Source organism: Spermophilus citellus (genome assembly GCF_964194105.1).
Source record: "Spermophilus citellus genome assembly, chromosome: 7".
NCBI classification, from domain to species: Eukaryota; Metazoa; Chordata; class Mammalia; order Rodentia; family Sciuridae; genus Spermophilus; species Spermophilus citellus.
The window spans coordinates 3,782,139-3,854,227 of record NC_138188.1 but is presented as its reverse complement, the minus strand read 5'-3'; positions in this window follow the sequence as shown (position 1 = coordinate 3,854,227).

The following is a 72,089-nucleotide window of genomic DNA, read 5'->3' as shown; positions in this document are numbered from 1 at the left end:
ACACTTTCATGGAAAGGGGTTGCCAGGCTTCCAAAATATACGAATCTCCAGAAATCTCAGGAAATATTTTTTCACCCACACTGGATGATACTTTCAGGTAATGATCAGTACAGTAAGGCGACTTGGTTCCCCAAATTTCGTTTTTCAATGTTGAAGCGTTCGTTTCCAGTAACAGTTTGAATTTTTAGGTTTCACTCTGTTTTCTCCTATATTGATAGATGTATTTGGAACTCTAAATCCAACACGGTTTGTGCTAGCTTCTTGAAACTTGACACAATAAAGTAGTTTCACGTTCTATCTCTATGTTTTGTTTCCTCTTGATGTAGCCCTAAGCAGTGACTGGCGAGAAACACTTTCATGGAAAGGGGTTGCCAGGCTTCCCAAAATTACGAATCTCCAGAAATCTCAGCAAATATTTTTTCAACCAAACTGGATGATACTTTCAGGTAATGATCAGTACACTAAGGCGACTTGGTTCCCCAAATTTCGTTCTTCTATGTTGAAGCGTTCGTTTCCAGTAACAGTTTGAATTTTAGGTTTCACTCTGTTTTCTCCTATATTGATAGATGTATTTGGAACTCTGAATCCAACAAGGTTTCTGCTAGGTTCTTGAAACTTGACACAATAAAGTAGTTTCACGTTCTATCTCTATGTTTTGTATCCTCTTGATGTAGCCCTAACAGTGACTGGCGAGAAACACTTTCATGGAAAGGGGTTGCCAGGCTTCCCAAATATATGAATCTCCAGAAATCTCAGGAAATATTTTTTCACCCAAACAGGATGATACTTTCAGGTAATGATCAGTACACTAAGGCGACTTGGTTCCCCAAATTTCGTTTTTCTATGTTAAAGCGTTCGTTTCCAGTAACAGTTTGAATTTTTAGGTTTCACTCTGTTTTCTCCTATATTGATAGATGTATTTGGAAGTCTAAATCCAACACGGTTTGTGCTAGCTTCTTGAAACTTGACACAATAAAGTAGTTTCACGTTCTATCTCTATGTTTTGTTTCCTCTTGATGTAGCCCTAAGCAGTGACTGGCGAGAAACACTTTCATGGAAAGGGGTTGCCAGGCTTCCCAAAATTACGAATCTCCAGAAATCTCAGCAAATATTTTTTCACCCAAACTGGATGATACTTTCAGGTAATGATCAGTACACTAAGGCGACTTGGTTCCCCAAATTTCGTTCTTCTATGTTGAAGCGTTCATTTCCAGTAACAGTTTGAATTTTAGGTTTCACTCTGTTTTCTCCTATATTGATAGATGTATTTGGAACTCTGAATAAAACAAGGTTTGTGCTAGGTTCTTGAAACTTGACACAATAAAGTAGTTTCACATTCTATCTCTATGTTTTATATCCTCTTGATGTAGCCCTAACAGTGACTGGCGAGAAACACTTTCATGGAAAGGGGTTGCCAGGCTTCCCAAAATTACGAATCTCCAGAAATCTCAGCAAATATTTTTTCACCCAAACTGGATGATACTTTCAGGTAATGATCAGTACACTAAGGCGACTTTTTTCCCCAAATTTCGTTCTTCTATGTCGAAGCGTTCGTTTCCAGTAACAGTTTGAATTTTTAGGTTTCACTCTGTTTTCTCCTATATTGATAGATGTATTTGGAAGTCTAAATCCAACACGGTTTGTGCTAGCTTCTTGAAACTTGACACAATAAAGTAGTTTCACGTTCTATCTCTATGTTTTGTTTCCTCTTGATGTAGCCCTAAGCAGTGACTGGCGAGAAACACTTTCATGGAAAGGGGTTGCCAGGCTTCCCAAAATTACGAATCTCCAGAAATCTCAGCAAATATTTTTTCACCCAAACAGGATGATACTTTCAGGTAATGATCAGTACACTAAGGCGACTTGGTTCCCCAAATTACGTCCTTCTATGTTGAAGCGTTCGTTTCCAGTAACAGTTTGAATTTTTAGGTTTCACTCTGTTTTCTCCTATATTGATAGATGTATTTGGAAGTCTAAATCCAACATGGTTTGTGCTAGCTTCTTGAAACTTGACACAATAAAGTAGTTTCACGTTCTATCTCTATGTTTTGTTTCCTCTTGATGTAGCCCTAAGCAGTGACTGGCGAGAAACACTTTCATGGAAAGGGGTTGCCAGGCTTCCCAAAATTACGAATCTCCAGAAATCTCAGCAAATATTTTTTCAACCAAACTGGATGATACTTTCAGGTAATGATCAGTACACTAAGGCGACTTGGTTCCCCAAATTTCGTTCTTCTATGTTGAAGCGTTCGTTTCCAGTAACAGTTTGAATTTTTAGGTTTCACTCTGTTTTCTCCTATATTGATAGATGTATTTGGAACTCTTAATCCAAAACGGTTTGTGCTAGCTTCTTGAAACTTGACACAATAAAGTAGTTTCACGTTCTATCTCTATGTTTTGTTTCCTCTTGATGTAGACCTAAGCAGTGACTGACGAGAAACACTTTCATGGAAAGGGGTTGCCAGGCTTCCCAAAATTACGAATCTCCAGAAATCTCAGCCAAAATTTTTTCACCCAAACTGGATGATACTTTCAGGTAATGATGATTACACTAAGGCGACTTGGTTCCCCAAATTTCGTTCTTCTATGTTGAAGAGTTCGCTTCCTGTAACAGTTTGAATTTTTAGGTTTCACTCTGTTTTCTCCTATATTGATAGATGTATTTGGAACTCTGAATCCAACACGGTTTGTGCTAGCTTCTTGAAACTTGACACAATAAAGTAGTTTCACGTTCTATCTCTATGTTTTGTTTCCTCTTGATGTAGCCCTAAGCAGTGACTGACGAGAAACACTTTCATGGAAAGGGGTTGCGAGGCTTCCCAAAATTACGAATCTCCAGAAATCTCAGCAAATATTTTTTCACCCAAACTGGATGATACTTTCAGGTAATGATCAGTACACTAAGGCGACTTGGTTCCCCAAATTTCGTTCTTCTATGTTGAAACGTTCGTTTCCAGTAACAGTTTGAATTTTTAGGTTTCACTCTGTTTTCTCCTATATTGATAGATGTATTTGAAACTCTGAATCCAACACAGTTTGTGCTAGCTTCTTGAAACTTGACACAATAAAGTAGTTTCACGTTCTATCTCTATGTTTTGTTTCCTCTTGATGTAGCACTAACAGTGACTGGCGAGAAACACTTTCATGGAAAGGGGTTGCCAGGCTTCCAAAATATACGAATCTCCAGAAATCTCAGGAAATATTTTTTCACCCACACTGGATGATACTTTCAGGTAATGATCAGTACAGTAAGGCGACTTGGTTCCCCAAATTTCGTTTTTCAATGTTGAAGCGTTCGTTTCCAGTAACAGTTTGAATTTTTAGGTTTCACTCTGTTTTCTCCTATATTGATAGATGTATTTGGAACTCTAAATCCAACACGGTTTGTGCAAGCTTTTTGAAACTTGACACAATAAAGTAGTTTCACGTTCTATCTCTATGTTTTGTTTCCTCTTGATGTAGCCCTAAGCAGTGACTGGCGAGAAACACTTTCATGGAAAGGGGTTGCCAGGCTTCCCAAAATTACGAATCTCCAGAAATCTCAGCAAATATTTTTTCAACCAAACTGGATGATACTTTCAGGTAATGATCAGTACACTAAGGCGACTTGGTTCCCCAAATTTCGTTCTTCTATGTTGAAGCGTTCGTTTCCAGTAACAGTTTGAATTTTAGGTTTCACTCTGTTTTCTCCTATATTGATAGATGTATTTGGAACTCTGAATCCAACAAGGTTTGTGCTAGGTTCTTGAAACTTGACACAATAAAGTAGTTTCACGTTCTATCTCTATGTTTTGTATCCTCTTGATGTAGCCCTAACAGTGACTGGCGAGAAACACTTTCATGGAAAGGGGTTGCCAGGCTTCCCAAATATATGAATCTCCAGAAATCTCAGGAAATATTTTTTCACCCAAACAGGATGATACTTTCAGGTAATGATCAGTACACTAAGGCGACTTGGTTCCCCAAATTTCGTTTTTCTATGTTAAAGCGTTCGTTTCCAGTAACAGTTTGAATTTTTAGGTTTCACTCTGTTTTCTCCTATATTGATAGATGTATTTGGAAGTCTAAATCCAACACGGTTTGTGCTAGCTTCTTGAAACTTGACACAATAAAGTAGTTTCACGTTCTATCTCTATGTTTTGTTTCCTCTTGATGTAGCCCTAAGCAGTGACTGGCGAGAAACACTTTCATGGAAAGGGGTTGCCAGGCTTCCCAAAATTACGAATCTCCAGAAATCTCAGCAAATATTTTTTCACCCAAACTGGATGATACTTTCAGGTAATGATCAGTACACTAAGGCGACTTGGTTCCCCAAATTTCGTTCTTCTATGTTGAAGCGTTCGTTTCCAGTAACAGTTTGAATTTTTAGGTTTCACTCTGTTTTCTCCTATATTAATAGATGTATTTGGAACTCTGAATCCAACAAGGTTTGTGCTAGGTTCTTGAAACTTGACACAATAAAGTAGTTTCACGTTCTATCTCTATGTTTTGTTTCCTCTTGATGTAGCCCTAAGCAGTGACTGGCGAGAAACACTTTCATGGAAAGGGGTTGCCAGGCTTCCCAAAATTACGAATCTCCAGAAATCTCAGCAAATATTTTTTCAACCAAACTGGATGATACTTTCAGGTAATGATCAGTACACTAAGGCGACTTGGTTCCCCAAATTTCGTTCTTCTATGTTGAAGCGTTCGTTTCCAGTAACAGTTTGAATTTTAGGTTTCACTCTGTTTTCTCCTATATTGATAGATGTATTTTGAACTCTGAATCCAACAAGGTTTGTGCTAGGTTCTTGAAACTTGACACAATAAAGTAGTTTCACGTTCTATCTCTATGTTTTGTTTCCTCTTGATGTAGCCCTAAGCAGTGCCTGGCGAGAAACACTTACATGGAAAGGGGTTGCCAGGCTTCCCAAAATTACGAATCTCCAGAAATCTCAGCAAATATTTTTCACCCAAACTGGATGATACTTTCAGGTAATGATCAGTACACTAAGGCGACTTGGTTCCCCAAATTTCGTTCTTCTATGTTGAAGCGTTCGTTTCCAGTAACAGTTTGAATTTTTAGGTTTCACTCTTTTTTCTCCTATATTGATAGATGTATTTGGAACTCTGAATCCAACACGGTTTGTGCTAGCTTCTTGAAACTTGACACAATAAAGTAGTTTTACGTTCTATCTCTATGTTTTGTTTCCTCTTGATGTAGCCCTAAGCAGTGACTGACGAGAAACACTTTCATGGAAAGGGGTTGCGAGGCTTCCCAAAATTACGAATCTCCAGAAATCTCAGCAAATATTTTTTCACCCAAACTGGATGATACTTTCAGGTAATGATCAGTACACTAAGGCGACTTGGTTCCCCAAATTTCGTTCTTCTATGTTGAAACGTTCGTTTCCAGTAACAGTTTGAATTCTTAGGTTTCACTCTGTTTTCTCCTATATTGATAGATGTATTTGAAACTCTGAATCCAACACAGTTTGTGCTAGCTTCTTGAAACTTGACACAATAAAGTAGTTTCACGTTCTATCTCTATGTTTTGTTTCCTCTTGATGTAGCACTAACAGTGACTGGCGAGAAACACTTTCATGGAAAGGGGTTGCCAGGCTTCCAAAATATACGAATCTCCAGAAATCTCAGGAAATATTTTTTCACCCACACTGGATGATACTTTCAGGTAATGATCAGTACAGTAAGGCGACTTGGTTCCCCAAATTTCGTTTTTCAATGTTGAAGCGTTCGTTTCCAGTAACAGTTTGAATTTTTAGGTTTCACTCTGTTTTCTCCTTTATTGATAGATGTATTTGGAACTCTGAATCCAACACGGTTTGTGCTAGCTTCTTGAAACTTGACACAATAAAGTAGTTTCACGTTCTATCTCTATGTTTTGTTTCCTTTTGATGTAGCCCTAAGCAGTGACTGACGAGAAACACTTTCATGGAAAGGGGTTGCCAGGCTTCCCAAAATTAGGAATCTGCAGAAATCTCAGCAAATATTTTTTCACCGAAACAGGATGATACTTTCAGGTAATGATCAGTACACTAAGGCGACTTGGTTCCCCAAATTTCGTTCTTCTATGTTGAAGCGTTCGTTTCCAGTAACACTTTGAATTTTTAGGTTTCACTCTGTTTTCTCCTATATTGATAGATGTATTTGGAAGTCTAAATCCAACACGGTTTGTGCTAGCTTCTTGAAACTTGACACAATAAAGTAGTTTCACGTTCTATCTCTATGTTTTGTTTCCTCTTGATGTAGCCCTAAGCATTGACTGGCGAGAAACACTTTCATGGAAAGGGGTTGCCAGGCTTCCCAAAATTACGAATCTCCAGAAATCTCAGCAAATATTTTTTCACCCAAACTGGATGATACTTTCAGGTAATGATCAGTACACTAAGGCGACTTGGTTCCCCAAATTTCGTTCTTCTATGTTGAAGCGTTCGTTTCCAGTAACAGTTTGAATTTTTAGGTTTCACTCTGTTTTCTCCTATATTGATAGATGTATTTGGAAGTCTAAATCCAACACGGTTTGTGCTAGCTTCTTGAAACTTGACACAATAAAGTAGTTTCACGTTCTATCTCTATGTTTTGTTTCCTCTTGATGTAGTCCTAAGCAGTGACTGACGAGAAACACTTTCATGGAAAGGGGTTGCCAGGCTTCCCAAAATTACGAATCTCCAGAAATCTCAGCAAATATTTTTTCACCCAAACAGGATGATACTTTCAGGTAATGATCAGTACACTAAGGCGACTTGGTTCCCCAAATTTCGTTCTTCTATGTTGAAGCGTTCGTTTCCAGTAACAGTTTGAATTTTTAGGTTTCACTCTGTTTTCTCCTATATTGATAGATGTATTTGGAAGTCTAAATCCAACACGGTTTGTGCTAGCTTCTTGAAACTTGACACAATAAAGTAGTTTCACGTTCTATCTCTATGTTTTGTTTCCTCTTGATGTAGACCTAAGCAGTGACTGACGAGAAACACTTTCATGGAAAGGGGTTGCCAGGCTTCCCAAAATTACGAATCTCCAGAAATCTCAGCCAAAATTTTTTCACCCAAACTGGATGATACTTTCAGGTAATGATGATTACACTAAGGCGACTTGGTTCCCCAAATTTCGTTCTTCTATGTTGAAGAGTTCGCTTCCTGTAACAGTTTGAATTTTTAGGTTTCACTCTGTTTTCTCCTATATTGATAGATGTATTTGGAACTCTGAATCCAACACGGTTTGTGCTAGCTTCTTGAAACTTGACACAATAAAGTAGTTTCACGTTCTATCTCTATGTTTTGTTTCCTCTTGATGTAGCCCTAAGCAGTGACTGACGAGAAACACTTTCATGGAAAGGGGTTGCGAGGCTTCCCAAAATTACGAATCTCCAGAAATCTCAGCAAATATTTTTTCACCCAAACTGGATGATACTTTCAGGTAATGATCAGTACACTAAGGCGACTTGGTTCCCCGAATTTCGTTCTTCTATGTTGAAGCGTTCGTTTCCAGTAACAGTTTGAATTTTTAGGTTTCACTCTGTTTTCTCCTATATTGATAGATGTACTTGGAAGTCTAAATCCAACACGGTTTGTGCTAGGTTCTTGAAACTTGACACAATAAAGTAGTTTCACGTTCTATCTCTATGTTTTGTATCCTCTTGATGTAGCCCTAACAGTGACTGGCGAGAAACACTTTCATGGAAAGGGGTTGCCAGGCTTCCCAAATATATGAATCTCCAGAAATCTCAGGAAATATTTTTTCACCCAAACTGGATGATACTTTCAGGTAATGATCAGTACACTAAGGCGACTTGGTTCCCCAAATTTCGTTCTTCTATGTTGAAACGTTCGTTTCCAGTAACAGTTTGAATTTTTAGGTTTCACTCTGTTTTCTCCTATATTGATAGATGTATTTGAAACTCTGAATCCAACACAGTTTGTGCTAGCTTCTTGAAACTTGACACAATAAAGTAGTTTCACGTTCTATCTCTATGTTTTGTTTCCTCTTGATGTAGCACTAACAGTGACTGGCGAGAAACACTTTCATGGAAAGGGGTTGCCAGGCTTCCAAAATATACGAATCTCCAGAAATCTCAGGAAATATTTTTTCACCCACACTGGATGATACTTTCAGGTAATGATCAGTACAGTAAGGCGACTTGGTTCCCCAAATTTCGTTTTTCAATGTTGAAGCGTTCGTTTCCAGTAACAGTTTGAATTTTTAGGTTTCACTCTGTTTTCTCCTATATTGATAGATGTATTTGGAACTCTAAATCCAACACGGTTTGTGCTAGCTTTTTGAAACTTGACACAATAAAGTAGTTTCACGTTCTATCTCTATGTTTTGTTTCCTCTTGATGTAGCCCTAAGCAGTGACTGGCGAGAAACACTTTCATGGAAAGGGGTTGCCAGGCTTCCCAAAATTACGAATCTCCAGAAATCTCAGCAAATATTTTTTCAACCAAACTGGATGATACTTTCAGGTAATGATCAGTACACTAAGGCGACTTGGTTCCCCAAATTTCGTTCTTCTATGTTGAAGCGTTCGTTTCCAGTAACAGTTTGAATTTTAGGTTTCACTCTGTTTTCTCCTATATTGATAGATGTATTTGGAACTCTGAATCCAACAAGGTTTGTGCTAGGTTCTTGAAACTTGACACAATAAAGTAGTTTCACGTTCTATCTCTATGTTTTGTATCCTCTTGATGTAGCCCTAACAGTGACTGGCGAGAAACACTTTCATGGAAAGGGGTTGCCAGGCTTCCCAAATATATGAATCTCCAGAAATCTCAGGAAATATTTTTTCACCCAAACAGGATGATACTTTCAGGTAATGATCAGTACACTAAGGCGACTTGGTTCCCCAAATTTCGTTTTTCTATGTTAAAGCGTTCGTTTCCAGTAACAGTTTGAATTTTTAGGTTTCACTCTGTTTTCTCCTATATTGATAGATGTATTTGGAAGTCTAAATCCAACAGGGTTTGTGCTAGCTTCTTGAAACTTGACACAATAAAGTAGTTTCACGTTCTATCTCTATGTTTTGTTTCCTCTTGATGTAGCCCTAAGCAGTGACTGGCGAGAAACACTTTCATGGAAAGGGGTTGCCAGGCTTCCCAAAATTACGAATCTCCAGAAATCTCAGCAAATATTTTTTCACCCAAACTGGATGATACTTTCAGGTAATGATCAGTACACTAAGGCGACTTGGTTCCCCAAATTTCGTTGTTTTATGTTAAAGCGTTAGTTTCCAGTAACAGTTTGAATTTTTAGGTTTCACTCTGTTTTCTCCTATATTGATAGATGTATTTGGAAGTCTAAATCCAACACGGTTTGTGCTAGCTTCTTGAAACTTGACACAATAAAGTAGTTTCACGTTCTATCTCTATGTTTTGTTTCCTCTTGATGTAGCCCTAAGCACTGACTGGCGAGAAACACTTTCATGGAAAGGGGTTGCCAGGCTAACCAAAATTACGAATCTCCAGAAATCTCAGCAAATATTTTTTCACCCAAACTGGATGATACTTTCATGGAATGATCACTACACTAACGCGACTTGGTTCCCCAAATTTCGTTCTTCTATGTTGAAGCGTTCGTTTCCAGTAACAGTTTGAATTTTTAGGTTTCACTCTGTTTTCTCCTATATTGATAGATGTATTTGGAACTCTAAATCCAACACGGTTTGTGCTAGCTTCTTGAAACTTGACACAATAAAGTAGTTTCACGTTCTATCTCTATGTTTTGTTTCCTCTTGATGTAGCCCTAAGCACTGACTGGCGAGAAACACTTTCATGGAAAGGGGTTGCCAGGCTTCCCAAAATTACGAATCTCCAGAAATCTCAGCAAATATTTTTTCACCCAAACTGGATGATACTTTCATGGAATGATCACTACACTAACGCGACTTGGTTCCCCAAATTTCGTTCTTCTATGTTGAAGCGTTCGTTTCCAGTAACAGTTTGAATTTTTAGGTTTCACTCTGTTTTCTCCTATATTGATAGATGTATTTTGAACTCTGAATCCAACAAGGTTTGTGCTAGGTTCTTGAAACTTGACACAATAAAGTAGTTTCACGTTCTATTTCTATGTTTTGTATCCTCTTTATGTAGCCCTAACAGTGACTGGCGAGAAACACTTTCATGGAAAGGGGTTGCCAGGCTTCCCAAATATATGAATCTCCAGAAATCTCAGGAAATATTTTTTCACCCAAACTGGATGATACTTTCAGGTAATGATCAGTACACTAAGGCGACTTGGTTCCCCAAATTTCGTTGTTTTATGTTAAAGCGTTAGTTTCCAGTAACAGTTTGAATTTTTAGGTTTCACTCTGTTTTCTCCTATATTGATAGATGTATTTGGAAGTCTAAATCCAACACGGTTTGTGCTAGCTTCTTGAAACTTGACACAATAAAGTAGTTTCACGTTCTATCTCTATGTTTTGTTTCCTTTTGATGTAGCCCTAAGCAGTGACTGGCGAGAAACACTTTCATGGAAAGGGGTTGCCAGGCTTCCCAAAATTAGGAATCTGCAGAAATCTCAGCAAATATTTTTTCACCCAAACTGGATGATACTTTCAGGTAATGATCAGTACACTAAGGCGACTTGGTTCCCCAAATTTCGTTCTTCTATGTTGAAGCGTTCGTTTCCAGTAACAGTTTGAATTTTAGGTTTCACTCTGTTTTCTCCTATATTGATAGATGTATTTGGAACTCTGAATCCAACAAGGTTTGTGCTAGCTTCTTGAAACTTGACACAATAAAGTAGTTTCACGTTCTATCTCTATGTTTTGTATCCTCTTGATGTAGCCCTAAGCAGTGACTGGCGAGAAACACTTTCATGGAAAGGGGTTGCCAGGCTTCCCAAAATTACGAATCTCCAGAAATCTCAGCAAATATTTTTTCACCCAAACTGGATGATACTTTCAGGTAATGATCAGTACACTAAGGCGACTTGGTTCCCCAAATTTCGTTCTTCTATGTTGAAGCGTTCGTTTCCAGTAACAGTTTGAATTTTTAGGTTTCACTCTGTTTTCTCCTATATTGATAGATGTATTTGGAAGTCTAAATCCAACACGGTTTGTGCTAGCTTCTTGAAACTTGACACAATAAAGTAGTTTCACGTTCTATCTCTATGTTTTGTTTCCTCTTGATGTAGCCCTAAGCAGTGACTGACGAGAAACACTTTCATGGAAAGGGGTTGCCAGGCTTCCCAAAATTACGAATCTCCAGAAATCTCAGCAAATATTTTTTCACCCAAACTGGATGATACTTTCAGGTCATGATCAGTACACTAAGGCGACTTGGTTCCCCAAATTTCGTTCTTCTATGTTGAAGCGTTCGTTTCCAGTAACAGTTTGAATTTTTAGGTTTCACTCTGTTTTCTCCTATATTGATAGATGTATTTGGAACTCTTAATCCAAAACGGTTTGTGCTAGCTTCTTGAAACTTGACACAATAAAGTAGTTTCACGTTCTATCTCTATGTTTTGTTTCCTCTTGATGTAGACCTAAGCAGTGACTGACGAGAAACACTTTCATGGAAAGGGGTTGCCAGGCTTCCCAAAATTACGAATCTCCAGAAATCTCAGCCAAAATTTTTTCACCCAAACTGGATGATACTTTCAGGTAATGATGATTACACTAAGGCGACTTGGTTCCCCAAATTTCGTTCTTCTATGTTGAAGAGTTCGCTTCCTGTAACAGTTTGAATTTTTAGGTTTCACTCTGTTTTCTCCTATATTGATAGATGTATTTGGAACTCTGAATCCAACACGGTTTGTGCTAGCTTCTTGAAACTTGACACAATAAAGTAGTTTCACGTTCTATCTCTATGTTTTGTTTCCTCTTGATGTAGCCCTAAGCAGTGACTGACGAGAAACACTTTCATGGAAAGGGGTTGCGAGGCTTCCCAAAATTACGAATCTCCAGAAATCTCAGCAAATATTTTTTCACCCAAACTGGATGATACTTTCAGGTAATGATCAGTACACTAAGGCGACTTGGTTCCCCAAATTTCGTTCTTCTATGTTGAAGCGTTCGTTTCCAGTAACAGTTTGAATTTTAGGTTTCACTCTGTTTTCTCCTATATTGATAGATGTATTTGGAACTCTGAATCCAACAAGGTTTGTGCTAGGTTCTTGAAACTTGACACAATAAAGTAGTTTCACGTTCTATCTCTATGTTTTGTTTCCTCTTGATGTAGCACTAACAGTGACTGGCGAGAAACACTTTCATGGAAAGGGGTTGCCAGGCTTCCAAAATATACGAATCTCCAGAAATCTCAGGAAATATTTTTTCACCCACACTGGATGATACTTTCAGGTAATGATCAGTACAGTAAGGCGACTTGGTTCCCCAAATTTCGTTTTTCAATGTTGAAGCGTTCGTTTCCAGTAACAGTTTGAATTTTTAGGTTTCACTCTGTTTTCTCCTATATTGATAGATGTATTTGGAACTCTAAATCCAACACGGTTTGTGCTAGCTTTTTGAAACTTGACACAATAAAGTAGTTTCACGTTCTATCTCTATGTTTTGTTTCCTCTTGATGTAGCCCTAAGCAGTGACTGGCGAGAAACACTTTCATGGAAAGGGGTTGCCAGGCTTCCCAAAATTACGAATCTCCAGAAATCTCAGCAAATATTTTTTCAACCAAACTGGATGATACTTTCAGGTAATGATCAGTACACTAAGGCGACTTGGTTCCCCAAATTTCGTTCTTCTATGTTGAAGCGTTCGTTTCCAGTAACAGTTTGAATTTTAGGTTTCACTCTGTTTTCTCCTATATTGATAGATGTATTTGGAACTCTGAATCCAACAAGGTTTGTGCTAGGTTCTTGAAACTTGACACAATAAAGTAGTTTCACGTTCTATCTCTATGTTTTGTATCCTCTTGATGTAGCCCTAACAGTGACTGGCGAGAAACACTTTCATGGAAAGGGGTTGCCAGGCTTCCCAAATATATGAATCTCCAGAAATCTCAGGAAATATTTTTTCACCCAAACAGGATGATACTTTCAGGTAATGATCAGTACACTAAGGCGACTTGGTTCCCCAAATTTCGTTTTTCTATGTTAAAGCGTTCGTTTCCAGTAACAGTTTGAATTTTTAGGTTTCACTCTGTTTTCTCCTATATTGATAGATGTATTTGGAAGTCTAAATCCAACACGGTTTGTGCTAGCTTCTTGAAACTTGACACAATAAAGTAGTTTCACGTTCTATCTCTATGTTTTTTTTCCTCTTGATGTAGCCCTAAGCAGTGACTGGCGAGAAACACTTTCATGGAAAGGGGTTGCCAGGCTTCCCAAAATTACGAATCTCCAGAAATCTCAGCAAATATTTTTTCAACCAAACTGGATGATACTTTCAGGTAATGATCAGTACACTAAGGCGACTTGGTTCCCCAAATTTCGTTCTTCTATGTTGAAGCGTTCGTTTCCAGTAACAGTTTGAATTTTTAGGTTTCACTCTGTTTTCTCCTATATTGATAGATGTATTTGGAACTCTGAATCCAACAAGGTTTGTGCTAGGTTCTTGAAACTTGACACAATAAAGTAGTTTCACGTTCTATCTCTATGTTTTGTTTCCTCTTGATGTAGCCCTAAGCAGTGACTGGCGAGAAACACTTTCATGGAAAGGGGTTGCCAGGCTTCCCAAAATTACGAATCTCCAGAAATCTCAGCAAATATTTTTTCAACCAAACTGGATGATACTTTCAGGTAATGATCAGTACACTAAGGCGACTTGGTTCCCCAAATTTCGTTCTTCTATGTTGAAGCGTTCGTTTCCAGTAACAGTTTGAATTTTAGGTTTCACTCTGTTTTCTCCTATATTGATAGATGTATTTTGAACTCTGAATCCAACAAGGTTTGTGCTAGGTTCTTGAAACTTGACACAATAAAGTAGTTTCACGTTCTATCTCTATGTTTTGTATCCTCTTTATGTAGCCCTAACAGTGACTGGCGAGAAACACTTTCATGGAAAGGGGTTGCCAGGCTTCCCAAATATATGAATCTCCAGAAATCTCAGGAAATATTTTTTCACCCAAACTGGATGATACTTTCAGGTAATGATCAGTACACTAAGGCGACTTGGTTCCCCAAATTTCGTTGTTTTATGTTAAAGCGTTAGTTTCCAGTAACAGTTTGAATTTTTAGGTTTCACTCTGTTTTCTCCTATATTGATAGATGTATTTGGAAGTCTAAATCCAACACGGTTTGTGCTAGCTTCTTGAAACTTGACACAATAAAGTAGTTTCACGTTCTATCTCTATGTTTTGTTTCCTCTTGATGTAGCCCTAAGCAGTGACTGACGAGAAACCCTTTCATGGAAAGGGGTTGCCAGGCTTCCCAAAATTACGAATCTCCAGAAATCTCAGCAAATATTTTTTCACCCAAACAGGATGATACTTTCAGGTAATGATCAGTACACTAAGGCGACTTGGTTCCCCAAATTTCGTTCTTCTATGTTGAAGCGTTCGTTTCCAGTAACAGTTTGAATTTTTAGGTTTCACTCTGTTTTCTCCTATATTGATAGATGTATTTGGAACTCTAAATCCAACACGGTTTGTGCTAGCTTCTTGAAACTTGACACAATAAAGTAGTTTCACGTTCTATCTCTATGTTTTGTTTCCTCTTGATGTAGCCCTAAGCACTGACTGGCGAGAAACACTTTCATGGAAAGGGGTTGCCAGGCTTACCAAAATTACGAATCTCCAGAAATCTCAGCAAATATTTTTTCACCCAAACTGGATGATACTTTCATGGAATGATCACTACACTAACGCGACTTGGTTCCCCAAATTTCGTTCTTCTATGTTGAAGCGTTCGTTTCCAGTAACAGTTTGAATTTTTAGGTTTCACTCTGTTTTCTCCTATATTGATAGATGTATTTGGAACTCTAAATCCAACACGGTTTGTGCTAGCTTCTTGAAACTTGACACAATAAAGTAGTTTCACGTTCTATCTCTATGTTTTGTTTCCTCTTGATGTAGCCCTAAGCAGTGACTGGCGAGAAACACTTTCATGGAAAGGGGTTTCCAGGCTTCCCAAAATTACGAATCTCCAGAAATCTTAGCAAATATTTTTTCACCCAAACTGGATGATACTTTCAGGTAATGATCAGTACACTAAGGCGACATGGTTCCCCAAATGTCGTTCTTCTATGTTGAAGCGTTCGTTTCCAGTAACAGTTTGAATTTTTAGGTTTCACTCTGTTTTCTCCTTTATTGATAGATGTATTTGGAACTCTGAATCCAACACGGTTTGTGCTAGCTTCTTGAAACTTGACACAATAAAGTAGTTTCACGTTCTATCTCTATGTTTTGTTTCCTTTTGATGTAGCCCTAAGCAGTGACTGACGAGAAACACTTTCATGGAAAGGGGTTGCCAGGCTTCCCAAAATTAGGAATCTGCAGAAATCTCAGCAAATATTTTTTCACCGAAACAGGATGATACTTTCAGGTAATGATCAGTACACTAAGGCGACTTGGTTCCCCAAATTTCGTTCTTCTATGTTGAAGCGTTCGTTTCCAGTAACACTTTGAATTTTTAGGTTTCACTCTGTTTTCTCCTATATTGATAGATGTATTTGGAAGTCTAAATCCAACACGGTTTGTGCTAGCTTCTTGAAACTTGACACAATAAAGTAGTTTCACGTTCTATCTCTATGTTTTGTTTCCTCTTGATGTAGCCCTAAGCAGTGACTGGCGAGAAACACTTTCATGGAAAGGGGTTGCCAGGCTTCCCAAAATTACGAATCTCCAGAAATCTCAGCAAATATTTTTTCACCCAAACTGGATGATACTTTCAGGTAATGATCAGTACACTAAGGCGACTTGGTTCCCCAAATTTCGTTCTTCTATGTTGAAGCGTTCGTTTCCAGTAACAGTTTGAATTTTTAGGTTTCACTCTGTTTTCTCCTATATTGATAGATGTATTTGGAAGTCTAAATCCAACACGGTTTGTGCTAGCTTCTTGAAACTTGACACAATAAAGTAGTTTCACGTTCTATCTCTATGTTTTGTTTCCTCTTGATGTAGCCCTAAGCAGTGACTGACGAGAAACACTTTCATGGAAAGGGGTTGCCAGGCTTCCCAAAATTACGAATCTCCAGAAATCTCAGCAAATATTTTTTCACCCAAACAGGATGATACTTTCAGGTAATGATCAGTACACTAAGGCGACTTGGTTCCCCAAATTTCGTTCTTCTATGTTGAAGCGTTCGTTTCCAGTAACAGTTTGAATTTTTAGGTTTCACTCTGTTTTCTCCTATATTGATAGATGTATTTGGAACTCTAAATCCAACACGGTTTGTGCTAGCTTCTTGAAACTTGACACAATAAAGTAGTTTCACGTTCTATCTCTATGTTTTGTTTCCTCTTGATGTAGACCTAAGCAGTGACTGACGAGAAACACTTTCATGGAAAGGGGTTGCCAGGCTTCCCAAAATTACGAATCTCCAGAAATCTCAGCCAAAATTTTTTCACCCAAACTGGATGATACTTTCAGGTAATGATGATTACACTAAAGCGACTTGGTTCCCCAAATTTCGTTCTTCTATGTTGAAGAGTTCGCTTCCTGTAACAGTTTGAATTTTTAGGTTTCACTCTGTTTTCTCCTATATTGATAGATGTATTTGGAACTCTGAATCCAACACGGTTTGTGCTAGCTTCTTGAAACTTGACACAATAAAGTAGTTTCACGTTCTATCTCTATGTTTTGTTTCCTCTTGATGTAGACCTAAGCAGTGACTGACGAGAAACACTTTCATGGAAAGGGGTTGCGAGGCTTCCCAAAATTACGAATCTCCAGAAATCTCAGCAAATATTTTTTCACCCAAACTGGATGATACTTTCAGGTAATGATCAGTACACTAAGGCGACTTGGTTCCCCGAATTTCGTTCTTCTATGTTGAAGCGTTCGTTTCCAGTAACAGTTTGAATTTTTAGGTTTCACTCTGTTTTCTCCTATATTGATAGATGTATTTGAAAGTCTAAATCCAACACAGTTTGTGCTAGCTTCTTGAAACTTGACACAATAAAGTAGTTTCACGTTCTATCTCTATGTTTTGTTTCCTCTTGATGTAGCACTAACAGTGACTGGCGAGAAACACTTTCATGGAAAGGGGTTGCCAGGCTTCCAAAATATACGAATCTCCAGAAATCTCAGGAAATATTTTTTCACCCACACTGGATGATACTTTCAGGTAATGATCAGTACAGTAAGGCGACTTGGTTCCCCAAATTTCGTTTTTCAATGTTGAAGCGTTCGTTTCCAGTAACAGTTTGAATTTTTAGGTTTCACTCTGTTTTCTCCTATATTGATAGATGTATTTGGAACTCTAAATCCAACACGGTTTGTGCTAGCTTTTTGAAACTTGACACAATAAAGTAGTTTCACGTTCTATCTCTATGTTTTGTTTCCTCTTGATGTAGCCCTAAGCAGTGACTGGCGAGAAACACTTTCATGGAAAGGGGTTGCCAGGCTTCCCAAAATTACGAATCTCCAGAAATCTCAGCAAATATTTTTTCAACCAAAATGGATGATACTTTCAGGTAATGATCAGTACACTAAGGCGACTTGGTTCCCCAAATTTCGTTCTTCTATGTTGAAGCGTTCATTTCCAGTAACAGTTTGAATTTTAGGTTTCACTCTGTTTTCTCCTATATTGATAGATGTATTTGGAACTCTGAATCCAACAAGGTTTGTGCTAGGTTCTTGAAACTTGACACAATAAAGTAGTTTCACGTTCTATCTCTATGTTTTGTATCCTCTTGATGTAGCCCTAACAGTGACTGGCGAGAAACACTTTCATGGAAAGGGGTTGCCAGGCTTCCCAAATATATGAATCTCCAGAAATCTCAGGAAATATTTTTTCACCCAAACAGGATGATACTTTCAGGTAATGATCAGTACACTAAGGCGACTTGGTTCCCCAAATTTCGTTTTTCTATGTTAAAGCGTTCGTTTCCAGTAACAGTTTGAATTTTTAGGTTTCACTCTGTTTTCTCCTATATTGATAGATGTATTTGGAAGTCTAAATCCAACACGGTTTGTGCTAGCTTCTTGAAACTTGACACAATAAAGTAGTTTCACGTTCTATCTCTATGTTTTGTTTCCTCTTGATGTAGCCCTAAGCAGTGACTGGCGAGAAACACTTTCATGGAAAGGGGTTGCCAGGCTTCCCAAAATTACGAATCTCCAGAAATCTCAGCAAATATTTTTTCAACCAAACTGGATGATACTTTCAGGTAATGATCAGTACACTAAGGCGACTTGGTTCCCCAAATTTCGTTCTTCTATGTTGAAGCGTTCGTTTCCAGTAACAGTTTGAATTTTTAGGTTTCACTCTGTTTTCTCCTATATTGATAGATGTATTTGGAACTCTGAATCCAACAAGGTTTGTGCTAGGTTCTTGAAACTTGACACAATAAAGTAGTTTCACGTTCTATCTCTATGTTTTGTTTCCTCTTGATGTAGCCCTAAGCAGTGACTGGCGAGAAACACTTTCATGGAAAGGGGTTGCCAGGCTTCCCAAAATTACGAATCTCCAGAAATCTCAGCAAATATTTTTTCAACCAAACTGGATGATACTTTCAGGTAATGATCAGTACACTAAGGCGACTTGGTTCCCCAAATTTCGTTCTTCTATGTTGAAGCGTTCGTTTCCAGTAACAGTTTGAATTTTAGGTTTCACTCTGTTTTCTCCTATATTGATAGATGTATTTGGAACTCTGAATCCAACAAGGTTTGTGCTAGGTTCTTGAAACTTGACACAATAAAGTAGTTTCACGTTCTATTTCTATGTTTTGTATCCTCTTGATGTAGCCCTAACAGTGACTGGCGAGAAACACTTTCATAGAAAGGGGTTGCCAGGGTTCCCAAATATATGAATCTCCAGAAATCTCAGGAAATATTTTTTCACCCAAACTGGATGATACTTTCAGGTAATGATCAGTACACTAAGGCGACTTGGTTCCCCAAATTTCGTTTTTTTATGTTAAAGCGTTAGTTTCCAGTAACAGTTTGAATTTTTAGGTTTCACTCTGTTTTCTCCTATATTGATAGATGTATTTGGAAGTCTAAATCCAACACGGTTTGTGCTAGCTTCTTGAAACTTGACACAATAAAGTAGTTTCACGTTCTATCTCTATGTTTTGTTTCCTCTTGATGTAGCCCTAAGCAGTGACTGGCGAGAAACACTTTCATGGAAAGGGGTTGCCAGGCTTCCCAAAATTACGAATCTCCAGAAATCTCAGCAAATATTTTTTCACCCAAACTGGATGATACTTTCAGGTAATGATCAGTACACTAAGGCGACTTGGTTCCCCAAATTTCGTTGTTTTATGTTAAAGCGTTAGTTTCCAGTAACAGTTTGAATTTTTAGGTTTCACTCTGTTTTCTCCTATATTGATAGATGTATTTGGAAGTCTAAATCCAACACGGTTTGTGCTAGCTTCTTGAAACTTGACACAATAAAGTAGTTTCACGTTCTATCTCTATGTTTTGTTTCCTCTTGATGTAGCCCTAAGCACTGACTGGCGAGAAACACTTTCATGGAAAGGGGTTGCCAGGCTAACCAAAATTACGAATCTCCAGAAATCTCAGCAAATATTTTTTCACCCAAACTGGATGATACTTTCATGGAATGATCACTACACTAACGCGACTTGGTTCCCCAAATTTCGTTCTTCTATGTTGAAGCGTTCGTTTCCAGTAACAGTTTGAATTTTTAGGTTTCACTCTGTTTTCTCCTATATTGATAGATGTATTTGGAACTCTAAATCCAACACGGTTTGTGCTAGCTTCTTGAAACTTGACACAATAAAGTAGTTTCACGTTCTATCTCTATGTTTTGTTTCCTCTTGATGTAGCCCTAAGCAGTGACTGGCGAGAAACACTTTCATGGAAAGGGGTTGCCAGGCTTCCCAAAATTACGAATCTCCAGAAATCTCAGCAAATATTTTTTCAACCAAACTGGATGATACTTTCAGGTAATGATCAGTACACTAAGGCGACTTGGTTCCCCAAATTTCGTTCTTCTATGTTGAAGCGTTCGTTTCCAGTAACAGTTTGAATTTTTAGGTTTCACTCTGTTTTCTCCTATATTGATAGATGTATTTGGAACTCTGAATCCAACAAGGTTTGTGCTAGGTTCTTGAAACTTGACACAATAAAGTAGTTTCACGTTCTATCTCTATGTTTTGTTTCCTCTTGATGTAGCCCTAAGCAGTGACTGGCGAGAAACACTTTCATGGAAAGGGGTTGCCAGGCTTCCCAAAATTACGAATCTCCAGAAATCTCAGCAAATATTTTTTCAACCAAACTGGATGATACTTTCAGGTAATGATCAGTACACTAAGGCGACTTGGTTCCCCAAATTTCGTTCTTCTATGTTGAAGCGTTCGTTTCCAGTAACAGTTTGAATTTTAGGTTTCACTCTGTTTTCTCCTATATTGATAGATGTATTTGGAACTCTGAATCCAACAAGGTTTGTGCTAGGTTCTTGAAACTTGACACAATAAAGTAGTTTCACGTTCTATTTCTATGTTTTGTATCCTCTTGATGTAGCCCTAACAGTGACTGGCGAGAAACACTTTCATAGAAAGGGGTTGCCAGGGTTCCCAAATATATGAATCTCCAGAAATCTCAGGAAATATTTTTTCACCCAAACTGGATGATACTTTCAGGTAATGATCAGTACACTAAGGCGACTTGGTTCCCCAAATTTCGTTTTTTTATGTTAAAGCGTTAGTTTCCAGTAACAGTTTGAATTTTTAGGTTTCACTCTGTTTTCTCCTATATTGATAGATGTATTTGGAAGTCTAAATCCAACACGGTTTGTGCTAGCTTCTTGAAACTTGACACAATAAAGTAGTTTCACGTTCTATCTCTATGTTTTGTTTCCTCTTGATGTAGCCCTAAGCAGTGACTGGCGAGAAACACTTTCATGGAAAGGGGTTGCCAGGCTTCCCAAAATTACGAATCTCCAGAAATCTCAGCAAATATTTTTTCACCCAAACTGGATGATACTTTCAGGTAATGATCAGTACACTAAGGCGACTTGGTTCCCCAAATTTCGTTGTTTTATGTTAAAGCGTTAGTTTCCAGTAACAGTTTGAATTTTTAGGTTTCACTCTGTTTTCTCCTATATTGATAGATGTATTTGGAAGTCTAAATCCAACACGGTTTGTGCTAGCTTCTTGAAACTTGACACAATAAAGTAGTTTCACGTTCTATCTCTATGTTTTGTTTCCTCTTGATGTAGCCCTAAGCACTGACTGGCGAGAAACACTTTCATGGAAAGGGGTTGCCAGGCTAACCAAAATTACGAATCTCCAGAAATCTCAGCAAATATTTTTTCACCCAAACTGGATGATACTTTCATGGAATGATCACTACACTAACGCGACTTGGTTCCCCAAATTTCGTTCTTCTATGTTGAAGCGTTCGTTTCCAGTAACAGTTTGAATTTTTAGGTTTCACTCTGTTTTCTCCTATATTGATAGATGTATTTGGAACTCTAAATCCAACACGGTTTGTGCTAGCTTCTTGAAACTTGACACAATAAAGTAGTTTCACGTTCTATCTCTATGTTTTGTTTCCTCTTGATGTAGCCCTAAGCACTGACTGGCGAGAAACACTTTCATGGAAAGGGGTTGCCAGGCTTCCCAAAATTACGAATCTCCAGAAATCTCAGCAAATATTTTTTCACCCAAACTGGATGATACTTTCATGGAATGATCACTACACTAACGCGACTTGGTTCCCCAAATTTCGTTCTTCTATGTTGAAGCGTTCGTTTCCAGTAACAGTTTGAATTTTTAGGTTTCACTCTGTTTTCTCCTATATTGATAGATGTATTTTGAACTCTGAATCCAACAAGGTTTGTGCTAGGTTCTTGAAACTTGACACAATAAAGTAGTTTCACGTTCTATTTCTATGTTTTGTATCCTCTTTATGTAGCCCTAACAGTGACTGGCGAGAAACACTTTCATGGAAAGGGGTTGCCAGGCTTCCCAAATATATGAATCTCCAGAAATCTCAGGAAATATTTTTTCACCCAAACTGGATGATACTTTCAGGTAATGATCAGTACACTAAGGCGACTTGGTTCCCCAAATTTCGTTGTTTTATGTTAAAGCGTTAGTTTCCAGTAACAGTTTGAATTTTTAGGTTTCACTCTGTTTTCTCCTATATTGATAGATGTATTTGGAAGTCTGAATCCAACACGGTTTGTGCTAGCTTCTTGAAACTTGACACAATAAAGTAGTTTCACGTTCTATCTCTATGTTTTGTTTCCTTTTGATGTAGCCCTAAGCAGTGACTGGCGAGAAACACTTTCATGGAAAGGGGTTGCCAGGCTTCCCAAAATTAGGAATCTGCAGAAATCTCAGCAAATATTTTTTCACCCAAACTGGATGATACTTTCAGGTAATGATCAGTACACTAAGGCGACTTGGTTCCCCAAATTTCGTTCTTCTATGTTGAAGCGTTCGTTTCCAGTAACAGTTTGAATTTTAGGTTTCACTCTGTTTTCTCCTATATTGATAGATGTATTTGGAACTCTGAATCCAACACGGTTTGTGCTAGCTTCTTGAAACTTGACACAATAAAGTAGTTTCACGTTCTATCTCTATGTTTTGTATCCTCTTGATGTAGCCCTAAGCAGTGACTGGCGAGAAACACTTTCATGGAAAGGGGTTGCCAGGCTTCCCAAAATTACGAATCTCCAGAAATCTCAGCAAATATTTTTTCACCCAAACTGGATGATACTTTCAGGTAATGATCAGTACACTAAGGCGACTTGGTTCCCCAAATTTCGTTCTTCTATGTTGAAGCGTTCGTTTCCAGTAACAGTTTGAATTTTTAGGTTTCACTCTGTTTTCTCCTATATTGATAGATGTATTTGGAAGTCTAAATCCAACACGGTTTGTGCTAGCTTCTTGAAACTTGACACAATAAAGTAGTTTCACGTTCTATCTCTATGTTTTGTTTCCTCTTGATGTAGCCCTAAGCAGTGACTGACGAGAAACACTTTCATGGAAAGGGGTTGCCAGGCTTCCCAAAATTACGAATCTCCAGAAATCTCAGCAAATATTTTTTCACCCAAACTGGATGATACTTTCAGGTAATGATCAGTACACTAAGGCGACTTGGTTCCCCAAATTTCGTTCTTCTATGTTGAAGCGTTCGTTTCCAGTAACAGTTTGAATTTTTAGGTTTCACTCTGTTTTCTCCTATATTGATAGATGTATTTGGAACTCTTAATCCAAAACGGTTTGTGCTAGCTTCTTGAAACTTGACACAATAAAGTAGTTTCACGTTCTATCTCTATGTTTTGTTTCCTCTTGATGTAGACCTAAGCAGTGACTGACGAGAAACACTTTCATGGAAAGGGGTTGCCAGGCTTCCCAAAATTACGAATCTCCAGAAATCTCAGCCAAAATTTTTTCACCCAAACTGGATGATACTTTCAGGTAATGATGATTACACTAAGGCGACTTGGTTCCCCAAATTTCGTTCTTCTATGTTGAAGAGTTCGCTTCCTGTAACAGTTTGAATTTTTAGGTTTCACTCTGTTTTCTCCTATATTGATAGATGTATTTGGAACTCTGAATCCAACACGGTTTGTGCTAGCTTCTTGAAACTTGACACAATAAAGTAGTTTCACGTTCTATCTCTATGTTTTGTTTCCTCTTGATGTAGCCCTAAGCAGTGACTGACGAGAAACACTTTCATGGAAAGGGGTTGCGAGGCTTCCCAAAATTACGAATCTCCAGAAATCTCAGCAAATATTTTTTCACCCAAACTGGATGATACTTTCAGGTAATGATCAGTACACTAAGGCGACTTGGTTCCCCAAATTTCGTTCTTCTATGTTGAAGCGTTCGTTTCCAGTAACAGTTTGAATTTTAGGTTTCACTCTGTTTTCTCCTATATTGATAGATGTATTTGGAACTCTGAATCCAACAAGGTTTGTGCTAGGTTCTTGAAACTTGACACAATAAAGTAGTTTCACGTTCTATCTCTATGTTTTGTTTCCTCTTGATGTAGCACTAACAGTGACTGGCGAGAAACACTTTCATGGAAAGGGGTTGCCAGGCTTCCAAAATATACGAATCTCCAGAAATCTCAGGAAATATTTTTTCACCCACACTGGATGATACTTTCAGGTAATGATCAGTACAGTAAGGCGACTTGGTTCCCCAAATTTCGTTTTTCAATGTTGAAGCGTTCGTTTCCAGTAACAGTTTGAATTTTTAGGTTTCACTCTGTTTTCTCCTATATTGATAGATGTATTTGGAACTCTAAATCCAACACGGTTTGTGCTAGCTTTTTGAAACTTGACACAATAAAGTAGTTTCACGTTCTATCTCTATGTTTTGTTTCCTCTTGATGTAGCCCTAAGCAGTGACTGGCGAGAAACACTTTCATGGAAAGGGGTTGCCAGGCTTCCCAAAATTACGAATCTCCAGAAATCTCAGCAAATATTTTTTCAACCAAACTGGATGATACTTTCAGGTAATGATCAGTACACTAAGGCGACTTGGTTCCCCAAATTTCGTTCTTCTATGTTGAAGCGTTCGTTTCCAGTAACAGTTTGAATTTTAGGTTTCACTCTGTTTTCTCCTATATTGATAGATGTATTTGGAACTCTGAATCCAACAAGGTTTGTGCTAGGTTCTTGAAACTTGACACAATAAAGTAGTTTCACGTTCTATCTCTATGTTTTGTATCCTCTTGATGTAGCCCTAACAGTGACTGGCGAGAAACACTTTCATGGAAAGGGGTTGCCAGGCTTCCCAAAATTACGAATCTCCAGAAATCTCAGCAAATATTTTTTCACCCAAACAGGATGATACTTTCAGGTAATGATCAGTACACTAAGGCGACTTGGTTCCCCAAATTTCGTTCTTCTATGTTGAAGCGTTCGTTTCCAGTAACAGTTTGAATTTTTAGGTTTCACTCTGTTTTCTCCTATATTGATAGATGTATTTGGAACTCTAAATCCAACACGGTTTGTGCTAGCTTCTTGAAACTTGACACAATAAAGTAGTTTCACGTTCTATCTCTATGTTTTGTTTCCTCTTGATGTAGCCCTAAGCACTGACTGGCGAGAAACACTTTCATGGAAAGGGGTTGCCAGGCTTACCAAAATTACGAATCTCCAGAAATCTCAGCAAATATTTTTTCACCCAAACTGGATGATACTTTCATGGAATGATCACTACACTAACGCGACTTGGTTCCCCAAATTTCGTTCTTCTATGTTGAAGCGTTCGTTTCCAGTAACAGTTTGAATTTTTAGGTTTCACTCTGTTTTCTCCTATATTGATAGATGTATTTGGAACTCTAAATCCAACACGGTTTGTGCTAGCTTCTTGAAACTTGACACAATAAAGTAGTTTCACGTTCTATCTCTATGTTTTGTTTCCTCTTGATGTAGCCCTAAGCAGTGACTGGCGAGAAACACTTTCATGGAAAGGGGTTTCCAGGCTTCCCAAAATTACGAATCTCCAGAAATCTTAGCAAATATTTTTTCACCCAAACTGGATGATACTTTCAGGTAATGATCAGTACACTAAGGCGACATGGTTCCCCAAATGTCGTTCTTCTATGTTGAAGCGTTCGTTTCCAGTAATAGTTTGAATTTTTAGGTTTCACTCTGTTTTCTCCTTTATTGATAGATGTATTTGGAACTCTGAATCCAACACGGTTTGTGCTAGCTTCTTGAAACTTGACACAATAAAGTAGTTTCACGTTCTATCTCTATGTTTTGTTTCCTTTTGATGTAGCCCTAAGCAGTGACTGACGAGAAACACTTTCATGGAAAGGGGTTGCCAGGCTTCCCAAAATTAGGAATCTGCAGAAATCTCAGCAAATATTTTTTCACCGAAACAGGATGATACTTTCAGGTAATGATCAGTACACTAAGGCGACTTGGTTCCCCAAATTTCGTTCTTCTATGTTGAAGCGTTCGTTTCCAGTAACACTTTGAATTTTTAGGTTTCACTCTGTTTTCTCCTATATTGATAGATGTATTTGGAAGTCTAAATCCAACACGGTTTGTGCTAGCTTCTTGAAACTTGACACAATAAAGTAGTTTCACGTTCTATCTCTATGTTTTGTTTCCTCTTGATGTAGCCCTAAGCAGTGACTGGCGAGAAACACTTTCATGGAAAGGGGTTGCCAGGCTTCCCAAAATTACGAATCTCCAGAAATCTCAGCAAATATTTTTTCACCCAAACTGGATGATACTTTCAGGTAATGATCAGTACACTAAGGCGACTTGGTTCCCCAAATTTCGTTCTTCTATGTTGAAGCGTTCGTTTCCAGTAACAGTTTGAATTTTTAGGTTTCACTCTGTTTTCTCCTATATTGATAGATGTATTTGGAAGTCTAAATCCAACACGGTTTGTGCTAGCTTCTTGAAACTTGACACAATAAAGTAGTTTCACGTTCTATCTCTATGTTTTGTTTCCTCTTGATGTAGCCCTAAGCAGTGACTGACGAGAAACACTTTCATGGAAAGGGGTTGCCAGGCTTCCCAAAATTACGAATCTCCAGAAATCTCAGCAAATATTTTTTCACCCAAACAGGATGATACTTTCAGGTAATGATCAGTACACTAAGGCGACTTGGTTCCCCAAATTTCGTTCTTCTATGTTGAAGCGTTCGTTTCCAGTAACAGTTTGAATTTTTAGGTTTCACTCTGTTTTCTCCTATATTGATAGATGTATTTGGAACTCTAAATCCAACACGGTTTGTGCTAGCTTCTTGAAACTTGACACAATAAAGTAGTTTCACGTTCTATCTCTATGTTTTGTTTCCTCTTGATGTAGACCTAAGCAGTGACTGACGAGAAACACTTTCATGGAAAGGGGTTGCCAGGCTTCCCAAAATTACGAATCTCCAGAAATCTCAGCCAAAATTTTTTCACCCAAACTGGATGATACTTTCAGGTAATGATGATTACACTAAAGCGACTTGGTTCCCCAAATTTCGTTCTTCTATGTTGAAGAGTTCGCTTCCTGTAACAGTTTGAATTTTTAGGTTTCACTCTGTTTTCTCCTATATTGATAGATGTATTTGGAACTCTGAATCCAACACGGTTTGTGCTAGCTTCTTGAAACTTGACACAATAAAGTAGTTTCACGTTCTATCTCTATGTTTTGTTTCCTCTTGATGTAGACCTAAGCAGTGACTGACGAGAAACACTTTCATGGAAAGGGGTTGCGAGGCTTCCCAAAATTACGAATCTCCAGAAATCTCAGCAAATATTTTTTCACCCAAACTGGATGATACTTTCAGGTAATGATCAGTACACTAAGGCGACTTGGTTCCCCGAATTTCGTTCTTCTATGTTGAAGCGTTCGTTTCCAGTAACAGTTTGAATTTTTAGGTTTCACTCTGTTTTCTCCTATATTGATAGATGTATTTGAAAGTCTAAATCCAACACAGTTTGTGCTAGCTTCTTGAAACTTGACACAATAAAGTAGTTTCACGTTCTATCTCTATGTTTTGTTTCCTCTTGATGTAGCACTAACAGTGACTGGCGAGAAACACTTTCATGGAAAGGGGTTGCCAGGCTTCCAAAATATACGAATCTCCAGAAATCTCAGGAAATATTTTTTCACCCACACTGGATGATACTTTCAGGTAATGATCAGTACAGTAAGGCGACTTGGTTCCCCAAATTTCGTTTTTCAATGTTGAAGCGTTCGTTTCCAGTAACAGTTTGAATTTTTAGGTTTCACTCTGTTTTCTCCTATATTGATAGATGTATTTGGAACTCTAAATCCAACACGGTTTGTGCTAGCTTTTTGAAACTTGACACAATAAAGTAGTTTCACGTTCTATCTCTATGTTTTGTTTCCTCTTGATGTAGCCCTAAGCAGTGACTGGCGAGAAACACTTTCATGGAAAGGGGTTGCCAGGCTTCCCAAAATTACGAATCTCCAGAAATCTCAGCAAATATTTTTTCAACCAAAATGGATGATACTTTCAGGTAATGATCAGTACACTAAGGCGACTTGGTTCCCCAAATTTCGTTCTTCTATGTTGAAGCGTTCATTTCCAGTAACAGTTTGAATTTTAGGTTTCACTCTGTTTTCTCCTATATTGATAGATGTATTTGGAACTCTGAATCCAACAAGGTTTGTGCTAGGTTCTTGAAACTTGACACAATAAAGTAGTTTCACGTTCTATCTCTATGTTTTGTATCCTCTTGATGTAGCCCTAACAGTGACTGGCGAGAAACACTTTCATGGAAAGGGGTTGCCAGGCTTCCCAAATATATGAATCTCCAGAAATCTCAGGAAATATTTTTTCACCCAAACAGGATGATACTTTCAGGTAATGATCAGTACACTAAGGCGACTTGGTTCCCCAAATTTCGTTTTTCTATGTTAAAGCGTTCGTTTCCAGTAACAGTTTGAATTTTTAGGTTTCACTCTGTTTTCTCCTATATTGATAGATGTATTTGGAAGTCTAAATCCAACACGGTTTGTGCTAGCTTCTTGAAACTTGACACAATAAAGTAGTTTCACGTTCTATCTCTATGTTTTGTTTCCTCTTGATGTAGCCCTAAGCAGTGACTGGCGAGAAACACTTTCATGGAAAGGGGTTGCCAGGCTTCCCAAAATTACGAATCTCCAGAAATCTCAGCAAATATTTTTTCAACCAAACTGGATGATACTTTCAGGTAATGATCAGTACACTAAGGCGACTTGGTTCCCCAAATTTCGTTCTTCTATGTTGAAGCGTTCGTTTCCAGTAACAGTTTGAATTTTTAGGTTTCACTCTGTTTTCTCCTATATTGATAGATGTATTTGGAACTCTGAATCCAACAAGGTTTGTGCTAGGTTCTTGAAACTTGACACAATAAAGTAGTTTCACGTTCTATCTCTATGTTTTGTTTCCTCTTGATGTAGCCCTAAGCAGTGACTGGCGAGAAACACTTTCATGGAAAGGGGTTGCCAGGCTTCCCAAAATTACGAATCTCCAGAAATCTCAGCAAATATTTTTTCAACCAAACTGGATGATACTTTCAGGTAATGATCAGTACACTAAGGCGACTTGGTTCCCCAAATTTCGTTCTTCTATGTTGAAGCGTTCGTTTCCAGTAACAGTTTGAATTTTAGGTTTCACTCTGTTTTCTCCTATATTGATAGATGTATTTGGAACTCTGAATCCAACAAGGTTTGTGCTAGGTTCTTGAAACTTGACACAATAAAGTAGTTTCACGTTCTATTTCTATGTTTTGTATCCTCTTGATGTAGCCCTAACAGTGACTGGCGAGAAACACTTTCATAGAAAGGGGTTGCCAGGGTTCCCAAATATATGAATCTCCAGAAATCTCAGGAAATATTTTTTCACCCAAACTGGATGATACTTTCAGGTAATGATCAGTACACTAAGGCGACTTGGTTCCCCAAATTTCGTTTTTTTATGTTAAAGCGTTAGTTTCCAGTAACAGTTTGAATTTTTAGGTTTCACTCTGTTTTCTCCTATATTGATAGATGTATTTGGAAGTCTAAATCCAACACGGTTTGTGCTAGCTTCTTGAAACTTGACACAATAAAGTAGTTTCACGTTCTATCTCTATGTTTTGTTTCCTCTTGATGTAGCCCTAAGCAGTGACTGGCGAGAAACACTTTCATGGAAAGGGGTTGCCAGGCTTCCCAAAATTACGAATCTCCAGAAATCTCAGCAAATATTTTTTCACCCAAACTGGATGATACTTTCAGGTAATGATCAGTACACTAAGGCGACTTGGTTCCCCAAATTTCGTTGTTTTATGTTAAAGCGTTAGTTTCCAGTAACAGTTTGAATTTTTAGGTTTCACTCTGTTTTCTCCTATATTGATAGATGTATTTGGAAGTCTAAATCCAACACGGTTTGTGCTAGCTTCTTGAAACTTGACACAATAAAGTAGTTTCACGTTCTATCTCTATGTTTTGTTTCCTCTTGATGTAGCCCTAAGCACTGACTGGCGAGAAACACTTTCATGGAAAGGGGTTGCCAGGCTAACCAAAATTACGAATCTCCAGAAATCTCAGCAAATATTTTTTCACCCAAACTGGATGATACTTTCATGGAATGATCACTACACTAACGCGACTTGGTTCCCCAAATTTCGTTCTTCTATGTTGAAGCGTTCGTTTCCAGTAACAGTTTGAATTTTTAGGTTTCACTCTGTTTTCTCCTATATTGATAGATGTATTTGGAACTCTAAATCCAACACGGTTTGTGCTAGCTTCTTGAAACTTGACACAATAAAGTAGTTTCACGTTCTATCTCTATGTTTTGTTTCCTCTTGATGTAGCCCTAAGCAGTGACTGGCGAGAAACACTTTCATGGAAAGGGGTTGCCAGGCTTCCCAAAATTACGAATCTCCAGAAATCTCAGCAAATATTTTTTCAACCAAACTGGATGATACTTTCAGGTAATGATCAGTACACTAAGGCGACTTGGTTCCCCAAATTTCGTTCTTCTATGTTGAAGCGTTCGTTTCCAGTAACAGTTTGAATTTTTAGGTTTCACTCTGTTTTCTCCTATATTGATAGATGTATTTGGAACTCTGAATCCAACAAGGTTTGTGCTAGGTTCTTGAAACTTGACACAATAAAGTAGTTTCACGTTCTATCTCTATGTTTTGTTTCCTCTTGATGTAGCCCTAAGCAGTGACTGGCGAGAAACACTTTCATGGAAAGGGGTTGCCAGGCTTCCCAAAATTACGAATCTCCAGAAATCTCAGCAAATATTTTTTCAACCAAACTGGATGATACTTTCAGGTAATGATCAGTACACTAAGGCGACTTGGTTCCCCAAATTTCGTTCTTCTATGTTGAAGCGTTCGTTTCCAGTAACAGTTTGAATTTTAGGTTTCACTCTGTTTTCTCCTATATTGATAGATGTATTTGGAACTCTGAATCCAACAAGGTTTGTGCTAGGTTCTTGAAACTTGACACAATAAAGTAGTTTCACGTTCTATTTCTATGTTTTGTATCCTCTTGATGTAGCCCTAACAGTGACTGGCGAGAAACACTTTCATAGAAAGGGGTTGCCAGGGTTCCCAAATATATGAATCTCCAGAAATCTCAGGAAATATTTTTTCACCCAAACTGGATGATACTTTCAGGTAATGATCAGTACACTAAGGCGACTTGGTTCCCCAAATTTCGTTTTTTTATGTTAAAGCGTTAGTTTCCAGTAACAGTTTGAATTTTTAGGTTTCACTCTGTTTTCTCCTATATTGATAGATGTATTTGGAAGTCTAAATCCAACACGGTTTGTGCTAGCTTCTTGAAACTTGACACAATAAAGTAGTTTCACGTTCTATCTCTATGTTTTGTTTCCTCTTGATGTAGCCCTAAGCAGTGACTGGCGAGAAACACTTTCATGGAAAGGGGTTGCCAGGCTTCCCAAAATTACGAATCTCCAGAAATCTCAGCAAATATTTTTTCACCCAAACTGGATGATACTTTCAGGTAATGATCAGTACACTAAGGCGACTTGGTTCCCCAAATTTCGTTGTTTTATGTTAAAGCGTTAGTTTCCAGTAACAGTTTGAATTTTTAGGTTTCACTCTGTTTTCTCCTATATTGATAGATGTATTTGGAAGTCTAAATCCAACACGGTTTGTGCTAGCTTCTTGAAACTTGACACAATAAAGTAGTTTCACGTTCTATCTCTATGTTTTGTTTCCTCTTGATGTAGCCCTAAGCACTGACTGGCGAGAAACACTTTCATGGAAAGGGGTTGCCAGGCTAACCAAAATTACGAATCTCCAGAAATCTCAGCAAATATTTTTTCACCCAAACTGGATGATACTTTCATGGAATGATCACTACACTAACGCGACTTGGTTCCCCAAATTTCGTTCTTCTATGTTGAAGCGTTCGTTTCCAGTAACAGTTTGAATTTTTAGGTTTCACTCTGTTTTCTCCTATATTGATAGATGTATTTGGAACTCTAAATCCAACACGGTTTGTGCTAGCTTCTTGAAACTTGACACAATAAAGTAGTTTCACGTTCTATCTCTATGTTTTGTTTCCTCTTGATGTAGCCCTAAGCACTGACTGGCGAGAAACACTTTCATGGAAAGGGGTTGCCAGGCTTCCCAAAATTACGAATCTCCAGAAATCTCAGCAAATATTTTTTCACCCAAACTGGATGATACTTTCATGGAATGATCACTACACTAACGCGACTTGGTTCCCCAAATTTCGTTCTTCTATGTTGAAGCGTTCGTTTCCAGTAACAGTTTGAATTTTTAGGTTTCACTCTGTTTTCTCCTATATTGATAGATGTATTTTGAACTCTGAATCCAACAAGGTTTGTGCTAGGTTCTTGAAACTTGACACAATAAAGTAGTTTCACGTTCTATTTCTATGTTTTGTATCCTCTTTATGTAGCCCTAACAGTGACTGGCGAGAAACACTTTCATGGAAAGGGGTTGCCAGGCTTCCCAAATATATGAATCTCCAGAAATCTCAGGAAATATTTTTTCACCCAAACTGGATGATACTTTCAGGTAATGATCAGTACACTAAGGCGACTTGGTTCCCCAAATTTCGTTGTTTTATGTTAAAGCGTTAGTTTCCAGTAACAGTTTGAATTTTTAGGTTTCACTCTGTTTTCTCCTATATTGATAGATGTATTTGGAAGTCTGAATCCAACACGGTTTGTGCTAGCTTCTTGAAACTTGACACAATAAAGTAGTTTCACGTTCTATCTCTATGTTTTGTTTCCTTTTGATGTAGCCCTAAGCAGTGACTGGCGAGAAACACTTTCATGGAAAGGGGTTGCCAGGCTTCCCAAAATTAGGAATCTGCAGAAATCTCAGCAAATATTTTTTCACCCAAACTGGATGATACTTTCAGGTAATGATCAGTACACTAAGGCGACTTGGTTCCCCAAATTTCGTTCTTCTATGTTGAAGCGTTCGTTTCCAGTAACAGTTTGAATTTTAGGTTTCACTCTGTTTTCTCCTATATTGATAGATGTATTTGGAACTCTGAATCCAACACGGTTTGTGCTAGCTTCTTGAAACTTGACACAATAAAGTAGTTTCACGTTCTATCTCTATGTTTTGTATCCTCTTGATGTAGCCCTAAGCAGTGACTGGCGAGAAACACTTTCATGGAAAGGGGTTGCCAGGCTTCCCAAAATTACGAATCTCCAGAAATCTCAGCAAATATTTTTTCACCCAAACTGGATGATACTTTCAGGTAATGATCAGTACACTAAGGCGACTTGGTTCCCCAAATTTCGTTCTTCTATGTTGAAGCGTTCGTTTCCAGTAACAGTTTGAATTTTTAGGTTTCACTCTGTTTTCTCCTATATTGATAGATGTATTTGGAAGTCTAAATCCAACACGGTTTGTGCTAGCTTCTTGAAACTTGACACAATAAAGTAGTTTCACGTTCTATCTCTATGTTTTGTTTCCTCTTGATGTAGCCCTAAGCAGTGACTGACGAGAAACACTTTCATGGAAAGGGGTTGCCAGGCTTCCCAAAATTACGAATCTCCAGAAATCTCAGCAAATATTTTTTCACCCAAACTGGATGATACTTTCAGGTAATGATCAGTACACTAAGGCGACTTGGTTCCCCAAATTTCGTTCTTCTATGTTGAAGCGTTCGTTTCCAGTAACAGTTTGAATTTTTAGGTTTCACTCTGTTTTCTCCTATATTGATAGATGTATTTGGAACTCTTAATCCAAAACGGTTTGTGCTAGCTTCTTGAAACTTGACACAATAAAGTAGTTTCACGTTCTATCTCTATGTTTTGTTTCCTCTTGATGTAGACCTAAGCAGTGACTGACGAGAAACACTTTCATGGAAAGGGGTTGCCAGGCTTCCCAAAATTACGAATCTCCAGAAATCTCAGCCAAAATTTTTTCACCCAAACTGGATGATACTTTCAGGTAATGATGATTACACTAAGGCGACTTGGTTCCCCAAATTTCGTTCTTCTATGTTGAAGAGTTCGCTTCCTGTAACAGTTTGAATTTTTAGGTTTCACTCTGTTTTCTCCTATATTGATAGATGTATTTGGAACTCTGAATCCAACACGGTTTGTGCTAGCTTCTTGAAACTTGACACAATAAAGTAGTTTCACGTTCTATCTCTATGTTTTGTTTCCTCTTGATGTAGCCCTAAGCAGTGACTGACGAGAAACACTTTCATGGAAAGGGGTTGCGAGGCTTCCCAAAATTACGAATCTCCAGAAATCTCAGCAAATATTTTTTCACCCAAACTGGATGATACTTTCAGGTAATGATCAGTACACTAAGGCGACTTGGTTCCCCAAATTTCGTTCTTCTATGTTGAAGCGTTCGTTTCCAGTAACAGTTTGAATTTTAGGTTTCACTCTGTTTTCTCCTATATTGATAGATGTATTTGGAACTCTGAATCCAACAAGGTTTGTGCTAGGTTCTTGAAACTTGACACAATAAAGTAGTTTCACGTTCTATCTCTATGTTTTGTTTCCTCTTGATGTAGCACTAACAGTGACTGGCGAGAAACACTTTCATGGAAAGGGGTTGCCAGGCTTCCAAAATATACGAATCTCCAGAAATCTCAGGAAATATTTTTTCACCCACACTGGATGATACTTTCAGGTAATGATCAGTACAGTAAGGCGACTTGGTTCCCCAAATTTCGTTTTTCAATGTTGAAGCGTTCGTTTCCAGTAACAGTTTGAATTTTTAGGTTTCACTCTGTTTTCTCCTATATTGATAGATGTATTTGGAACTCTAAATCCAACACGGTTTGTGCTAGCTTTTTGAAACTTGACACAATAAAGTAGTTTCACGTTCTATCTCTATGTTTTGTTTCCTCTTGATGTAGCCCTAAGCAGTGACTGGCGAGAAACACTTTCATGGAAAGGGGTTGCCAGGCTTCCCAAAATTACGAATCTCCAGAAATCTCAGCAAATATTTTTTCAACCAAACTGGATGATACTTTCAGGTAATGATCAGTACACTAAGGCGACTTGGTTCCCCAAATTTCGTTCTTCTATGTTGAAGCGTTCGTTTCCAGTAACAGTTTGAATTTTAGGTTTCACTCTGTTTTCTCCTATATTGATAGATGTATTTGGAACTCTGAATCCAACAAGGTTTGTGCTAGGTTCTTGAAACTTGACACAATAAAGTAGTTTCACGTTCTATCTCTATGTTTTGTATCCTCTTGATGTAGCCCTAACAGTGACTGGCGAGAAACACTTTCATGGAAAGGGGTTGCCAGGCTTCCCAAATATATGAATCTCCAGAAATCTCAGGAAATATTTTTTCACCCAAACAGGATGATACTTTCAGGTAATGATCAGTACACTAAGGCGACTTGGTTCCCCAAATTTCGTTTTTCTATGTTAAAGCGTTCGTTTCCAGTAACAGTTTGAATTTTTAGGTTTCACTCTGTTTTCTCCTATATTGATAGATGTATTTGGAAGTCTAAATCCAACACGGTTTGTGCTAGCTTCTTGAAACTTGACACAATAAAGTAGTTTCACGTTCTATCTCTATGTTTTTTTTCCTCTTGATGTAGCCCTAAGCAGTGACTGGCGAGAAACACTTTCATGGAAAGGGGTTGCCAGGCTTCCCAAAATTACGAATCTCCAGAAATCTCAGCAAATATTTTTTCAACCAAACTGGATGATACTTTCAGGTAATGATCAGTACACTAAGGCGACTTGGTTCCCCAAATTTCGTTCTTCTATGTTGAAGCGTTCGTTTCCAGTAACAGTTTGAATTTTTAGGTTTCACTCTGTTTTCTCCTATATTGATAGATGTATTTGGAACTCTGAATCCAACAAGGTTTGTGCTAGGTTCTTGAAACTTGACACAATAAAGTAGTTTCACGTTCTATCTCTATGTTTTGTTTCCTCTTGATGTAGCCCTAAGCAGTGACTGGCGAGAAACACTTTCATGGAAAGGGGTTGCCAGGCTTCCCAAAATTACGAATCTCCAGAAATCTCAGCAAATATTTTTTCAACCAAACTGGATGATACTTTCAGGTAATGATCAGTACACTAAGGCGACTTGGTTCCCCAAATTTCGTTCTTCTATGTTGAAGCGTTCGTTTCCAGTAACAGTTTGAATTTTTAGGTTTCACTCTGTTTTCTCCTATATTGATAGATGTATTTGGAAGTCTAAATCCAACACGGTTTGTGCTAGCTTCTTGAAACTTGACACAATAAAGTAGTTTCACGTTCTATCTCTATGTTTTGTTTCCTCTTGATGTAGCCCTAAGCAGTGACTGACGAGAAACACTTTCATGGAAAGGGGTTGCCAGGCTTCCCAAAATTACGAATCTCCAGAAATCTCAGCAAATATTTTTTCACCCAAACTGGATGATACTTTCAGGTAATGATCAGTACACTAAGGCGACTTGGTTCCCCAAATTTCGTTCTTCTATGTTGAAGCGTTCGTTTCCAGTAACAGTTTGAATTTTTAGGTTTCACTCTGTTTTCTCCTATATTGATAGATGTATTTGGAACTCTTAATCCAAAACGGTTTGTGCTAGCTTCTTGAAACTTGACACAATAAAGTAGTTTCACGTTCTATCTCTATGTTTTGTTTCCTCTTGATGTAGACCTAAGCAGTGACTGACGAGAAACACTTTCATGGAAAGGGGTTGCCAGGCTTCCCAAAATTACGAATCTCCAGAAATCTCAGCCAAAATTTTTTCACCCAAACTGGATGATACTTTCAGGTAATGATGATTACACTAAGGCGACTTGGTTCCCCAAATTTCGTTCTTCTATGTTGAAGAGTTCGCTTCCTGTAACAGTTTGAATTTTTAGGTTTCACTCTGTTTTCTCCTATATTGATAGATGTATTTGGAACTCTGAATCCAACACGGTTTGTGCTAGCTTCTTGAAACTTGACACAATAAAGTAGTTTCACGTTCTATCTCTATGTTTTGTTTCCTCTTGATGTAGCCCTAAGCAGTGACTGACGAGAAACACTTTCATGGAAAGGGGTTGCGAGGCTTCCCAAAATTACGAATCTCCAGAAATCTCAGCAAATATTTTTTCACCCAAACTGGATGATACTTTCAGGTAATGATCAGTACACTAAGGCGACTTGGTTCCCCAAATTTCGTTCTTCTATGTTGAAGCGTTCGTTTCCAGTAACAGTTTGAATTTTAGGTTTCACTCTGTTTTCTCCTATATTGATAGATGTATTTGGAACTCTGAATCCAACAAGGTTTGTGCTAGGTTCTTGAAACTTGACACAATAAAGTAGTTTCACGTTCTATCTCTATGTTTTGTTTCCTCTTGATGTAGCACTAACAGTGACTGGCGAGAAACACTTTCATGGAAAGGGGTTGCCAGGCTTCCAAAATATACGAATCTCCAGAAATCTCAGGAAATATTTTTTCACCCACACTGGATGATACTTTCAGGTAATGATCAGTACAGTAAGGCGACTTGGTTCCCCAAATTTCGTTTTTCAATGTTGAAGCGTTCGTTTCCAGTAACAGTTTGAATTTTTAGGTTTCACTCTGTTTTCTCCTATATTGATAGATGTATTTGGAACTCTAAATCCAACACGGTTTGTGCTAGCTTTTTGAAACTTGACACAATAAAGTAGTTTCACGTTCTATCTCTATGTTTTGTTTCCTCTTGATGTAGCCCTAAGCAGTGACTGGCGAGAAACACTTTCATGGAAAGGGGTTGCCAGGCTTCCCAAAATTACGAATCTCCAGAAATCTCAGCAAATATTTTTTCAACCAAACTGGATGATACTTTCAGGTAATGATCAGTACACTAAGGCGACTTGGTTCCCCAAATTTCGTTCTTCTATGTTGAAGCGTTCGTTTCCAGTAACAGTTTGAATTTTAGGTTTCACTCTGTTTTCTCCTATATTGATAGATGTATTTGGAACTCTGAATCCAACAAGGTTTGTGCTAGGTTCTTGAAACTTGACACAATAAAGTAGTTTCACGTTCTATCTCTATGTTTTGTATCCTCTTGATGTAGCCCTAACAGTGACTGGCGAGAAACACTTTCATGGAAAGGGGTTGCCAGGCTTCCCAAATATATGAATCTCCAGAAATCTCAGGAAATATTTTTTCACCCAAACAGGATGATACTTTCAGGTAATGATCAGTACACTAAGGCGACTTGGTTCCCCAAATTTCGTTTTTCTATGTTAAAGCGTTCGTTTCCAGTAACAGTTTGAATTTTTAGGTTTCACTCTGTTTTCTCCTATATTGATAGATGTATTTGGAAGTCTAAATCCAACACGGTTTGTGCTAGCTTCTTGAAACTTGACACAATAAAGTAGTTTCACGTTCTATCTCTATGTTTTTTTTCCTCTTGATGTAGCCCTAAGCAGTGACTGGCGAGAAACACTTTCATGGAAAGGGGTTGCCAGGCTTCCCAAAATTACGAATCTCCAGAAATCTCAGCAAATATTTTTTCAACCAAACTGGATGATACTTTCAGGTAATGATCAGTACACTAAGGCGACTTGGTTCCCCAAATTTCGTTCTTCTATGTTGAAGCGTTCGTTTCCAGTAACAGTTTGAATTTTTAGGTTTCACTCTGTTTTCTCCTATATTGATAGATGTATTTGGAACTCTGAATCCAACAAGGTTTGTGCTAGGTTCTTGAAACTTGACACAATAAAGTAGTTTCACGTTCTATCTCTATGTTTTGTTTCCTCTTGATGTAGCCCTAAGCAGTGACTGGCGAGAAACACTTTCATGGAAAGGGGTTGCCAGGCTTCCCAAAATTACGAATCTCCAGAAATCTCAGCAAATATTTTTTCAACCAAACTGGATGATACTTTCAGGTAATGATCAGTACACTAAGGCGACTTGGTTCCCCAAATTTCGTTCTTCTATGTTGAAGCGTTCGTTTCCAGTAACAGTTTGAATTTTAGGTTTCACTCTGTTTTCTCCTATATTGATAGATGTATTTTGAACTCTGAATCCAACAAGGTTTGTGCTAGGTTCTTGAAACTTGACACAATAAAGTAGTTTCACGTTCTATTTCTATGTTTTGTATCCTCTTTATGTAGCCCTAACAGTGACTGGCGAGAAACACTTTCATGGAAAGGGGTTGCCAGGCTTCCCAAATATATGAATCTCCAGAAATCTCAGGAAATATTTTTTCACCCAAACTGGATGATACTTTCAGGTAATGATCAGTACACTAAGGCGACTTGGTTCCCCAAATTTCGTTGTTTTATGTTAAAGCGTTAGTTTCCAGTAACAGTTTGAATTTTTAGGTTTCACTCTGTTTTCTCCTATATTGATAGATGTATTTGGAAGTCTAAATCCAACACGGTTTGTGCTAGCTTCTTGAAACTTGACACAATAAAGTAGTTTCACGTTCTATCTCTATGTTTTGTTTCCTCTTGATGTAGCCCTAAGCAGTGACTGACGAGAAACCCTTTCATGGAAAGGGGTTGCCAGGCTTCCCAAAATTACGAATCTCCAGAAATCTCAGCAAATATTTTTTCACCCAAACAGGATGATACTTTCAGGTAATGATCAGTACACTAAGGCGACTTGGTTCCCCAAATTTCGTTCTTCTATGTTGAAGCGTTCGTTTCCAGTAACAGTTTGAATTTTTAGGTTTCACTCTGTTTTCTCCTATATTGATAGATGTATTTGGAACTCTAAATCCAACACGGTTTGTGCTAGCTTCTTGAAACTTGACACAATAAAGTAGTTTCACGTTCTATCTCTATGTTTTGTTTCCTCTTGATGTAGCCCTAAGCACTGACTGGCGAGAACCACTTTCATGGAAAGTGGTTGCCAGGCTTACCAAAATTACGAATCTCCAGAAATCTCAGCAAATATTTTTTCACCCAAACTGGATGATACTTTCATGGAATGATCACTACACTAACGCGACTTGGTTCCCCAAATTTCGTTCTTCTATGTTGAAGCGTTCGTTTCCAGTAACAGTTTGAATTTTTAGGTTTCACTCTGTTTTCTCCTATATTGATAGATGTATTTGGAAGTCTAAATCCAACACGGTTTGTGCTAGCTTCTTGAAACTTGACACAATAAAGTAGTTTCACGTTCTATCTCTATGTTTTGTTTCCTCTTGATGTAGCCCTAAGCAGTGACTGACGAGAAACCCTTTCATGGAAAGGGGTTGCCAGGCTTCCCAAAATTACGAATCTCCAGAAATCTCAGCAAATATTTTTTCACCCAAACAGGATGATACTTTCAGGTAATGATCAGTACACTAAGGCGACTTGGTTCCCCAAATTTCGTTCTTCTATGTTGAAGCGTTCGTTTCCAGTAACAGTTTGAATTTTTAGGTTTCACTCTGTTTTCTCCTATATTGATAGATGTATTTGGAACTCTAAATCCAACACGGTTTGTGCTAGCTTCTTGAAACTTGACACAATAAAGTAGTTTCACGTTCTATCTCTATGTTTTGTTTCCTCTTGATGTAGCCCTAAGCACTGACTGGCGAGAAACACTTTCATGGAAAGGGGTTGCCAGGCTTACCAAAATTACGAATCTCCAGAAATCTCAGCAAATATTTTTTCACCCAAACTGGATGATACTTTCATGGAATGATCACTACACTAACGCGACTTGGTTCCCCAAATTTCGTTCTTCTATGTTGAAGCGTTCGTTTCCAGTAACAGTTTGAATTTTTAGGTTTCACTCTGTTTTCTCCTATATTGATAGATGTATTTGGAACTCTAAATCCAACACGGTTTGTGCTAGCTTCTTGAAACTTGACACAATAAAGTAGTTTCACGTTCTATCTCTATGTTTTGTTTCCTCTTGATGTAGCCCTAAGCAGTGACTGGCGAGAAACACTTTCATGGAAAGGGGTTTCCAGGCTTCCCAAAATTACGAATCTCCAGAAATCTTAGCAAATATTTTTTCACCCAAACTGGATGATACTTTCAGGTAATGATCAGTACACTAAGGCGACATGGTTCCCCAAATGTCGTTCTTCTATGTTGAAGCGTTCGTTTCCAGTAACAGTTTGAATTTTTAGGTTTCACTCTGTTTTCTCCTTTATTGATAGATGTATTTGGAACTCTGAATCCAACACGGTTTGTGCTAGCTTCTTGAAACTTGACACAATAAAGTAGTTTCACGTTCTATCTCTATGTTTTGTTTCCTTTTGATGTAGCCCTAAGCAGTGACTGACGAGAAACACTTTCATGGAAAGGGGTTGCCAGGCTTCCCAAAATTAGGAATCTGCAGAAATCTCAGCAAATATTTTTTCACCGAAACAGGATGATACTTTCAGGTAATGATCAGTACACTAAGGCGACTTGGTTCCCCAAATTTCGTTCTTCTATGTTGAAGCGTTCGTTTCCAGTAACACTTTGAATTTTTAGGTTTCACTCTGTTTTCTCCTATATTGATAGATGTATTTGGAAGTCTAAATCCAACACGGTTTGTGCTAGCTTCTTGAAACTTGACACAATAAAGTAGTTTCACGTTCTATCTCTATGTTTTGTTTCCTCTTGATGTAGCCCTAAGCAGTGACTGGCGAGAAACACTTTCATGGAAAGGGGTTGCCAGGCTTCCCAAAATTACGAATCTCCAGAAATCTCAGCAAATATTTTTTCACCCAAACTGGATGATACTTTCAGGTAATGATCAGTACACTAAGGCGACTTGGTTCCCCAAATTTCGTTCTTCTATGTTGAAGCGTTCGTTTCCAGTAACAGTTTGAATTTTTAGGTTTCACTCTGTTTTCTCCTATATTGATAGATGTATTTGGAAGTCTAAATCCAACACGGTTTGTGCTAGCTTCTTGAAACTTGACACAATAAAGTAGTTTCACGTTCTATCTCTATGTTTTGTTTCCTCTTGATGTAGCCCTAAGCAGTGACTGACGAGAAACACTTTCATGGAAAGGGGTTGCCAGGCTTCCCAAAATTACGAATCTCCAGAAATCTCAGCAAATATTTTTTCACCCAAACAGGATGATACTTTCAGGTAATGATCAGTACACTAAGGCGACTTGGTTCCCCAAATTTCGTTCTTCTATGTTGAAGCGTTCGTTTCCAGTAACAGTTTGAATTTTTAGGTTTCACTCTGTTTTCTCCTATATTGATAGATGTATTTGGAACTCTAAATCCAACACGGTTTGTGCTAGCTTCTTGAAACTTGACACAATAAAGTAGTTTCACGTTCTATCTCTATGTTTTGTTTCCTCTTGATGTAGACCTAAGCAGTGACTGACGAGAAACACTTTCATGGAAAGGGGTTGCCAGGCTTCCCAAAATTACGAATCTCCAGAAATCTCAGCCAAAATTTTTTCACCCAAACTGGATGATACTTTCAGGTAATGATGATTACACTAAGGCGACTTGGTTCCCCAAATTTCGTTCTTCTATGTTGAAGAGTTCGCTTCCTGTAACAGTTTGAATTTTTAGGTTTCACTCTGTTTTCTCCTATATTGATAGATGTATTTGGAACTCTGAATCCAACACGGTTTGTGCTAGCTTCTTGAAACTTGACACAATAAAGTAGTTTCACGTTCTATCTCTATGTTTTGTTTCCTCTTGATGTAGCCCTAAGCAGTGACTGACGAGAAACACTTTCATGGAAAGGGGTTGCGAGGCTTCCCAAAATTACGAATCTCCAGAAATCTCAGCAAATATTTTTTCACCCAAACTGGATGATACTTTCAGGTAATGATCAGTACACTAAGGCGACTTGGTTCCCCGAATTTCGTTCTTCTATGTTGAAGCGTTCGTTTCCAGTAACAGTTTGAATTTTTAGGTTTCACTCTGTTTTCTCCTATATTGATAGATGTATTTGAAAGTCTAAATCCAACACAGTTTGTGCTAGCTTCTTGAAACTTGACACAATAAAGTAGTTTCACGTTCTATCTCTATGTTTTGTTTCCTCTTGATGTAGCACTAACAGTGACTGGCGAGAAACACTTTCATGGAAAGGGGTTGCCAGGCTTCCAAAATATACGAATCTCCAGAAATCTCAGGAAATATTTTTTCACCCACACTGGATGATACTTTCAGGTAATGATCAGTACAGTAAGGCGACTTGGTTCCCCAAATTTCGTTTTTCAATGTTGAAGCGTTCGTTTCCAGTAACAGTTTGAATTTTTAGGTTTCACTCTGTTTTCTCCTATATTGATAGATGTATTTGGAACTCTAAATCCAACACGGTTTGTGCTAGCTTTTTGAAACTTGACACAATAAAGTAGTTTCACGTTCTATCTCTATGTTTTGTTTCCTCTTGATGTAGCCCTAAGCAGTGACTGGCGAGAAACACTTTCATGGAAAGGGGTTGCCAGGCTTCCCAAAATTACGAATCTCCAGAAATCTCAGCAAATATTTTTTCAACCAAAATGGATGATACTTTCAGGTAATGATCAGTACACTAAGGCGACTTGGTTCCCCAAATTTCGTTCTTCTATGTTGAAGCGTTCGTTTCCAGTAACAGTTTGAATTTTAGGTTTCACTCTGTTTTCTCCTATATTGATAGATGTATTTGGAACTCTGAATCCAACAAGGTTTGTGCTAGGTTCTTGAAACTTGACACAATAAAGTAGTTTCACGTTCTATCTCTATGTTTTGTATCCTCTTGATGTAGCCCTAACAGTGACTGGCGAGAAACACTTTCATGGAAAGGGGTTGCCAGGCTTCCCAAATATATGAATCTCCAGAAATCTCAGGAAATATTTTTTCACCCAAACAGGATGATACTTTCAGGTAATGATCAGTACACTAAGGCGACTTGGTTCCCCAAATTTCGTTTTTCTATGTTAAAGCGTTCGTTTCCAGTAACAGTTTGAATTTTTAGGTTTCACTCTGTTTTCTCCTATATTGATAGATGTATTTGGAAGTCTAAATCCAACACGGTTTGTGCTAGCTTCTTGAAACTTGACACAATAAAGTAGTTTCACGTTCTATCTCTATGTTTTGTTTCCTCTTGATGTAGCCCTAAGCAGTGACTGGCGAGAAACACTTTCATGGAAAGGGGTTGCCAGGCTTCCCAAAATTATGAATCTCCAGAAATCTCAGCAAATATTTTTTCAACCAAACTGGATGATACTTTCAGGTAATGATCAGTACACTAAGGCGACTTGGTTCCCCAAATTTCGTTCTTCTATGTTGAAGCGTTCGTTTCCAGTAACAGTTTGAATTTTTAGGTTTCACTCTGTTTTCTCCTATATTGATAGATGTATTTGGAACTCTGAATCCAACAAGGTTTGTGCTAGGTTCTTGAAACTTGACACAATAAAGTAGTTTCACGTTCTATCTCTATGTTTTGTTTCCTCTTGATGTAGCCCTAAGCAGTGACTGGCGAGAAACACTTTCATGGAAAGGGGTTGCCAGGCTTCCCAAAATTACGAATCTCCAGAAATCTCAGCAAATATTTTTTCAACCAAACTGGATGATACTTTCAGGTAATGATCAGTACACTAAGGCGACTTGGTTCCCCAAATTTCGTTCTTCTATGTTGAAGCGTTCGTTTCCAGTAACAGTTTGAATTTTAGGTTTCACTCTGTTTTCTCCTATATTGATAGATGTATTTGGAACTCTGAATCCAACAAGGTTTGTGCTAGGTTCTTGAAACTTGACACAATAAAGTAGTTTCACGTTCTATTTCTATGTTTTGTATCCTCTTGATGTAGCCCTAACAGTGACTGGCGAGAAACACTTTCATAGAAAGGGGTTGCCAGGGTTCCCAAATATATGAATCTCCAGAAATCTCAGGAAATATTTTTTCACCCAAACTGGATGATACTTTCAGGTAATGATCAGTACACTAAGGCGACTTGGTTCCCCAAATTTCGTTTTTTTATGTTAAAGCGTTAGTTTCCAGTAACAGTTTGAATTTTTAGGTTTCACTCTGTTTTCTCCTATATTGATAGATGTATTTGGAAGTCTAAATCCAACACGGTTTGTGCTAGCTTCTTGAAACTTGACACAATAAAGTAGTTTCACGTTCTATCTCTATGTTTTGTTTCCTCTTGATGTAGCCCTAAGCACTGACTGGCGAGAAACACTTTCATGGAAAGGGGTTGCCAGGCTTCCCAAAATTACGAATCTCCAGAAATCTCAGCAAATATTTTTTCACCCAAACTGGATGATACTTTCATGGAATGATCACTACACTAACGCGACTTGGTTCCCCAAATTTCGTTCTTCTATGTTGAAGCGTTCGTTTCCAGTAACAGTTTGAATTTTTAGGTTTCACTCTGTTTTCTCCTATATTGATAGATGTATTTGGAACTCTAAATCCAACACGGTTTGTGCTAGCTTCTTGAAACTTGACACAATAAAGTAGTTTCACGTTCTATCTCTATGTTTTGTTTCCTCTTGATGTAGCCCTAAGCACTGACTGGCGAGAAACACTTTCATGGAAAGGGGTTGCCAGGCTTACCAAAATTAGGAATATGCAGAAATCTCAGCAAATATTTTTTCACCCAAACTGGATGATACTTTCATGGAATGATCACTACACTAACGCGACTTGGTTCCCCAAATTTCGTTCTTCTATGTTGAAGCGTTCGTTTCCAGTAACAGTTTGAATTTTTAGGTTTCACTCTGTTTTCTCCTATATTGATAGATGTATTTGGAACTCTAAATCCAACACGGTTTGTGCTAGCTTCTTGAAACTTGACACAATAAAGTAGTTTCACGTTCTATCTCTATGTTTTGTTTCCTCTTGATGTAGCCCTAAGCAGTGACTGACGAGAAACACTTTCATGGAAAGGGGTTGCCAGGCTTCCCAAAATTACGAATCTCCAGAAATCTCAGCAAATATTTTTTCACCCAAACAGGATGATACTTTCAGGTAATGATCAGTACACTAAGGCGACTTGGTTCCCCAAATTTCGTTCTTCTATGTTGAAGCGTTCGTTTCCAGTAACAGTTTGAATTTTTAGGTTTCACTCTGTTTTCTCCTATATTGATAGATGTATTTGGAACTCTAAACACAACACGGTTTGTGCTAGCTTCTTGAAACTTGACACAATAAAGTAGTTTCACGTTCTATCTCTATGTTTTGTTTCCTCTTGATGTAGACCTAAGCAGTGACTGACGAGAAACACTTTCATGGAAAGGGGTTGCCAGGCTTCCCAAAATTACGAATCTCCAGAAATCTCAGCCAAAATTTTTTCACCCAAACTGGATGATACTTTCAGGTAATGATGATTACACTAAGGCGACTTGGTTCACCAAATTTCGTTCTTCTATGTTGAAGAGTTCGCTTCCAGTAACAGTTTGAATTTTTAGGTTTCACTCTGTTTTCTCCTATATTGATAGATGTATTTGGAAGTCTGAATCCAACACGGTTTGTGCTAGCTTCTTGAAACTTGACACAATAAAGTAGTTTCACGTTCTATCTCTATGTTTTGTTTCCTCTTGATGTAGCCCTAAGCAGTGACTGACGAGAAACACTTTCATGGAAAGGGGTTGCGAGGCTTCCCAAAATTACGAATCTCCAGAAATCTCAGCAAATATTTTTTCACCCAAACTGGATGATACTTTCAGGTAATGATCAGTACACTAAGGCGACTTGGTTCCCCAAATTTCGTTCTTCTATGTTGAAACGTTCGTTTCCAGTAACAGTTTGAATTTTTAGGTTTCACTCTGTTTTCTCCTATATTGATAGATGTATTTGAAACTCTGAATCCAACACAGTTTGTGCTAGCTTCTTGAAACTTGACACAATAAAGTAGTTTCACGTTCTATCTCTATGTTTTGTTTCCTCTTGATGTAGCACTAACAGTGACTGGCGAGAAACACTTTCATGGAAAGGGGTTGCCAGGCTTCCAAAATATACGAATCTCCAAAAATCTCAGGAAATATTTTTTCACCCACACTGGATGATACTTTCAGGTAATGATCAGTACAGTAAGGCGACTTGGTTCCCCAAATTTCGTTTTTCAATGTTGAAGCGTTCGTTTCTAGTAACAGTTTGAATTTTTAGGTTTCACTCTGTTTTCTCCTATATTGATAGATGTATTTGGAACTCTAAATCCAACACGGTTTGTGCTAGCTTTTTGAAACTTGACACAATAAAGTAGTTTCACGTTCTATCTCTATGTTTTGTTTCCTCTTGATGTAGCCCTAAGCAGTGACTGGCGAGAAACACTTTCATGGAAAGGGGTTGCCAGGCTTCCCAAAATTACGAATCTCCAGAAATCTCAGCAAATATTTTTTCAACCAAACTGGATGATACTTTCAGGTAATGATCAGTACACTAAGGCGACTTGGTTCCCCAAATGTCGTTCTTCTATGTTGAAGCGTTCGTTTCCAGTAACAGTTTGAATTTTAGGTTTCACTCTGTTTTCTCCTATATTGATAGATGTATTTGGAACTCTGAATCCAACAAGGTTTGTGCTAGGTTCTTGAAACTTGACACAATAAAGTAGTTTCACGTTCTATCTCTATGTTTTGTATCCTCTTGATGTAGCCCTAACAGTGACTGGCGAGAAACACTTTCATGGAAAGGGGTTGCCAGGCTTCCCAAATATATGAATCTCCAGAAATCTCAGGAAATATTTTTTCACCCAAACAGGATGATACTTTCAGGTAATGATCAGTACACTAAGGCGACTTGGTTCCCCAAATTTCGTTTTTCTATGTTAAAGCGTTCGTTTCCAGTAACAGTTTGAATTTTTAGGTTTCACTCTGTTTTCTCCTATATTGATAGATGTATTTGGAAGTCTAAATCCAACACGGTTTGTGCTAGCTTCTTGAAACTTGACACAATAAAGTAGTTTCACGTTCTATCTCTATGTTTTGTTTCCTCTTGATGTAGCCCTAAGCAGTGACTGGCGAGAAACACTTTCATGGAAAGGGGTTGCCAGGCTTCCCAAAATTACGAATCTCCAGAAATCTCAGCAAATATTTTTTCAACCAAACTGGATGATACTTTCAGGTAATGATCAGTACACTAAGGCGACTTGGTTCCCCAAATTTCGTTCTTCTATGTTGAAGCGTTCGTTTCCAGTAACAGTTTGAATTTTTAGGTTTCACTCTGTTTTCTCCTATATTGATAGATGTATTTGGAACTCTGAATCCAACAAGGTTTGTGCTAGGTTCTTGAAACTTGACACAATAAAGTAGTTTCACGTTCTATCTCTATGTTTTGTTTCCTCTTGATGTAGCCCTAAGCAGTGACTGGCGAGAAACACTTTCATGGAAAGGGGTTGCCAGGCTTCCCAAAATTACGAATCTCCAGAAATCTCAGCAAATATTTTTTCAACCAAACTGGATGATACTTTCAGGTAATGATCAGTACACTAAGGCGACTTGGTTCCCCAAATTTCGTTCTTCTATGTTGAAGCGTTCGTTTCCAGTAACAGTTTGAATTTTAGGTTTCACTCTGTTTTCTCCTATATTGATAGATGTATTTGGAACTCTGAATCCAACAAGGTTTGTGCTAGGTTCTTGAAACTTGACACAATAAAGTAGTTTCACGTTCTATTTCTATGTTTTGTATCCTCTTGATGTAGCCCTAACAGTGACTGGCGAGAAACACTTTCATGGAAAGGGGTTGCCAGGCTTCCCAAATATATGAATCTCCAGAAATCTCAGGAAATATTTTTTCAACCAAACTGGATGATACTTTCAGGTAATGATCAGTACACTAAGGCGACTTGGTTCCCCAAATTTCGTTTTTTTATGTTAAAGCGTTAGTTTCCAGTAACAGTTTGAATTTTTAGGTTTCACTCTGTTTTCTCCTATATTGATAGATGTATTTGGAAGTCTAAATCCAACACGGTTTGTGCTAGCTTCTTGAAACTTGACACAATAAAGTAGTTTCACGTTCTATCTCTATGTTTTGTTTCCTCTTGATGTAGCCCTAAGCACTGACTGGCGAGAAACACTTTCATGGAAAGGGGTTGCCAGGCTTACCAAAATTACGAATCTCCAGAAATCTCAGCAAATATTTTTTCACCCAAACTGGATGATACTTTCATGGAATGATCACTACACTAACGCGACTTGGTTCCCCAAATTTCGTTCTTCTATGTTGAAGCGTTCGTTTCCAGTAACAGTTTGAATTTTTAGGTTTCACTCTGTTTTCTCCTATATTGATAGATGTATTTGGAAGTCTAAATCCAACACGGTTTGTGCTAGCTTCTTGAAACTTGACACAATAAAGTAGTTTCACGTTCTATCTCTATGTTTTGTTTCCTCTTGATGTAGCCCTAAGCACTGACTGGCGAGAAACACTTTCATGGAAAGGGGTTGCCAGGCTTACCAAAATTAGGAATATGCAGAAATCTCAGCAAATATTTTTTCACCCAAACTGGATGATACTTTCATGGAATGATCACTACACTAACGCGACTTGGTTCCCCAAATTTCGTTCTTCTATGTTGAAGCGTTCGTTTCCAGTAACAGTTTGAATTTTTAGGTTTCACTCTGTTTTCTCCTATATTGATAGATGTATTTGGAAGTCTGAATCCAACACGGTTTGTGCTAGCTTCTTGAAACTTGACACAATAAAGTAGTTTCACGTTCTATCTCTATGTTTTGTTTCCTCTTGATGTAGCCCTAAGCAGTGACTGACGAGAAACACTTTCATGGAAAGGGGTTGCGAGGCTTCCCAAAATTACGAATCTCCAGAAATCTCAGCAAATATTTTTTCACCCAAACTGGATGATACTTTCAGGTAATGATCAGTACACTAAGGCGACTTGGTTCCCCAAATTTCGTTCTTCTATGTTGAAACGTTCGTTTCCAGTAACAGTTTGAATTTTTAGGTTTCACTCTGTTTTCTCCTATATTGATAGATGTATTTGAAACTCTGAATCCAACACAGTTTGTGCTAGCTTCTTGAAACTTGACACAATAAAGTAGTTTCACGTTCTATCTCTATGTTTTGTTTCCTCTTGATGTAGCACTAACAGTGACTGGCGAGAAACACTTTCATGGAAAGGGGTTGCCAGGCTTCCAAAATATACGAATCTCCAAAAATCTCAGGAAATATTTTTTCACCCACACTGGATGATACTTTCAGGTAATGATCAGTACAGTAAGGCGACTTGGTTCCCCAAATTTCGTTTTTCAATGTTGAAGCGTTCGTTTCCAGTAACAGTTTGAATTTTTAGGTTTCACTCTGTTTTCTCCTATATTGATAGATGTATTTGGAACTCTAAATCCAACACGGTTTGTGCTAGCTTTTTGAAACTTGACACAATAAAGTAGTTTCACGTTCTATCTCTATGTTTTGTTTCCTCTTGATGTAGCCCTAAGCAGTGACTGGCGAGAAACACTTTCATGGAAAGGGGTTGCCAGGCTTCCCAAAATTACGAATCTCCAGAAATCTCAGCAAATATTTTTTCAACCAAACTGGATGATACTTTCAGGTAATGATCAGTACACTAAGGCGACTTGGTTCCCCAAATGTCGTTCTTCTATGTTGAAGCGTTCGTTTCCAGTAACAGTTTGAATTTTAGGTTTCACTCTGTTTTCTCCTATATTGATAGATGTATTTGGAACTCTGAATCCAACAAGGTTTGTGCTAGGTTCTTGAAACTTGACACAATAAAGTAGTTTCACGTTCTATCTCTATGTTTTGTTTCCTCTTGATGTAGCCCTAAGCAGTGACTGGCGAGAAACACTTTCATGGAAAGGGGTTGCCAGGCTTCCCAAAATTACGAATCTCCAGAAATCTCAGCAAATATTTTTTCAACCAAACTGGATGATACTTTCAGGTAATGATCAGTACACTAAGGCGACTTGGTTCCCCAAATTTCGTTCTTCTATGTTGAAGCGTTCGTTTCCAGTAACAGTTTGAATTTTAGGTTTCACTCTGTTTTCTCCTATATTGATAGATGTATTTGGAACTCTGAATCCAACAAGGTTTGTGCTAGGTTCTTGAAACTTGACACAATAAAGTAGTTTCACGTTCTATTTCTATGTTTTGTATCCTCTTGATGTAGCCCTAACAGTGACTGGCGAGAAACACTTTCATGGAAAGGGGTTGCCAGGCTTCCCAAATATATGAATCTCCAGAAATCTCAGGAAATATTTTTTCAACCAAACTGGATGATACTTTCAGGTAATGATCAGTACACTAAGGCGACTTGGTTCCCCAAATTTCGTTTTTTTATGTTAAAGCGTTAGTTTCCAGTAACAGTTTGAATTTTTAGGTTTCACTCTGTTTTCTCCTATATTGATAGATGTATTTGGAAGTCTAAATCCAACACGGTTTGTGCTAGCTTCTTGAAACTTGACACAATAAAGTAGTTTCACGTTCTATCTCTATGTTTTGTTTCCTCTTGATGTAGCCCTAAGCACTGACTGGCGAGAAACACTTTCATGGAAAGGGGTTGCCAGGCTTACCAAAATTAGGAATATGCAGAAATCTCAGCAAATATTTTTTCACCCAAACTGGATGATACTTTCATGGAATGATCACTACACTAACGCGACTTGGTTCCCCAAATTTCGTTCTTCTATGTTGAAGCGTTCGTTTCCAGTAACAGTTTGAATTTTTAGGTTTCACTCTGTTTTCTCCTATATTGATAGATGTATTTGGAAGTCTAAATCCAACACGGTTTGTGCTAGCTTCTTGAAACTTGACACAATAAAGTAGTTTCACGTTCTATCTCTATGTTTTGTTTCCTCTTGATGTAGCCCTAAGCACTGACTGGCGAGAAACACTTTCATGGAAAGGGGTTGCCAGGCTTACCAAAATTAGGAATATGCAGAAATCTCAGCAAATATTTTTTCACCCAAACTGGATGATACTTTCATGGAATGATCACTACACTAACGCGACTTGGTTCCCCAAATTTCGTTCTTCTATGTTGAAGCGTTCGTTTCCAGTAACAGTTTGAATTTTTAGGTTTCACTCTGTTTTCTCCTATATTGATAGATGTATTTGGAAGTCTGAATCCAACACGGTTTGTGCTAGCTTCTTGAAACTTGACACAATAAAGTAGTTTCACGTTCTATCTCTATGTTTTGTTTCCTCTTGATGTAGCCCTAAGCAGTGACTGACGAGAAACACTTTCATGGAAAGGGGTTGCGAGGCTTCCCAAAATTACGAATCTCCAGAAATCTCAGCAAATATTTTTTCACCCAAACTGGATGATACTTTCAGGTAATGATCAGTACACTAAGGCGACTTGGTTCCCCAAATTTCGTTCTTCTATGTTGAAACGTTCGTTTCCAGTAACAGTTTGAATTTTTAGGTTTCACTCTGTTTTCTCCTATATTGATAGATGTATTTGAAACTCTGAATCCAACACAGTTTGTGCTAGCTTCTTGAAACTTGACACAATAAAGTAGTTTCACGTTCTATCTCTATGTTTTGTTTCCTCTTGATGTAGCACTAACAGTGACTGGCGAGAAACACTTTCATGGAAAGGGGTTGCCAGGCTTCCAAAATATACGAATCTCCAAAAATCTCAGGAAATATTTTTTCACCCACACTGGATGATACTTTCAGGTAATGATCAGTACAGTAAGGCGACTTGGTTCCCCAAATTTCGTTTTTCAATGTTGAAGCGTTCGTTTCCAGTAACAGTTTGAATTTTTAGGTTTCACTCTGTTTTCTCCTATATTGATAGATGTATTTGGAACTCTAAATCCAACACGGTTTGTGCTAGCTTTTTGAAACTTGACACAATAAAGTAGTTTCACGTTCTATCTCTATGTTTTGTTTCCTCTTGATGTAGCCCTAAGCAGTGACTGGCGAGAAACACTTTCATGGAAAGGGGTTGCCAGGCTTCCCAAAATTACGAATCTCCAGAAATCTCAGCAAATATTTTTTCAACCAAACTGGATGATACTTTCAGGTAATGATCAGTACACTAAGGCGACTTGGTTCCCCAAATGTCGTTCTTCTATGTTGAAGCGTTCGTTTCCAGTAACAGTTTGAATTTTAGGTTTCACTCTGTTTTCTCCTATATTGATAGATGTATTTGGAACTCTGAATCCAACAAGGTTTGTGCTAGGTTCTTGAAACTTGACACAATAAAGTAGTTTCACGTTCTATCTCTATGTTTTGTATCCTCTTGATGTAGCCCTAACAGTGACTGGCGAGAAACACTTTCATGGAAATGGGTTGCCAGGCTTCCCAAATATATGAATCTCCAGAAATCTCAGGAAATATTTTTTCACCCAAACAGGATGATACTTTCAGGTAATGATCAGTACACTAAGGCGACTTGGTTCCCCAAATTTCGTTTTTCTATGTTAAAGCGTTCGTTTCCAGTAACAGTTTGAATTTTTAGGTTTCACTCTGTTTTCTCCTATATTGATAGATGTATTTGGAAGTCTAAATCCAACACGGTTTGTGCTAGCTTCTTGAAACTTGACACAATAAAGTAGTTTCACGTTCTATCTCTATGTTTTGTTTCCTCTTGATGTAGCCCTAAGCAGTGACTGGCGAGAAACACTTTCATGGAAAGGGGTTGCCAGGCTTCCCAAAATTACGAATCTCCAGAAATCTCAGCAAATATTTTTTCAACCAAACTGGATGATACTTTCAGGTAATGATCAGTACACTAAGGCGACTTGGTTCCCCAAATTTCGTTCTTCTATGTTGAAGCGTTCGTTTCCAGTAACAGTTTGAATTTTTAGGTTTCACTCTGTTTTCTCCTATATTGATAGATGTATTTGGAACTCTGAATCCAACAAGGTTTGTGCTAGGTTCTTGAAACTTGACACAATAAAGTAGTTTCACGTTCTATCTCTATGTTTTGTTTCCTCTTGATGTAGCCCTAAGCAGTGACTGGCGAGAAACACTTTCATGGAAAGGGGTTGCCAGGCTTCCCAAAATTACGAATCTCCAGAAATCTCAGCAAATATTTTTTCAACCAAACTGGATGATACTTTCAGGTAATGATCAGTACACTAAGGCGACTTGGTTCCCCAAATTTCGTTCTTCTATGTTGAAGCGTTCGTTTCCAGTAACAGTTTGAATTTTAGGTTTCACTCTGTTTTCTCCTATATTGATAGATGTATTTGGAACTCTGAATCCAACAAGGTTTGTGCTAGGTTCTTGAAACTTGACACAATAAAGTAGTTTCACGTTCTATTTCTATGTTTTGTATCCTCTTGATGTAGCCCTAACAGTGACTGGCGAGAAACACTTTCATGGAAAGGGGTTGCCAGGCTTCCCAAATATATGAATCTCCAGAAATCTCAGGAAATATTTTTTCAACCAAACTGGATGATACTTTCAGGTAATGATCAGTACACTAAGGCGACTTGGTTCCCCAAATTTCGTTTTTTTATGTTAAAGCGTTAGTTTCCAGTAACAGTTTGAATTTTTAGGTTTCACTCTGTTTTCTCCTATATTGATAGATGTATTTGGAAGTCTAAATCCAACACGGTTTGTGCTAGCTTCTTGAAACTTGACACAATAAAGTAGTTTCACGTTCTATCTCTATGTTTTGTTTCCTCTTGATGTAGCCCTAAGCACTGACTGGCGAGAAACACTTTCATGGAAAGGGGTTGCCAGGCTTACCAAAATTACGAATCTCCAGAAATCTCAGCAAATATTTTTTCACCCAAACTGGATGATACTTTCATGGAATGATCACTACACTAACGCGACTTGGTTCCCCAAATTTCGTTCTTCTATGTTGAAGCGTTCGTTTCCAGTAACAGTTTGAATTTTTAGGTTTCACTCTGTTTTCTCCTATATTGATAGATGTATTTGGAAGTCTAAATCCAACACGGTTTGTGCTAGCTTCTTGAAACTTGACACAATAAAGTAGTTTCACGTTCTATCTCTATGTTTTGTTTCCTCTTGATGTAGCCCTAAGCACTGACTGGCGAGAAACACTTTCATGGAAAGGGGTTGCCAGGCTTACCAAAATTAGGAATATGCAGAAATCTCAGCAAATATTTTTTCACCCAAACTGGATGATACTTTCATGGAATGATCACTACACTAACGCGACTTGGTTCCCCAAATTTCGTTCTTCTATGTTGAAGCGTTCGTTTCCAGTAACAGTTTGAATTTTTAGGTTTCACTCTGTTTTCTCCTATATTGATAGATGTATTTGGAACTCTAAATCCAACACGGTTTGTGCTAGCTTCTTGAAACTTGACACAATAAAGTAGTTTCACGTTCTATCTCTATGTTTTGTTTCCTCTTGATGTAGCCCTAAGCAGTGACTGGCGAGAAACACTTTCATGGAAAGGGGTTTCCAGGCTTCCCAAAATTACGAATCTCCAGAAATCTTAGCAAATATTTTTTCACCCAAACTGGATGATACTTTCAGGTAATGATCAGTACACTAAGGCGACATGGTTCCCCAAATGTCGTTCTTCTATGTTGAAGCGTTCGTTTCCAGTAACAGTTTGAATTTTTAGGTTTCACTCTGTTTTCTCCTTTATTGATAGATGTATTTGGAACTCTGAATCCAACACGGTTTGTGCTAGCTTCTTGAAACTTGACACAATAAAGTAGTTTCACGTTCTATCTCTATGTTTTGTTTCCTCTTGATGTAGCCCTAAGCAGTGACTGACGAGAAACACTTTCATGGAAAGGGGTTGCCAGGCTTCCCAAAATTAGGAATCTGCAGAAATCTCAGCAAATATTTTTTCACCCAAACAGGATGATACTTTCAGGTAATGATCAGTACACTAAGGCGACTTGGCTCCCCAAATTTCATTCTTCTATGTTGAAGCGTTCGTTTCCAGTAACACTTTGAATTTTTAGGTTTCACTCTGTTTTCTCCTATATTGATAGATGTATTTGGAACTCTAAATCCAACACGGTTTGTGCTAGCTACTTGAAACTTGACACAATAAAGTAGTTTCACGTTCTATCTCTATGTTTTCTTTCCTCTTGATGTAGCCCTAAGCAGTGACTGGAGAGAAACACTTTCATGGAAAGGGGCGGCTTCCCAAAGTTACGAATCTCCAGAAATCTCAGCAAATATTTTTTCACCCAAACTGGATGATACTTTCAGGTAATGATCAGTACACTAAGGCAAATTGGTTGCCCAAATTTCGTTCTTCTATGTTGAAGCGTTCGTTTCCAGTAACTGTTTGAATTTTTAGGTTTCACTCTGTTTTCTCCTTTATTGATAGATGTATTTGGAACGCTGAATCCAACACGGTTTGTGCTAGCTTCTTGAAACTTGACACAATAAAGTAGTTTCACGTTCTATCTCTATGTTTTGTTTCCTCTTGATGTAGCCCTAAGCAGTGACTGACGAGAAACACTTTCATGGAAAGGGGTTGCCAGGCTTCCCAAAATTACGAATCTCCAGAAATCTCAGCAAATATTTTTTCACCCAAACAGGATGATACTTTCAGGTAATGATCAGTACACTAAGGCGACTTGGTTCCCCAAATTTCGTTCTTCTATGTTGAAATTTCGTTTCCAGTAACAGTTTGAATTTTTAGGTTTCACTCTGTTTTCTCCTATATTGATAGATGTATTTGGAACTCTGAATCCAACACAGTTTGTGCTAGCTTCTTGAAACTTGACACAATAAAGTAGTTTCACGTTCTATCTCTATGTTTTGTTTCCTCTTGATGTAGCACTAACAGTGACTGGCGAGAAACACTTTCATGGAAAGGGGTTGCCAGGCTTCCCAAAATTACGAATCTCCAGAAATCTCAGGAAATATTTTTTCACCCAAACTGGATGATACTTTCAGGTAATGATCAGTACACTAAGGCGACTTGGTTCCCCAAATTTCGTTCTTCTATGTTGAAGCGTTCGTTTCCAGTAACAGTTTGAATTTTTAGGTTTCACTCTGTTTTCTCCTATATTGATAGATGTATTTGGAACTCTAAATCCAACACGGTTTGTGCTAGCTTCTTGAAACTTGACACAATAAAGTAGTTTCACGTTCTATCTCTATGTTTTGTTTCCTCTTGATGTAGCCCTAAGCAGTGACTGACGAGAAACACTTTCATGGAAAGGGGTTGCCAGGCTTCCCAAAATTACGAATCTCCAGAAATCTCAGCAAATATTTTTTCACCCAAACAGGATGATACTTTCAGGTAATGATCAGTACACTAAGGCGACTTGGTTCCCCAAATTTCGTTCTTCTATGTTGAAGCGTTCGTTTCCAGTAACACTTTGAATTTTTAGGTTTCACTCTGTTTTCTCCTATATTGATAGATGTATTTGGAACTCTAAATCCAACACGGTTTGTGCTAGCTTCTTGAAACTTGACACAATAAAGTAGTTTCACGTTCTATCTCTATGTTTTGTTTTCTCTTGATGTAGCACTAACAGTGACTGGCGAGAAACACTTTCATAGAAAGGGGTTGCCAGGCTTCCCAAATATACGAATCTCCAGAAATCTCAGGAAATATTTTTTCACCCAAACTGGATGATACTTTCAGGTAATGATCAGTACACTAAGGCGACTTGGTTCCCCAAATTTCGTTTTTCTATGTTGAAGCGTTCGTTTCCAGTAACAGTTTGAATTTTTAGGTTTCACTCTGTTTTCTCCTATATTGATACATGTATTTGGAACTCTAAATCCAACACGGTTTGTGCTAGCTTCTTGAAACTTGACACAATAAAGTAGTTTCACGTTCTATCTCTATGTTTTGTTTCCTCTTGATGTAGCCCTAAGCAGTGACTGGCGAGAAACACTTTCATGGAAAGTGGTTGCCAGGCTTCCCAAAATTACGAATCTCCAGAAATCTCAGCAAATATTTTTTCACCCAAACAGGATGATACTTTCAGGTAATGATCAGTACACTAAGGCGACTTGGTTCCCCAAATTTCGTTCTTCTATGTTGAAACGTTCGTTTCCAGTAACAGTTTGAATTTTTAGGTTTCACTCTGTTTTCTCCTATATTGATAGATGTATTTGGAACTCTGAATCCAACACAGTTTGTGCTAGCTTCTTGAAACTTGACACAATAAAGTAGTTTCACGTTCTATCTCTATGTTTTGTTTCCTCTTGATGTAGCACTAACAGTGACTGGCGAGAAACACTTTCATGGAAAGGGGTTGCCAGGCTTCCCAAATATACGAATCTCCAGAAATCTCAGGAAATATTTTTTCACGCAAACTGGATGATACTTTCAGGTAATGATCAGTACACTAAGGCGACTTGGTTCCCCAAATTTCGTTTTTCTATGTTGAAGCGTTCGTTTCCAGTAACAGTTTGAATTTTTAGGTTTCACTCTGTTTTCTCCTATATTGATAGATGTATTTGGAACTCTAAATCCAACACGGTTTGTGCTAGCTTCTTGAAACTTGACACAATAAAGTAGTTTCACGTTCTATCTCTATGTTTTGTTTCCTCTTGATGTAGCCCTAAGCAGTGACTGGCGAGAAACACTTTCATGGAAAGGGGTTGCCAGGCTTCCCAAAATTACGAATCTCCAGAAATCTCAGCAAATATTTTTTCACCCAAACTGGATGATACTTTCAGGTAATGATCAGTACACTAAGGCGACTTGGTTCCCCAAATTTCGTTCTTCTATGTTGAAACGTTCGTTTCCAGTAACAGTTTGAATTTTTAGGTTTCACTCTGTTTTCTCCTATATTGATAGATGTATTTGGAACTCTGAATCCAACACAGTTTGTGCTAGCTTCTTGAAACTTGACACAATAAAGTAGTTTCACGTTCTATCTCTATGTTTTGTTTCCTCTTGATGTAGCACTAACAGTGACTGGCGAGAAACACTTTCATGGAAAGGGGTTGCCAGGCTTCCAAAATATACGAATCTCCAGAAATCTCAGGAAATATTTTTTCACCCACACTGGATGATACTTTCAGGTAATGATCAGTACAGTAAGGCGACTTGGTTCCCCAAATTTCGTTTTTCAATGTTGAAGCGTTCGTTTCCAGTAACAGTTTGAATTTTTAGGTTTCACTCTGTTTTCTCCTATATTGATAGATGTATTTGGAACTCTAAATCCAACACGGTTTGTGCTAGCTTCTTGAAACTTAACACAATAAAGTAGTTTCATGTTCTATCTCTATGTTTTGTTTCCTCTTGATGTAGCCCTAAGCACTGACTGGCGAGAAACACTTTCATGGAAAGGGGTTGCCAGGCTTACCAAAATTACGAATCTCCAGAAATCTCAGCAAATATTTTTTCACCCAAACTGGATGATACTTTCATGGAATGATCACTACACTAACGCGACTTGGTTCCCCAAATTTCGTTCTTCTATGTTGAAGCGTTCGTTTCCAGTAACAGTTTGAATTTTTAGGTTTCACTCTGTTTTCTCCTATATTGATAGATGTATTTGGAAGTCTAAATCCAACACGGTTTGTGCTAGCTTCTTGAAACTTGACACAATAAAGTAGTTTCACGTTCTATCTCTATGTTTTGTTTCCTCTTGATGTAGCCCTAAGCACTGACTGGCGAGAAACACTTTCATGGAAAGGGGTTGCCAGGCTTACCAAAATTAGGAATATGCAGAAATCTCAGCAAATATTTTTTCACCCAAACTGGATGATACTTTCATGGAATGATCACTACACTAACGCGACTTGGTTCCCCAAATTTCGTTCTTCTATGTTGAAGCGTTCGTTTCCAGTAACAGTTTGAATTTTTAGGTTTCACTCTGTTTTCTCCTATATTGATAGATGTATTTGGAACTCTAAATCCAACACGGTTTGTGCTAGCTTCTTGAAACTTGACACAATAAAGTAGTTTCACGTTCTATCTCTATGTTTTGTTTCCTCTTGATGTAGCCCTAAGCAGTGACTGGCGAGAAACACTTTCATGGAAAGGGGTTTCCAGGCTTCCCAAAATTACGAATCTCCAGAAATCTTAGCAAATATTTTTTCACCCAAACTGGATGATACTTTCAGGTAATGATCAGTACACTAAGGCGACATGGTTCCCCAAATGTCGTTCTTCTATGTTGAAGCGTTCGTTTCCAGTAACAGTTTGAATTTTTAGGTTTCACTCTGTTTTCTCCTTTATTGATAGATGTATTTGGAACTCTGAATCCAACACGGTTTGTGCTAGCTTCTTGAAACTTGACACAATAAAGTAGTTTCACGTTCTATCTCTATGTTTTGTTTCCTCTTGATGTAGCCCTAAGCAGTGACTGACGAGAAACACTTTCATGGAAAGGGGTTGCCAGGCTTCCCAAAATTAGGAATCTGCAGAAATCTCAGCAAATATTTTTTCACCCAAACAGGATGATACTTTCAGGTAATGATCAGTACACTAAGGCGACTTGGCTCCCCAAATTTCATTCTTCTATGTTGAAGCGTTCGTTTCCAGTAACACTTTGAATTTTTAGGTTTCACTCTGTTTTCTCCTATATTGATAGATGTATTTGGAACTCTAAATCCAACACGGTTTGTGCTAGCTACTTGAAACTTGACACAATAAAGTAGTTTCACGTTCTATCTCTATGTTTTCTTTCCTCTTGATGTAGCCCTAAGCAGTGACTGGAGAGAAACACTTTCATGGAAAGGGGCGGCTTCCCAAAGTTACGAATCTCCAGAAATCTCAGCAAATATTTTTTCACCCAAACTGGATGATACTTTCAGGTAATGATCAGTACACTAAGGCAAATTGGTTGCCCAAATTTCGTTCTTCTATGTTGAAGCGTTCGTTTCCAGTAACTGTTTGAATTTTTAGGTTTCACTCTGTTTTCTCCTTTATTGATAGATGTATTTGGAACGCTGAATCCAACACGGTTTGTGCTAGCTTCTTGAAACTTGACACAATAAAGTAGTTTCACGTTCTATCTCTATGTTTTGTTTCCTCTTGATGTAGCCCTAAGCAGTGACTGACGAGAAACACTTTCATGGAAAGGGGTTGCCAGGCTTCCCAAAATTACGAATCTCCAGAAATCTCAGCAAATATTTTTTCACCCAAACAGGATGATACTTTCAGGTAATGATCAGTACACTAAGGCGACTTGGTTCCCCAAATTTCGTTCTTCTATGTTGAAATTTCGTTTCCAGTAACAGTTTGAATTTTTAGGTTTCACTCTGTTTTCTCCTATATTGATAGATGTATTTGGAACTCTGAATCCAACACAGTTTGTGCTAGCTTCTTGAAACTTGACACAATAAAGTAGTTTCACGTTCTATCTCTATGTTTTGTTTCCTCTTGATGTAGCACTAACAGTGACTGGCGAGAAACACTTTCATGGAAAGGGGTTGCCAGGCTTCCCAAATATACGAATCTCCAGAAATCTCAGGAAATATTTTTTCACCCAAACTGGATGATACTTTCAGGTAATGATCAGTACACTAAGGCGACTTGGTTCCCCAAATTTCGTTCTTCTATGTTGAAGCGTTCGTTTCCAGTAACAGTTTGAATTTTTAGGTTTCACTCTGTTTTCTCCTATATTGATAGATGTATTTGGAACTCTAAATCCAACACGGTTTGTGCTAGCTTCTTGAAACTTGACACAATAAAGTAGTTTCACGTTCTATCTCTATGTTTTGTTTCCTCTTGATGTAGCCCTAAGCAGTGACTGACGAGAAACACTTTCATGGAAAGGGGTTGCCAGGCTTCCCAAAATTACGAATCTCCAGAAATCTCAGCAAATATTTTTTCACCCAAACAGGATGATACTTTCAGGTAATGATCAGTACACTAAGGCGACTTGGTTCCCCAAATTTCGTTCTTCTATGTTGAAGCGTTCGTTTCCAGTAACACTTTGAATTTTTAGGTTTCACTCTGTTTTCTCCTATATTGATAGATGTATTTGGAACTCTAAATCCAACACGGTTTGTGCTAGCTTCTTGAAACTTGACACAATAAAGTAGTTTCACGTTCTATCTCTATGTTTTGTTTTCTCTTGATGTAGCACTAACAGTGACTGGCGAGAAACACTTTCATAGAAAGGGGTTGCCAGGCTTCCCAAATATACGAATCTCCAGAAATCTCAGGAAATATTTTTTCACCCAAACTGGATGATACTTTCAGGTAATGATCAGTACACTAAGGCGACTTGGTTCCCCAAATTTCGTTTTTCTATGTTGAAGCGTTCGTTTCCAGTAACAGTTTGAATTTTTAGGTTTCACTCTATTTTCTCCTATATTGATACATGTATTTGGAACTCTAAATCCAACACGGTTTGTGCTAGCTTCTTGAAACTTGACACAATAAAGTAGTTTCACGTTCTATCTCTATGTTTTGTTTCCTCTTGATGTAGCCCTAAGCAGTGACTGGCGAGAAACACTTTCATGGAAAGTGGTTGCCAGGCTTCCCAAAATTACGAATCTCCAGAAATCTCAGCAAATATTTTTTCACCCAAACAGGATGATACTTTCAGGTAATGATCAGTACACTAAGGCGACTTGGTTCCCCAAATTTCGTTCTTCTATGTTGAAACGTTCGTTTCCAGTAACAGTTTGAATTTTTAGGTTTCACTCTGTTTTCTCCTATATTGATAGATGTATTTGGAACTCTGAATCCAACACAGTTTGTGCTAGCTTCTTGAAACTTGACACAATAAAGTAGTTTCACGTTCTATCTCTATGTTTTGTTTCCTCTTGATGTAGCACTAACAGTGACTGGCGAGAAACACTTTCATGGAAAGGGGTTGCCAGGCTTCCCAAATATACGAATCTCCAGAAATCTCAGGAAATATTTTTTCACGCAAACTGGATGATACTTTCAGGTAATGATCAGTACACTAAGGCGACTTGGTTCCCCAAATTTCGTTTTTCTATGTTGAAGCGTTCGTTTCCAGTAACAGTTTGAATTTTTAGGTTTCACTCTGTTTTCTCCTATATTGATAGATGTATTTGGAACTCTAAATCCAACACGGTTTGTGCTAGCTTCTTGAAACTTGACACAATAAAGTAGTTTCACGTTCTATCTCTATGTTTTGTTTCCTCTTGATGTAGCCCTAAGCAGTGACTGGCGAGAAACACTTTCATGGAAAGGGGTTGCCAGGCTTCCCAAAATTACGAATCTCCAGAAATCTCAGCAAATATTTTTTCACCCAAACTGGATGATACTTTCAGGTAATGATCAGTACACTAAGGCGACTTGGTTCCCCAAATTTCGTTCTTCTATGTTGAAACGTTCGTTTCCAGTAATAGTTTGAATTTTTAGGTTTCACTCTGTTTTATCCTATATTGATAGATGTATTTGGAACTCTGAATCCAACACAGTTTGTGCTAGCTTCTTGAAACTTGACACAATAAAGTAGTTTCACGTTCTATCTCTATGTTTTGTTTCCTCTTGATGTAGCACTAACAGTGACTGGCGAGAAACACTTTCATGGAAAGGGGTTGCCAGGCTTCCAAAATATACGAATCTCCAGAAATCTCAGGAAATATTTTTTCACCCACACTGGATGATACTTTCAGGTAATGATCAGTACAGTAAGGCGACTTGGTTCCCCAAATTTCGTTTTTCAATGTTGAAGCGTTCGTTTCCAGTAACAGTTTGAATTTTTAGGTTTCACTCTGTTTTCTCCTATATTGATAGATGTATTTGGAACTCTAAATCCAACACGGTTTGTGCTAGCTTCTTGAAACTTAACACAATAAAGTAGTTTCATGTTCTATCTCTATGTTTTGTTTCCTCTTGATGTAGCCCTAAGCAGTGACTGGCGAGAAACACTTTCATGGAAAGGGGTTGCCAGGCTTTCCAAAATTACGAATCTCCAGAAATCTCAGCAAATATTTTTTCACCCAAACTGGATGATACTTTCAGGTAATGATCAGTACACTAAGGCGACTTGGTTCACCAAATTTTGTTCTTCTATGTTGAAGCGTTCGTTTCCAGTAACAGTTTGAATTTTTAGGTTTCACTCTGTTTTCTCCTATATTGATAGATGTATTTGGAACTCTAAATCCAACACGGTTTGTGCTAGCTTCTTGAAACTTGACACAATAAAGTAGTTTCACGTTCTATCTCTATGTTTTGTTTCCTCTTGATGTAGCCCTAAGCAGTGACTGGCGAGAAACACTTTCATGGAAAGGGGTTGCCAGGCTTCCCAAAATTACGAATCTCCAGAAATCTCAGCAAATATTTTTTCAACCAAACTGGATGATACTTTCAGGTAATGATCAGTACACTAAGTCGACTTGGTTCCCCAAATTTCGTTCTTCTATGTTGAAGCGTTCGTTTCCAGTAACAGTTTGAATTTTTAGGTTTCACTCAGTTTTCTCCTATATTGATAGATGTATTTGGAACTCTGAATCCAACAAGGTTTGTGCTAGGTTCTTGAAACTTGACACAATAAAGTAGTTTCACGTTCTATCTCTATGTTTTGTTTCCTCTTGATGTAGCCCTAACAGTGACTGGCGAGAAACACTTTCATGGAAAGGGGTTGCCAGGCTTCCCAAATATACGAATCTCCAGAAATCTCAGGAAATATTTTTTCACCCAAACTGGATGATACTTTCAGGTAATGATCAGTACACTAAGGCGACTTGGTTCCCCAAATTTCGTTTTTCTATGTTGAAGCGTTCGTTTCCAGTAACAGTTTGAATTTTTAGGTTTCACTCTGTTTTCTCCTATATTGATAGATGTATTTGGAACTCTAAATCCAACACGGTTTGTGCTAGCTTCTTGAAACTTGACACAATAAAGTAGTTTCACGTTCTATCTCTATGTTTTGTTTCCTCTTGATGTAGCCCTAAGCAGTGACTGGCGAGAAACACTTTCATGGAAAGGGGTTGCCAGGCTTCCCAAAATTACGAATCTCCAGAAATCTCAGCAAATATTTTTTCACCCAAACAGGATGATACTTTCAGGTAATGATCAGTACACTAAGGCGACTTGGTTCCCCAAATTTCGTTCTTCTATGTTGAAACGTTCGTTTCCAGTAACAGTTTGAATTTTTAGGTTTCACTCTGTTTTCTCCTATATTGATAGATGTATTTGGAACTCTGAATCCAACACAGTTTGTGCTAGCTTCTTGAAACTTGACACAATAAAGTAGTTTCACGTTCTATCTCTATGTTTTGTTTCCTCTTGATGTAGCACTAACAGTGACTGGCGAGAAACACTTTCATGGAAAGGGGTTGCCAGGCTTCCCAAATATACGAATCTCCAGAAATCTCAGGAAATATTTTTTCACGCAAACTGGATGATACTTTCAGGTAATGATCAGTACACTAAGGCGACTTGGTTCCCCAAATTTCGTTCTTCTATGTTGAAGCGTTCGTTTCCAGTAACAGTTTGAATTTTTAGGTTTCACTCTGTTTTCTCCTTTATTGATAGATGTATTTGGAACTCTGAATCCAACACGGTTTGTGCTAGCTTCTTGAAACTTGACACAATAAAGTAGTTTCACGTTCTATCTCTATGTTTTGTTTCCTCTTGATGTAGCCCTAAGCAGTGACTGGCGAGAAACACTTTCATGGAAAGGGGTTGCCAGGCTTCCCAAAATTACGAATCTCCAGAAATCTCAGCAAATATTTTTTCACCCAAACTGGATGATACTTTCAGGTAATGATCAGTACACTAAGGCGACTTGGTTCCCCAAATTTCGTTCTTCTATGTTGAAACGTTCGTTTCCAGTAACAGTTTGAATTTTTAGGTTTCACTCTGTTTTCTCCTATATTGATAGATGTATTTGGAACTCTGAATCCAACACAGTTTGTGCTAGCTTCTTGAAACTTGACACAATAAAGTAGTTTCACGATCTATCTCTATGTTTTGTTTCCTCTTGATGTAGCCCTAAGCAGTGACTGGCGAGAAACACTTTCATGGAAAGGAGTTGCCAGGCTTCCCAAAATTACGAATCTCCAGAAATCTCAGCAAATATTTTTTCAACCAAACTGGATGATACTTTCAGGTAATGATCAGTACACTAAGGCGACTTGGTTCCCCAAATTTCGTTCTTCTATGTTGAAGCGTTCGTTTCCAGTAACAGTTTGAATTTTTAGGTTTCACTCTGTTTTCTCCTATATTGATAGATGTATTTGGAACTCTGAATCCAACAAGGTTTGTGCTAGGTTCTTGAAACTTGACACAATAAAGTAGTTTCACGTTCTATCTCTATGTTTTGTTTCCTCTTGATATAGCCCTAAGCAGTGACTGGCGAGAAACACTTTCATGGAAAGGGGTTGCCAGGCTTCCCAAAATTACGAATCTCCAGAAATATGAGCAAATATTTTTTCAACCAAACTGGATGATACTTTCAGGTAATGATCAGTACACTATGGCGACTTGGTTCCCCAAATTTCGTTCTTCTATGTTGAAGTGTTCGTTTCCAGTAACAGTTTGAATTTTAGGTTTCACTCTGTTTTCTCCTATATTGATAGATGTATTTGGAACTCTGAATCCAACAAGGTTTGTGCTAGGTTCTTGAAACTTGACACAATAAAGTAGTTTCACGTTCTATCTCTATGTTTTGTATCCTCTTGATGTAGCCCTAACAGTGACTGGCGAGAAACACTTTCATGGAAAGGGGTTGCCAGGCTTCTCAAATATACGAATCTCCAGAAATCTCAGGAAATATTTTTTCACCCAAACAGGATGATACTTTCAGGTAATGATCAGTACACTAAGGCGACTTGGTTCCCCAAATTTCGTTCTTCTATGTTGAAGCGTTCGTTTCCAGTAACAGTTTGAATTTTTAGGTTTCACTCTGTTTTCTCCTTTATTGATAGATGCATTTGGAACTCTGAATCCAACACGGTTTGTGCTAGCTTCTTGAAACTTGACACAATAAAGTAGTTCCACGTTCTATCTCTATGTTTTGTTTCCTCTTGATGTAGCCCTAAGCAGTGACTGACGAGAAACCCTTTCATGGAAAGGAGTTGCCAGGCTTCCCAAAATTACGAATCTCCAGAAATCTCAGCAAATATTTTTTCACCCAAACTGGATGATACTTTCAGGTAATGATCAGTACACTAAGGCGACTTGGTTCCCCAAATTTCGTTCTTCTATGTTGAAGCGTTCGTTTCCAGTAACAGTTTGAATTTTCAGGTTTCACTCTGTTTTCTCCTATATTGATAGATGTATTTGGAACTCTAAATCCAACACGGTTTGTGCTAGCTTCTTGAAACTTGACACAATAAAGTAGTTTCACGTTCTATCTCTATGTTTTGTTTCCTCTTGATGTAGCCCTAAGCAGTGACTGGCGAGAAACACTTTCATGGAAAGGGGTTGCCAGGCTTCCCAAAATTACGAATCTCCACAAATCTCAGCAAATATTTTTTCACCCAAACTGGATGATACTTTCAGGTAATGATCAGTACACTAAGGCGACTTGGTTCCCCAAATTTCGTTCTTCTATGTTGAAGCGTTCGTTTCCAGTAACAGTTTGAATTTTTAGGTTTCACTCTGTTTTCTCCTTTATTGATAGATGTATTTGGAACTCTGAATCCAACACGGTTTGTGCTAGCTTCTTGAAACTTGACACAATAAAGTAGTTCCACGTTCTATCTCTATGTTTTGTTTCCTCTTGATGTAGCCCTAAGCAGTGACTGACGAGAAACCCTTTCATGGAAAGGGGTTGCCAGGCTTCCCAAAATTACGAATCTCCAGAAATCTCAGCAAATATTTTTTCACCCAAACTGGATGATACTTTCAGGTAATGATCAGTACACTAAGGCGACTTGGTTCCCCAAATTTCGTTCTTCTATGTTGAAGCGTTCGTTTCCAGTAACAGTTTGAATTTTCAGGTTTCACTCTGTTTTCTCCTATATTGATAGATGTATTTGGAACTCTAAATCCAACACGGTTTGTGCTAGCTTCTTGAAACTTGACACAATAAAGTAGTTTCACGTTCTATCTCTATGATTTGTTTCCTCTTGATGTAGCCCTAAGCAGTGACTGGCGAGAAACACTTTCATGGAAAGGGGTTGCCAGGATTCCCAAAATTACGAATCTCCACAAATCTCAGCAAATATTTTTTCACCCAAACTGGATGATACTTTCAGGTAATGATCAGTACACTAAGGCGACTTGGTTCCCTAAATTTCGTTCTTCTATGTTGAAGCGTTCGTTTCCAGTAACAGTTTGAATTTTTAGGTTTCACTCTGTTTTCTCCTTTATTGATAGATGTATTTGGAACTCTGAATCCAACACGGTTTGTGCTAGCTTCTTGAAACTTGACACAATAAAGTAGTTTCACGTTCTATCTCTATGTTTTGTTTCCTCTTGATGTAGCCCTAAGCAGTGACTGACGAGAAACACTTTCATGGAAAGGGGTTGCCAGGCTTCCCAAAATTACGAATCTCCACAAATCTCAGCAAATATTTTTTCACCCAAACAGGATGATACTTTCAGGTAATGATCAGTTCACTAAGGCGACTTGGTTCCCCAAATTTCGTTCTTCTATGTTGAAGCGTTCGTTTCCAGTAACAGTTTGAATTTTTAGGTTTCACTCTGTTTTCTCCTATATTGATAGATGTATTTGGAACTCTAAATCCAACACGGTTTGTGCTAGCTAATTGAAACTTGACACAATAAAGTAGTTTCATGTTCTATCTCTATGTTTTGTTTCCTCTTGATGTAGCCCTAAGCAGTGACTTGCGAGAAACACTTTCATGGAAAGGGGTGGCTTCCCAAATTTACGAATCTCCAGAAATCTCAGGAAATATTTTTTCACCCAAACAGGATGATACTTTCAGGTAATGATCAGTACACTAAGGCGACTTGGTTCCCCAAATTTCGTTCTTCTATGTTGAAGCGTTCGTTTCCAGTAACAGTTTGAATTTTTAGGTTTCACTCTGTTTTCTCCTTTATTGATAGATGTATTTGGAACTCTGAATCCAACACGGTTTGTGCTAGCTTCTTGAAACTTGACACAATAAAGTAGTTTCACGTTCTATCTCTATGTTTTGTTTCCTCTTGATGTAGCCCTAAGCAGTGACTGGCGAGAAACACTTTCATGGAAAGGGGTTGCCAGGCTTCCCAAAATTACGAATCTCCAGAAATCTCAGCAAATATTTTTTCACCCAAACTGGATGATACTTTCAGGTAATGATCAGTACACTAAGGTGACTTGGTTCCCCAAATTTCGTTCTTCTATGTTGAAGCGTTCGTTTCCAGTAACAGTTTGAATTTTTAGGTTTCACTCTGTTTTCTCCTATATTGATAGATGTATTTGGAACTCTAAATCCAACACGGTTTGTGCTAGCTTCTTGAAACTTGACACAATAAAGTAGTTTCACGTTCTATCTATGTTTTGTTTCCTCTTGATGTCGCCCTAAGCAGTGACTGCGAGAAACACTTTCATGGAAAGGGGTTGCCAGGCTTCCCAAAATTACGAATCTCCACAAATCTCAGCAAATATTTTTTCACCCAAACTGGATGATACTTTCAGGTAATGATCAGTACACTAAGGCGACTTGGTTCACCAAATGTCGTTCTTCTATGTTGAAGCGTTCGTTTCCAGTAACAGTTTGAATTTTTAGGTTTCACTCTGTTTTCTCCTTTATTGATAGATGTATTTGGAACTCTGAATCCAACACGGTTTGTGCTAGCTACTTGAAACTTGACACAATAAAGTAGTTTCACGTTCTATCTCTATGTTTTGTTTCCTCTTGATGTAGCCCTAACAGTGACTGACGAGAAACACTTCATGGAAAGGGGTTGCCAGGCTTCCCAAAATTACGAATCTCCAGAAATCTCAGGAAATATTTTTTCACCCAAACTGGATGATACTTTCAGGTAATGATCACTACACTAACGTGACTTGGTTCCCCAAATTTCGTTCTTCTATGTTGAAGCGTTCGTTTCCAGTAACAGTTTGAATTTTTAGGTTTCACTCTGTTTTCTCCTATATTGATAGATGTATTTGGAACTCTAAATCCAACACGGTTTGTGCTAGCTTCTTGAAACTTGACACAATAAAGTAGTTTCACGTTCTATCTCTATGTTTTGTTTCCTCTTGATGTAGCCCTAAGCAGTGCCTGGCGAGAAACACTTACATGGAAAGGGGTTGCCAGGCTTCCCAAAATTACGAATCTCCAGAAATCTCAGCAAATATTTTTCACCCAAACTGGATGATACTTTCAGGTAATGATCAGTACACTAAGGCGACTTGGTTCCCCAAATTTCGTTCTTCTATGTTGAAGCGTTCGTTTCCAGTAACAGTTTGAATTTTTAGGTTTCACTCTGTTTTCTCCTATATTGATAGATGTATTTGGAACTCTAAATCCAACACGGTTTGTGCTAGCTTCTTGAAACTTGACACAATAAAGTAGTTTCACGTTCTATCTCTATGTTTTGTTTCCTCTTGATGTAGCCCTAAGCAGTGACTGGCGAGAAACACTTTCATGGAAAGGGGTTGCCAGGCTTCCCAAAATTACGAATCTCCAGAAATCTCAGCAAATATTTTTTCACCCAAACTGGATGATACTTTCACGTAATGATCAGTACACTAAGGCTACTTGGTTCCCCAAATTTCGTTCTTCTATGTTGAAGCGTTCGTTTCCAGTAACAGTTTGAATTTTTAGGTTTCACTCTGTTTTCTCCTGTATTGATAGATGTATTTGGAACTCTGAATCCAACACGGTTTGTGCTAGCTTCTTGAAACTTGACACAATAAAGTAGTTTCACGTTCTATCTCTATGTTTTGTTTCCTCTTGATGTAGCCCTAAGCAGTGACTGGCGAGAAACACTTTCATGGAAAGGGGTGGCTTCTCAAAATTACGAATCTCCAGAAATCTCAGCAAATATTTTTTCACCCAAACTGGATGATACTTTCAGGTAATGATCAGTACACTAAGGCGACTTGGTTCCCCAAATGTCGTTCTTCTATGTTGAAGCGTTCGTTTCCAGTAACAGTTTGAATTTTTAGGTTTCACTCTGTTTTCTCCTTTATTGATAGATGCATTTGGAACTCTGAATCCAACACGGTTTGTGCTAGCTTCTTGAAACTTGACACAATAAAGTAGTTCCACGTTCTATCTCTATGTTTTGTTTCCTCTTGATGTAGCCCTAAGCAGTGACTGACGAGAAACCCTTTCATGGAAAGGGGTTGCCAGGCTTCCCAAAATTACGAATCTCCAGAAATCTCAGCAAATATTTTTTCACCCAAACTGGATGATACTTTCAGGTAATGATCAGTACACTAAGGCGACTTGGTTCCCCAAATTTCGTTCTTCTATGTTGAAGCGTTCGTTTCCAGTAACAGTTTGAATTTTCAGGTTTCACTCTGTTTTCTCCTATATTGATAGATGTATTTGGAACTCTAAATCCAACACGGTTTGTGCTAGCTTCTTGAAACTTGACACAATAAAGTAGTTTCACGTTCTATCTCTATGTTTTGTTTCCTCTTGATGTAGCCCTAAGCAGTGACTGGCGAGAAACACTTTCATGGAAAGGGGTTGCCAGGCTTCCCAAAATTACGAATCTCCACAAATCTCAGCAAATATTTTTTCACCCAAACTGGATGATACTTTCAGGTAATGATCAGTACACTAAGGCGACTTGGTTCCCCAAATTTCGTTCTTCTATGTTGAAGCGTTCGTTTCCAGTAACAGTTTGAATTTTTAGGTTTCACTCTGTTTTCTCCTTTATTGATAGATGTATTTGGAACTCTGAATCCAACACGGTTTGTGCTAGCTTCTTGAAACTTGACACAATAAAGTAGTTCCACGTTCTATCTCTATGTTTTGTTTCCTCTTGATGTAGCCCTAAGCAGTGACTGACGAGAAACCCTTTCATGGAAAGGGGTTGCCAGGCTTCCCAAAATTACGAATCTCCAGAAATCTCAGCAAATATTTTTTCACCCAAACTGGATGATACTTTCAGGTAATGATCAGTACACTAAGGCGACTTGGTTCCCCAAATTTCGTTCTTCTATGTTGAAGCGTTCGTTTCCAGTAACAGTTTGAATTTTCAGGTTTCACTCTGTTTTCTCCTATATTGATAGATGTATTTGGAACTCTAAATCCAACACGGTTTGTGCTAGCTTCTTGAAACTTGACACAATAAAGTAGTTTCACGTTCTATCTCTATGATTTGTTTCCTCTTGATGTAGCCCTAAGCAGTGACTGGCGAGAAACACTTTCATGGAAAGGGGTTGCCAGGATTCCCAAAATTACGAATCTCCACAAATCTCAGCAAATATTTTTTCACCCAAACTGGATGATACTTTCAGGTAATGATCAGTACACTAAGGCGACTTGGTTCCCCAAATTTCGTTCTTCTATGTTGAAGCGTTCGTTTCCAGTAACAGTTTGAATTTTTAGGTTTCACTCTGTTTTCTCCTTTATTGATAGATGTATTTGGAACTCTGAATCCAACACGGTTTGTGCTAGCTTCTTGAAACTTGACACAATAAAGTAGTTTCACGTTCTATCTCTATGTTT